This window comes from Saccopteryx leptura, chromosome 1, assembly GCF_036850995.1.
Source record: "Saccopteryx leptura isolate mSacLep1 chromosome 1, mSacLep1_pri_phased_curated, whole genome shotgun sequence".
In the NCBI taxonomy this organism is placed as follows: Eukaryota; Metazoa; Chordata; class Mammalia; order Chiroptera; family Emballonuridae; genus Saccopteryx; species Saccopteryx leptura.
Genome location: NC_089503.1, coordinates 202953524 through 203025612, shown reverse-complemented (window position 1 = coordinate 203025612; position 72089 = coordinate 202953524). Strand labels below are relative to the sequence as shown.

The 72089-nt window shown below is 41.1% G+C and overlaps 1 long non-coding RNA gene across 1 annotated transcript; it reads left to right on the top strand.

The window, feature by feature from the left end:
* Positions 1-20519: 20519 nt before the first annotated feature.
* On the top strand, positions 20520-38188 carry LOC136389129 (uncharacterized). The gene is made up of 3 exons (XR_010748276.1): positions 20520-20622; positions 22922-23104; positions 38105-38188. It is a non-coding gene; the product is annotated as an uncharacterized lncRNA (long non-coding RNA).
* Positions 38189-72089: the final 33901 nt, after the last annotated feature.

The window sequence follows — 72089 nt, the reverse complement described above, 5'->3', positions numbered from 1 at the left end:
GTACTGTTTGGAAAGGAAATTCTGCTTGGAAGGATATTATTTTATTTCAGTGAAGATTTGTGCTGGCATCCAGAAAAGTGTAACCAAATATGAAGAATTTTGCAGGCATATAAATTGATACAAGGCTGTGAATTAACTGATCAGGAGGTTACCCTGTTTTGGTTACAGGAAAATCTAAGTTTTAGGAGCTTTTAAAATATGAAAACGATAGGTTTTGATTTACCTACTTTTCAGTTCAAGACAGTGTTTGGACTTGTGACTGTATTGTTTCTTCCCTCTGGAATATTTATGTTAAGAGTTATAGCTGTTAGTGTTACTTGAGTCTCCATATGACACAAACCAATATTTATAAAATACACATTTACACTGTATTGATTTTAAAACACTGCTAATCATTATATATCATCCCCCACTCCCTGCCTAAGAGTGACCTGACCCTTTAGTGCAGGGGCCAGGAACCTATGGCTTGTGAGTCAGATGTGGCTCTTTTGATGGCTGCACCTGGCTCGCAGACATATCTTTAATAAAGAAAATAATAACGTTAAAAATATAAAACATTCTCATGTATTAAAATCCATTCTTTTCCTATCGCTCATGTTCATGGTTCGGGTGGCTGGAGCCAATCACAGCTGTCCTCCAGGACAACATCAAATTTTTATTGGATAATGCAGATAATGCATAACGTACATGGGCCGTTGTATAGCTCTCATGGAATTACATTTTAAAATGTGTGGCATTCATGGCTCTCTCAGCCAAAAAGGTTCCCTACCCCTGCTTTAGTAGGTAGGTGTTTTAGAATTTACCTGAAATAGCTTCAATGATATCCTTAGTTGTAGTTCTTAATGTGATGAAGAGAAAGCTCTTCTCTCCATGATCCTGTTTCCCACCATTGCTAATTGTTGGTTCAATGAACAGAACTGGTTAGAAGCAATGCTTTGCCCTTCAGAATAACTTCCTGAAGAACTACAAACTGAGTAATGCATCAAGCAGCAATTTTGTTAACATTTTTTTCTTTAATTTAGAAAATTAAAATTTAACAGGGTGACATCGATCAAGAGTACATAGATTTTGAGCAAACATCTCCACATCACTTGTACAATTGATTATGTTGTATACCTATCACCCAAAGTCAAATAATCTTCCATCACCTTATATTTGTCCCTCTTTTAACCCTTCCCCCAATGCTATCCCCCTCCCCCTGGTAACCACTGCATTCGTATCTATGTCCATGAGTCTCAATTTTGTATCCCACTTATGTGTGGAATCATCCAGTTTTTAGCTTTTTCTGATTTACTAATTGCACTCAGTATAATGTTATCAAGGTACATCCATGTTGTCATAAATGATACAATGTCATTGTTTCTGTGGCTGAATAGTATTCCATTGTATATATGTACCACATCTTATTTATTCAATTCTCTACCAAAGGGTACTTTGGTTGTTTCCATGTCTTGGCCACTGTGAATAATGCTGTGATGAACATGGGAGTGCATGTGTCTTTATGTATCCACATTTTCAAGTTTTTGGGGTAGATACCCAGAAGAGGGATTGCTGGGTCATAAGGTAGTTCTATTTTTAATTTTTTGAGGAACCGCCATACTATCTTCCATAATGGTTGCACTACTTTACATTCCCACCAACAGTGGATGAGGGTTCCTTTTTCTCCACAGCCTCTCCAACACTTATTACCTGTTCTGTTGGTAATAGCTAATCTAACAGGTGTGAGGTGGTATCTCATTGTAGTTTTGATGTGTATTTCTTGAATAGCTAGTGTAATAATTTCCTTATGTTTCCTGACCAAACTTGTCTTCCACAACAGTCACCTGCCCCCCATCCCCTCCACATCTCCACTCCTCAAATTAGAGTTTATGTTGGCCAGACTCTTTAATTCCTTCCTTCCCTCTGCCCTGCCCCCTTCCTTCTCAATAATCTGTCTAACAGGTTACAGGACTCTCTAAGTCCAACAGTGTACACAGTACATTTACTTTTTCTAAAAGTAGCTAAATCTTGTTACATAGCATTTTGCTATATCTTGGGTTCAAATCATGTTTCTATATATGGTTCATTCCTTTCACTGTAAGGAAAAATATTTTAAATTGTGGTTGTAAGGCAAAATAATTTAAATTGTGGTTGTAAGTCTTCCCCCCCCCCCCCCACCCTGTAGCAGTACTATAGTTTCCTTTATGGGCAGTAAGAGCAAAAGCGAGTGTGTGCTCTATGCTCTTTGTGACCTGGACTAGGGTAGCATTTGAAATGGGCAGGGAGATGAATGCCCAGTATAGCATGATGGGCTCCTGTGGACATGGGGCTCAGTGCTTTGAACACCGGCTCCTCTCTTGTTGTGGCCCTGCTTCAGATCCGTTCTGCTCTCTCTCTGCAGCACAGTGAGTACAGCACACAGTATTGAGGACCACTATGAATGGCAGGCCAGGCCCCTTGTGTGCATTACAAGGCACCCAGGGCTCATCACATCCCCTTGGTCTCAACAGGATTGGCAACCTGTTCTTTGAGAATTCAAAATGAAACAATTGCCAGAAAGGTTATGTCGTGTGTTGGCAGTAATTATGCTTGCCCACTTCAAAAATGATGCTAGGAAGATCTCTGTTGTGGGGGTTGATAGTCCTATTTTCTGCTGCTTTGTTTAATATATAGTTTCCTTTATCCCTCCTACCTCAATGCCCTACTCATATTTCAGGCTGGAACCTACTCCTAATTTAGAGCTCTCTTTCCCCCTTTTGCCAACTTCTATTATGAATTTAGCTTTGCCACCCAGCTTAGTGTATCCCAAGGTTCTCTTTACCATGCCACAGTTGCAGAGCTCTAGGGAAAAGCAACCTGGTCTCATCTCTCCAGGCAGAGGAGAACAGAAGCTCCATCTCCACACATGCTGCAGATGGCTTTTCCAGTCTACCTGAATCATTACCAGCTAGAAGCAGTGGTCATTGGGACTTGGACGTGAGCTGCAAAGTATAGAATTGTGACAACAATTCCAGTGCCATGCGTACTTTTCCTGGATATGGACTTTTCGGGGACTCCTGCTCCTTGTGACAGCTCCTAATGGACTGAACTGGGGTTGGATTGCATTTGCAGGGATTTGGAATGGTGTTGGTGCCAACTTGGACTTGGTGAACATGTTAAGGACACTACTCTTTTATGGATTCTTGCTGTATTGGCCAAGAGTTTGCTTAAAGGCTTTAATCACTGTAAAAAAAAAAAAAAAAAGACTGGATAAAGAAGATGTGGCACATATACACTATGGTATGCTACTCAGCCATAAGAAATGATGACATCGGATCATTTAAAACAAAATGGTGGGATCTTGATAGAATTATATGGAGTGAAATAAGTAAATCAGAAAAAACCAAGAACTGCATGATTCCATACATTGGTGGGACATAAAAACGAGACTAAGAGACATGGACAAGAGTGTGGCTGTTGGGGGGAGGGGAGGGAAGGAGGGAGGAGGGGAAGGGCAAAAAGAAAACTAGATAGAAGGTGACGGAAGACAATCTGACTTTGGGTGATGGGTATGCAACATAATTGAATGACAAGATAACCTGGACATGTTTTTTTTTGAATATATGTACCCTGATTTATTGATGTCACCCCATTAAAATTAATAAAAAATAATTTATATAAAAAAATGATGACAGGGCCCCGTTACACTTTCAAGATAGTATCCTGGGGAAGGGATCGTAAGAGAAGAAGACATGTGATGGTTACCTGAGCTGTATGAAACTCTGTTTTTTTTTTTACTCCCCTGCCCCAGAATTAAGTGTCCCTGCGGTCATCCCCCCCCCCCCCCCCATGGTTCCCCAGGAGCGGACATCCATCTGCTGTCTTGGGAAGGGGAAGATGGATGGAAGGGGAGCCCAAGTCAGGCCGAGAAAGCAGAATCCCACCAAGGGTCAGCCACACCGTGCTGTGCTGGGGTTCCCTACGCGGTGGCGGCCATGATAGGAAAGCAGATGAATGATGGGCCTCATTCCCAGGAAACCTGGTAGCGGGGACAGGAGCAAAAAGGACCCTGTAGTTCCTCAAACAGAGTGACAGCGGGCTCAGGAACCAGGGCAGTGCTGCACAGGCGTCATAACTGGCCATGCAACAAGCCTGTCCCCTCCCCTCCCCTCTCCAGCTGCGCCTACAGAGCCAGTGTGGGTGGGGCTTCAGCCCCTGGCACGCTGGGGGGGGGGGGGATCCTGGGAGCCACAGGGTTAGCCCCAGGCGAGGCCGGACTGGATAGGAGATAGCCCCGGAACTCGCCCATTGCATCTTGGGAGTTCAAGCGAGACTTGGGTACCCAGGGAGCCCAGGTGATCCTCCTCGCAGGTGGGGAGTATCCCCAAATGGAGACCAAGGCCTGGAGGGAGCAGGAGAGCCTCCACAGGGAGGCGAGATGCGGTGTGCACTGCAGCTTGATTATGCCATTGCCAGTTTGGAGGGCTGAGAAGCCTTTAATATTCTGCCGTTACCCCAGAGGGGCCACGGCAACCGGAAGTCACAGTTCTACCCGGGAATGTTGTGTTCTACAACCGGAAGTAGAGGCGTAGCTTCAATGGACAGGTGTACTTCCTGACACCATGAAGCAGGGGAGGTACCGCTCCACGTGATAGCAGTTATGTGGAAAAAGAAAGGAGCCGTGTTTTCGCATACTGTGCACTTTTTCAGTCTCACAAGACACTAATTGTTAAAAATATATAGACAAATAGAATGAAAAAGTAAAAAAACCCAAAAAACCCCCAAAACAAAACAAAAACAAATGTAATCTAGGGAAAACCCCCTCAATATTTGTTGTATTTTCTTCAAGAACATACCTAATTGTATCACAAAATTGGGGCCATGCTGTATATATAATACAATTTCCTGCACCAGTATTTATGCTTCATGCTCTATTTTGAGTGTTTTCCCTCTTCTCCAAATATTCAATGGCTGTGATTTGACTACACTCTTCACCTTCCTCCTCCCTTTCCTCAAATGTTTCTCCTGGCCACTTTTACTGCCACAACTGTCTCCTTGATACCTCTCCTGGGTGCATCCGACTTCCTCTTTCTCAGTCATGCCTGGATTTTCGGAAGCTTTTAAAATAATGTCATCATTAAGTACGCAGAGACTCTGTTGCCTTGTACATATTCCGCTCCATTTAGGAACTAGTTCCTCATCCGTAAATTGAGTTGGAATTAGGAAGCAAGGGGCAGACTGGCCTGTAATTCCTTATATTAAGCATGCTTTTGAGAGCTAATATGAGCAATCTTACAAGGGAAAAAAAGATGCCTAGAATCATCACAAACTATTATTCTCCAATCTTTCGGCTAGATAGATCATAAGTAAATGTTGATAGAAAGGAGAAGGAGGGGAGCCTATTTGAGATAAAAACATCCTGATTCTGGAAAATGCCTCAAACTGTAGGAAGATGCTGCTCTGAAAATTGCTCTTTCCCCACCTATGCAGGAGGCAGCTTCCTCTATAAGTGAAAAGTTTATTCTTGCTATATTTTTAGAAAATTTGGGTTTATTTTAATTTCCTATCTTTAACTTAAGGCATATGCAACTCTGTTTAGCTGTTACTGGCATATATATACACTACAGTGTGTCCATAAAATCATGGTGCACTTTTGACCGGTCACAGGAAAGCAACAAAAGACAATAGAAATGTGAAATCTGCACCAAATAAAAGGAAAAATCTCCCAGTTTCATACCTATTCAGTGCAGTTCGATGTGGGCTCACGCACAGGTTTTTTAGGGCTCCTTAGGTAGCTATCCCATATAACCTCTTCAGACTCATCACTGACTGATGCCTACCAGAACGGGGTTTCTCCATCAAACTGTTGGTTTCCTTTAACTGCTTATCCCACCGATTAATCTTACTCCTATGTGGTGGTGCTTTGTTATAAATATGCCGATATTCACATTGTACTTTGGTCACGGATTCGAATTTAGCAAGCCACAGAACACACTGAACTTTCCTCTGTACCGTCCACATCTCGACTGGCATAGTTGTGGGCTGCTCCGCTGTAACACGGTGTTACGTCATCATCTGCGCATGTGCACATGCTGCCACATCATCCTACAGAAACTGGGAGGGTTTTCCTTTTATTTGGTGCAGATTTCACATTTCTATCGTCTTTTGTTGCTCTCCTGTGACTGGTCAAAAGTGCACCATGACTTTACGGACACACTGTATATTAGTAGTTGGTATTTTCTAATCTTGGGGTGATTTTTACCAAGTTAATTTTATTTTCTACCTTGATCTTAATCTGCATGAGGAAATGAATCTAGAATAAATGAATGCCTAGCTAGTTTTAGTAATAATTATAACAAGAGCTCTAGTTATTTTTATTTTATACTTACAGGTTTTTAGATTAGATTTGATTATTTAAATAACTAAAGACTTTATAAGAAGTAGTGAAATTACTTTTTGAAGAATGAAGTATGCATTAAAAAGGGAAATATGCCCTGGCTGATTGGTTAAGTGGTAGAGCGTCAGCCTGGCGTGTGGAAGTCCCGGGTTCGATTCCCGGCCAGGGCACACAGGAGAAGCGTCCATTTGCTTCTCCACCCCTCCCCCTCTCCTTCCTCTCTGTCTCTCTCTCCCCCTCCCGCAGCTGAGGCTCCATTGGAGCAAAGATGGCCTGGGCTCTGGGGATGGCTCCTTGGCCTCTGCCCCAGGCGCTAGAGTGGCTCTGGTCGTGGCAGAGCGACGCCCCGGAGGGGCAGAGCATCGCCCCCTGGTGGGCAGAGCGTCGCCCCCTGGTGGGCGTGTCGGGTGGATCCCGGTTGGGCGCATGCGGGAGTCTGTCTGACTGTCTCTCCCGGTTTCTAGCTTCAGAAAAATACAAAAAAAAGAAAAAAAAAAAAGAAAAAAAAAAAAAGGGAAATATATCCTTACCCTTCTTGTGTCAAAGTATACCCTCCCCATAGCAAACACCGTAGAATCTAAATTTGTTAATTCCTCTAAAATTAAAGGGAAATAATCTTAGGTTTGAAATCTTGAACAATAATTATTTGCTGGGAATACTGGAAGATGAAATGATAACTGTAAAATAACTAGCAGGAAAGGTTTATTTTAGAAACATATTAAATTTAGGTATGTTATTATTGCCTTTTCCCCATTTCTCTGGCCAAAGTAGAGATTCTGTTGTGATTTATATTAGGGTCAATGAAAATATGTAAAATTATTTTCAGACTGGGCCCTTACATGTTACAAATTACATTTTGGGGGTCATTTGTTAGAGCCATATTGACAAGCTTAGCTCAAGGTAAGAAAAACTACAGTACTTAGGTATTTAGAGCCATGTTATCCAGGCTGAGAACATTGGCTATAGAAAGAACTGGAAGAGAATTAATTCAATGTAGGCTGAGAAGATTCTTAGGATAAGGAGTCCCCAGTTATGCCAATTTAAGTTTCATATATTAGGGAAAAACATATTACCTGGATTCAGTACTAACCATAATTGCTTAAAGATACACTACCATATCTGTCAAACATGGAATACAAGTAGGCTTGGTCTGGGGGCTCTTCAATGCAAAGGTGTGTCCTTCACTTTATGATGCTGGGGGGGGGGGTTATGAGAGAAATTGGGGAAAAAAAGACTGTTCCATAATAATATTGATCACAGGATTAACTGGGTCTTATTTATTCTACCTTCTGAATATTTTCTCTGATTTGCCAACTTTTTTCTAGTCCTCCTGGTATCTGTCTAGTTCAAGTTGGCATCTCTCTGACATCAGGATGGACACGAGAGCCTTCTGTTTCATCCCCACACCACCTCTTTCCCTCTTTCAGCTATTCATAGGCACATATTATGTTACTCATCTGTTTAAAATCCCTCAGTGACTTTTAGTTGCTCTATAGACTAAACCTTTAAGAAGGGCTTTTGGGGCCCTGTCTACTTCTATACTCTCACCACTCACCACTTAATCTTTTTAATTCTGAGCACTAGATATACTCAAGTTCTTTCCATTCATTTCTTAGTGCCATGTCCTCTTACTTTCATATTACACATGCTCTTTTCTTCCCACTCATCTCTTACCTGTTTTCTAGATTTCGCCTTAGATATCACTTTCTTTAGGAAGCCCTTTGTACCCAACCTCAAGTGTGGGAGGTCATAGGGCCGCCTGTATCTATGTCAACATAGCATGTGCAACAGGGTGTTGTATTTACCTGTCTGTCTAAGGGCAGTGACTAGTGTGGCACTCTAGTGGCTGGCACACGGCGCAGTACTAAATAGACACAACATGATTGAATGGATAAGTGAATTAATGGGGTGGCTTTTAATTGATTAAATGTATAAAATGAGTTAAAATTTGGGGCAAAGAAAAGGAACTAAGTCAGTTTGAAGTCCAAATTGACTGCTGTTGCCAATTACTGGGGAGGGGAATTCAGAAAGTGGAGCCATTTTAGGAATGAGATACCTAAACGTTTCTGTGCAGATAATCTGGTTAGCAGCTGAATTATATAGGACTGGTGTCTGGAGAGGGAAATGATCTGGAAACATTGATGGTGAATCATAAGACCTGAGTATGTGAGAGCCCAGGGAAAGGAGTATTGTGGGAGGAGAGGAAAGCCACTAGACAGGTTACTGAGAACACTGGCATTTATGAGATGGTTATAACAGGGGCCTACAAAGACATTTGAGGGAAGGCTGACAGACCACAGGGGAAAGTGCCCCACCTTGATGTCAGATGAGCAAATGGAAGAGAGTTTCAAGGAGGGTGGATTAACAGAGTCAGATGAGTTAGTTTTTTGTCATTGAATAAAATGAGTTTCTACAAAGGATGTGGTATTAGATGTTGTTAGTCTAATTTGCTTCACTACAAGTTTCTTGAATACAGGGATATTGTCTTATTTTTAATTTAGTCCAAGAATATATATTAGCATCTGACACACAGTGATCTCATTAAACAGGTATTAAATGAACATAGTGCATTTACTCTGGTTGTGATGAGTCAAAGTGTATGACAAGATGGGTATAGGTAACAGCTTTCTTCTAAGTAGTGCTTGGCTTTCAAAGCATCTGGAAAGTGGACTATGGTTAGGACTTCTCATTGCACAATTTCAAAATCAGCCAACCCTAGGAAATATTTTCAATTTTATCATCCTTGACTTTCCTGTTTTTCACTACTCATTCTCTTTGTTTTTATTGTGGACATTGCCAATTCTGTCTCTCTTATTCTGAGGGATTAAAAAAAAAGCTGATAAAATAGGTAATTCATATTAAAGAGTATTAATTTAAAATGTTAAAAACTCACAGGAATGCTTTCATAAAAATAATAAGACTTAGTAGAGAATAGAGTTATTTATCAGTAGGGTAGAAGTGATGGTAGTGGAGATGTAGGGATTCTGAGCTGAGGGGAGACCTTTTTGTTGTTTTATTTAGTTATATAGGCAGTAACTACCTTCCATTCTCCCATATGAACCTTGTCCTAAAAGGCATGTGTAGAAAGAATGCTGATTCTCAAATGAGAACACTTGGTTTGACTCCTTATTTTCTATCTGGGTATCTTTGAATACATCTCAGTCTTCCTGTGCTTTAATTTCCTCATCTGTAAAAAGATCATAATAACTTCCCCACATACCTCTTGGGTTATCTAGAGCAGTGGTCTCCAACCCCTAGGCCATGGACCGGTACCGGTTGGTGGGCCATTTGGTACCAGTCCGCAGAGAAAGAATAAATAACTTACATTATTTCCATTTTATTTATATTCAAGTCTGAGCGATGTTTTATTTTTAAAAAATGACCAGATTTTCTCTGTAATATCCATCTAAGACTCACTCTTGATGCTTGTCTCAGTCACGTGATACATTTATTCGTCCCACCCTAAAGGCCGGTCCATGAAAATATTTTCTGACATTAAACCGGTCCATGGCCCAAAAAAGTTTGGGGACCACTGATCTAGGGGATCAAATGAGATTCCATATGTGCCACTAGTTTGCATATGAGAGACTATTATTATTCTTTGCAGGCACTGCATGGGAATGTTCGATAATTGCTGCATTGTGTTTCCACTCTTATGCTTCTACTATTTGGTTTGCTATTTGAATACTTCAGAGCTAAAAATAAGTTTATGATATTATAACGTAATTATATAACAAAATATAATTATTTAGAGGAAAAAATATTGCAGAGTAACATAATTTCAGAGATGGAAATACAGATATGCAAATGCTTTAGGCTTTCTCCCTCTTTTTTTTAAAGTATAAATGAGAAGTCTAGGACACAAAAACAGTCTTCCTAGCTTGTTCTTTCTGGAAACACCCAAAATCTTCAGATAGCTGATTGGTGGCCATACTTCCCACACAGCTGCAGTTGAACCTGTGCAGTTATCTCCAGAGGATCGTCTTGGCTCCACTCAATTGGATAATTGCCTATTTGGACAGCTTTGTCTTGGATAATTTCCCTTTGTCCAACTATGGGACTCATAAATCTATGCACAGGGGGACAGATTTCAGAAAATGATATTTGGCCATAGATAGTTGCAATTTCAAGACCCTTTCAAAGGGTGATAATGACAGATTTTTACTGAACAATGTACGTTTTCAAACTTTGAAGATATATTCTGGGATCCAGATCATTTATGCATCAATATAGAAAATGCATTGCTTATCCATCAACCTGTTCTAAAATGTTAAGGTCATGAATAAGAATGTTCCACAGTCCATAAAATACTTCTCCTGGAGTGTAACTTAACCGGGAGGGAATATTATGAAATATGTAGGAGTTCTACTTTGCTATTCAACTGAGATGTAAAATGAGAGAAAAAAGACCCATTTTCTTCACAGTATGTTTTTCTTGCAGTATTAAATGTTTAGAAAGGAACACACAGAGAAAGATTTGTTGTTTTTTCTATCTCTTCTTATCTCTGATTTTTATATTTAATTTTTTGGAGGTTTCATCATGGAAATCGGGCTGAATGGCTTGAATGGTTATTTCAACTGTAAAAACAATAGGTCATAATTATACTTATATTTCCCAGAAAATACTATGTGCTAAATGTGGGTCAGGAACATTTAGAAAAGAGGATACAGCTGTATACTATTCCTAGAAGGAAAGAACAATGTCAGGAGCCATCTGAGAGACCTAAAGATGCTTTCTGCAGGATTTCCAGATTTCAGCAAAATTGTTTTATCCTGAATAATGGTAGGGTTAGTCTTAGCCAAAATGCAACTGGGCAATCTGTTACTTCCCATATGGAAAGCAACTGTTCAAGTAAATTATATAATTGTGCATTACAGCGTTGCTTCTGTCATACATTATAAATTCAATTCCATCCCAAACTGAGACAATTTCATGGTTGAGCCAAGTTTAGTATTGTTCTAACCAGCCTTTCTTATTGTTGTAGTTACATCCAGCAAAAAAGTGAATTCTCTGGTATGTTTTTCTTACCTGGATTCTTGGAAATAGGAATTTTGTTTGGACCTGTTAGTACATGTCGCTTTTATTCAGAGAATCCATCAAGAAGACTTTCTAGAGCAGCCCATTGTGCAGCGCAGAGCCTAACAGGACAAGGCGATGAATTATTCCTTTAGGTTAATTTTTGTTTTCTTTTAAATGAGAATCTTAGTATTACCATTCATAGAGAACCTAAAAATGATCACATGGACCTTTTAATTTTCTCCTAATGGCATTTTGCCACGAGAGAGTTGCGCTCACGGTCTCCCCAGGCTGGTGCTGGTGAGCTGTGCAGCATGTCCCCTGTTTTGTCATGCTGGCAGAGGGAATTACGCGGGGCCACGGCTGTCAGAATGATGCAGCACTGCCGAGCAAAGGGACCGCTGCCTTATTAAAAATAGGCAGGCTGGGCTGTGCCAGTGTGGAGTGGGGCGCGCTAAGCTCCGGGAACACAATGCAAACATTCTGTGCCTGTCGGGTGGGAGAAAACAGAAGTGTTGATAAGAAAAGAACAAAAATACAAATAGGAAAGCAGTCATTACTTTTTTGGGTCCTTTCATGACATAAAGGGATGAAATTCCTAAAAGATCATAGACTTTACTGTTAGGAAAATGCTCATTGAAGTGAGGCAGGTAAGTTATACTCTTAGGCTTTATAGTAGCAAATAGGATAGCTGAGATATGACATTTCCTATAGTCTGGCCCTTGACCAGTGATTTTGTTTCCTTTGACTCAGTTTGTGACGACGTGTTATGATTGTACAATAATAATACTCAACAGCCCCTCTAAAATTCCAATGTTTAAAAATTTCTTGGACTCCTCAGATTAAAATACCTTTGAAAATATCAGCCATGATATTAAAATATAAACTTTAAAATTTATTATCTATTGCATGAGTGATCGCTAAAGTACTTTTTTCTATATTTAGTTTTTCAGAATATACAATGACCTTTGTTTGGAATTGTCAACTCATCTGTCTATATAGCACATCCACTAAGTAAACTCTAATTAAAGTAGTCCTTCCTACTTTTAAAAGTGGTTCATGGCAAAGAAGAAAAAGCTTGCAGTTTCTTTATTGAACATCATTACTTTCCTACAGATATCAGCCTCGGGCTTTGCAAATGGTTTATGAGTACCTGAAGAACTCGGCAAATTACTACGTTTTGCTATTGTTAATAATTGTCTTATATCTTGTGTCATTTACATTTAGGATCGAAGAGTTTTGGGTTGGGAATTAAAGGGAAACAACAGAGGGTCAATTTGAAAGCATAAATTACAGCAATAAATAAGTAACTATGGCTTAAAAATAATAAATTATGAAAATTTCAAAGTAAAGCTAGTGTAAAATATTAAATTAGGCAAGTTTATATATATATTTTTTAGATTTGGTGCCACCACTGACTATAATTCATCAATGTATCATTATAAGTAAACTTCTAGTAAATAGTTGATATATAAATTGTCATTTGATAAATAATGGTTTTAGGTTGTCAGTTTAATAAATTAAGATACTACAGCAGGGGTTCCCAAACCGTTGGAGGGCCGGACTATAAAAAAAACTATGAACAAATCCCTATGCATACTGCACATATCTTATTTTAAAGTAAAAAAAAAACAAAATGGGAACAAATACAATATTTAAAATAAAGAACAAATAAATTTAAATCAACAAACTGACCAGTATTTCAATGGGAACTATGGGCCTGCTTTTGGCTAATGAGATGGTCAAGATCCCATTCCATATTTGTCACTGCTAGCTATAACAAGTGATATGACATGCTTCTGGAGCCGTGATGTGTGCGTCCAGCATCACCAGAAGTAGTACTGTACGTGAGCGACGCCACGCTTTGCGGCGCTGCCACATACAATACTCCTCTCACTGACCACCAATAAAAGAGGTGCCCCTTCCGGAAGTGCAGTGGGGGGCCGGATAAATGGCCTCAGGGGGCCGCATGTGGCTTGCCGGCCATAGTTTGGGGACCCCTGTACTACAGCATGATAGAGAACTGTTTGATGAGTTTTGGAATATTATTCCCTCAGGAAATAGATAAATAAGTGTGTATAAAAAGTCATTTAAGCATACAGTATTTAAAGACATTTTAACATTTTAAATTGGAAAGATAGAAATAAGAGTTGTTAAGCGCTAATCAATGTGGAAAACATGTATTCTTGATTGCTTCTTTTTTTTTTTTTTAACTAAAACCCAGTGTTCTCAAAATAGGCAACGTGTCCCTTAGCCAAGCTGTATCCCTCCCTGTATCTTCAGTCTGAACTTGTGGACATCTTCTCCATCTGTTATTTCCTTGAAACGTCTCTTCCAGTTGTCTGTATGTTAAGACGTAAACAAGAAAATACCATTGATATCTTTGAAAATTGTTGCTTTCATTTTTCTAATCTTCATACTTCATAGAAATAAATTTTCAGATGAATTCTTTTGAAGAGGTAGGCAAATGTGAGTTGTGTATCTTTCTAATGCAAAAAAGTCAGTAATAAAAAGTAAAATCCACTCTTCTTGTTAGGAAAACTGACAAACTCATGTGGAAAGGAAGTTACAGTTTAATTTTTCTTATAACCAATCAGCAAAGCAGAAAATGTTTCCCAGGACTTTCTTTTAGCTCCTCAGTATTCCAGGGCAGTTTGATATCTCATTTTATGATTGGAGCTATGTGCTGTCTCCTAGTTTATGATGTGTGGCAAAAGAAATGTATGAAAATCTACCATCAGCGATAATGGTACTTTGAGGGTGATAGAGTATTTTTCCTAGTGGATAGCAGGAGGTAAAAATGACCTCAAATAATAGTGTTCCTCAAGGGGGACACATTCTCCTTTAATTGAAGGGATGGTCTTAGTTTTGAAGGAAGATGAAAGAGTAGACATGAAAAAAAGAAAGGAATTAATTCCTTTTCTCATGACTTAAACTTTAGCTGAATTTCCCTCCTTAAACAATGTAGAGGAGAAATCAGATGAGATTAGCACAAGCATAAGACAATTATGGCCATAAATTAGAATTTTCAGAAGCTCTGACTGATCGCTGAACCTTGGATTTATTTGGAAGACCTTTCGGTAACCTCAACTGTAAGGCTAGCTTCCACAGAAGGCTCAGTGAGTCAGGGAGGGGAAGTGTCCACAGGTCCCTTTATGTCACAGCCGGCATTAAAATTGATTTCCAATGCGGGGCTCACACTCTTGTTCCAAACCTGAACCTTTTGGCATAAAAGCTCATGTTCTTTTGGCCAATTTGGACTTTTAAGCAAAGAAGCTAATTTAAAAAGTCTCTTGGACAACAAATGACTTTTAAAAAATAACATTTTAATGATTTAAATGGAAACAAACCAGAGGAAGCTGGATTAGATTTCTCTCAGAGTATACATGTTTAGCGATTAAAAGGAAAAAAGTGGCTGAAAAATGCTGTCTGTTATTTTCCTTCAAAACCCCAAATAGTTGAACAGTTGAGTAGCTCAAAAGACCAGAATTGGGATATCTTTGTGGAAAATATTTCTGGCAATGCAAGTCTGCTAATAAAAGAATGGGAGATAATAAACTCTTTTACAATGAATATTTAACTGGTATGATTTTAGTGATAAAACTATTTTATTGAAGATTCTTTAAAACAGGGGTCCCCAAACTTTTTACACAGGGGGCCAGTTCACTGTCCCTCAGACCATTGGAGGGCCAGACTATAAAAAAAAACTATGAACAAATAAATCCCCATGCACACTGCACATATCTTATTTTAAAGTAAAAAACCAAAATGGGAACAAATACAATATTTAAAATAAAGAACAAGTAAATTTAAATCAACAAACTGACCAGTATTTCAATGGGAACTATGCTCCTCTCACTGACCACCAATGAAAGAGGTGCCCCTTCCGGAAGTGCTGCGAGGGCCGGATAAATGGCCTCAGGGGGCCGCATGTGGCCCGCGGGCCGTAGTTTGGGGACCCCTGCTTTAAAAGAAGGTTGACCTGATTTTGGAATTTTACAGGCAGAGAAAAAAAAAAAGTCAATATTTGGGGAAAAATGGTTGTGAATTAAGGTTTTTCTAGATGGTACTTTCTGTTATTGTACTTCCCAAAGCTTTTAATACCAAACTGTTTATAAGGGTTGACATTTTCTTAGCCACCATAGACTTTTTTTTATTACATTTTTAAATTTATTGTGTTAACATGGATTCAAGTGTCGCACTCAATATAACATCCTCATCCCCCACAGCATGCCCCCCATTACCAATGCTTTTGCCCCCCCAACCCCTTCCCCCTTCCCTCTGGGACTTGCTGTCCTGTTATCTGTATTTCGGTGTTATGTATATGTAATGTCACTAATCCCTTTACCTTCTGATCCCATCCCCTTATCCCCCTTCCCTCTGACAGCTGTCCCACTACTCCCTGTGACCCTGCCTCTGCCTCTGTTCTGTTCCTCTGTTCACTTTGTTCATTAGATTCCACATATAAGTGAGATTATATGATATTTGTCTTTCTCTGCCTGGCTTATATCACTCAGCATAATAACCTCCAGGTCTATCCATGCCATCGCAAAAGGTAAGATTTCCTTCTATTCCATGACGGCGTAGTAATCTATTGTGTTTATGTAACACTGCTTTCTATTCACTCATCCACTGACGGACACTTGGCCACCATAGACTTTGCCATATGACTGGGAAATGGTGAAAGACTAGGCTTTTTGAAAGTGTGGGCTTGATTTAGGTGGTGCCAGTTTTGTTAAAGAAGAATGAGTGCCATCTAGATCGGTAGAAAACTTAAGGCAGCAGACAGGCAGAAGTGTGGTCGTTGTTTGGACTTGGGGAGCTTCAGTAAACGATGTCCTTCTTTTCATGTTTTGAATGAATTGAGAAATGAAATAGGGGTGAGGGGAGACCAAAGTGCCCCCTTTATGTTTCATCAAGCTGGCGCAGATTGTGGCTTAGCTGCATTCAGCTGGTTTCCATGGGAAAGAGTAGGGGAAATACTTTGAAAATGCCATTTTATTTTTTCTTGAAAATTTCCAATCAGTAAATGTGTGTGCCTCTCTTGGGGAGTGGATAATAAAGTGCGAGCGAGAGCCTAAGAATGTAACTGTTACAGGATGCTCTTCACATTGGAAGGAAGTGAAGGAGTGTTTTTTGTTCTTAAACCCGGTGGTTCTAAACCGGGATTATCTCCCCCTAAGGAAGTTCTTGTTGTAACAATGATTGCAGAGTACTTATGGTGTTTAGTGGTAGGGGTCAAGGATACAAAATATCCTGTAGTGTATAGAAAAGTCCCTTACAATAAAGAATGAAAGCTCTCGAGAGATACCCTGGACTAGACCTACAGTGCTGCGTTTTTGTCTCTTCCACGGGGTGAGGAAGGGATCAACACTCTGTCAAGAGCATTCCTACTTACACTTTTCTGGGACCATCCCTTCAATGTAACTGACTGCGACTTTGTGGGTCTTCTTTGAGCTACTGATGACAACATATTTTGCTTTTAGTAGACTCCGTAGTGAGTCAGAACAGCGTATTATATAAGTGACCTCCAACACTTCTCTTTCCGTAGGTTAAATCATATGATATGCATTGTGAGTTAATTTCATTGTCCTCTCACATCCAGGTGAGAGAAGGGGGTGCCTGGACCAGGCAATAGTGCCAGAGGAGAGAGATGGATGCATGTAGGACATGTCTGTCTGGTCAGAGAGTCAACTGGCAAATGGCCTTGATGTCAGTGAAGGAAAAAAGGAATCGAGAGGAATCTGAGTTTCTGACTTGAACTGCTTGGTCAATGACATGACGGTACATGAAGATGATCTGCAGAATCATTGCTTTGAACAGCTGTCTCCACTTCCAGACTCATGATAGCATGGCAAGTATCTCACTTCCTCTTATGTCTCCAGTGCCTAGCAAGTGCTGGGTGAACGAGGGCAAGGAGAGGCAGTGATGACAATGCCATGGGATGAGTAAGAGGCCGTGGAGAGGCACCAAGCCCAGCGCAGGGCAATCAAAAGGTGGCTAGAAAGAACTTTTTCACTGACTCCAGAAGGAAGGCAGGGGTTGGAATAAGGCAAATTTGGAATTTAACCCCAAATACCCTGTAATTGTGCCTAAGCTAGCCTCACCATCAGAAATGAGCTGCTTTTACTCACAAAATCAAGTTTCTCCTGGATGTTCACCTCATTTTATGAAGGCAAGGGTGACACCAGTTGAACCTGATCCTGTGAGGCCAAATGAAGTGGTGGAATGAGCACGGAGTCTGAAAAGTTGGCGTGAGCTGTGCCAAATCTGGGTGGTTTTTCCTTGTTCGTGTGCTTAGAAAAGTGGCGATGAGTAGGCCACCTGGTTACCTTCTTGTTTAGATTTATATAGGTACTTTTTTTCAATTTAAATGTTTTTTGTGTTTGTCAACAGTGTTGGCCTGGAATTACATGTTGTTGAAAGCCAGAGACCATGTTAGTTTCATTAGAACACTTAGTGCAGTACCATGTGTATTCAGATGCTACGTAGATGTATTCCTGAGCGGATACTTTCCTGTCTAGTTCTGCTCTACCTCTCTGTAGAGATAGAGCCTACTTTCCAACAGTGTGGGATGGAAATATCTTACCCCTTTCCAGCTGTTGATTTATAAATATTAAAAAGTTACAGAAAGTTGAAATAACAGGGCACTGAATGTCCATATACACTACATCTAGATTTACCTATTTTTAATTTGCTCTATATCTGTGGACACACACATACTTGCAAATATACACACAATAAATACATATGAAAGCAAATTGCAGCCCTGACTGGGTAGCTCAGTGGGTTAGAATGTCATCTAATACACCATCGTTGCAGGTTTGATCTCTGCTCTGGCTAGGTAGCTCAGTTGATTAGAGTGTCATCTAATATGCCAAAGTTACAAGTTTGATTCCTGGTCAGGGCACGTACAAGAATCAACCAATGAGTGTATAAACAAGTGGAACAACAAATCTATCTTTCTCTCTCTCTTCCTTCCTCTATTTCTAAGAATCAATCAAATAAAAAAGATTTTTTTAAAAAGAAAGAAAGTTGCAAACATTTCACCCCCAATTACTTTAGCATGCATCTTAAAGGAACAAGGACCTTTTCCTATGTAGATCTAAAATACCATTAAACCCCAAAAATTTAACTTCAATTCAATAATGATTATTTAATATAGATTCTATATTCAGATCTCTTCAATTATATAGCCCTTGATTTATATATATATGTTTTGGTCCAGGATCCAATCAATGATCATACGTTATATCTGGTTGAGAAGTATCTTTTAATATGGTACTCATTGTGAGTTAAATCTATTACATATCTTGGTCTGCTCTTACGGAGTCATTTTCAGTCTTTAAGCGTAACATTTTTTGACTCTTTCAAGAAGAGTGCATGACATTTATTGACTGTACAGTAAAATTAGCTGCTTTTCCAGCTGCTGCATAGCCCTGAAGGTTAACCAGGAAAACGACTTTTCCAGTAACCGAGTGAGTTGAACTGTTGCTTTTTAAAACTCTTTTTAGTGCTTCTTTTCCAGCCTTTGAACTTTTCACTAAGCATTAGTCATTTTTAATAAAAATAAATTTTGTTTGTAAGGTCTTAATAGCATTTTTCTTCCTCATAAAAATATGGTAAGCTGCACCAGATTCAATTCATTGTAGCTCTTAAAAAATAAAAGGTTAAGTTTTGAGATGAAACACTAAACTACCCCTCCCTCCCAAGTTAATAAATTACATAATTACTAAATTCTCTCTGACTGACTTTGGAATTTTCTAATTTTATAAACTGATGTCATAGAGGAAATGTTGAAATACTATCAAAAACATCAGATTTGCTGAAAAGTGCTCTCCTGCCCAATTATGCTTCTCTAAATACTATGGTAATGTTAACCAAATATTTTCTCTATCAGTATAGAGAATTTGGAGATTTTAATTTTTTGAGTGGCTCATTCTCATTCATTGATGCTTTCTTTTCTTTTCTTTTTCTTTTTCTTGTGTGTGGATGAAGCAGTATTTATTGTTACCTCCCCTGGGGGTATTTTCAGTTTGCTTCTGGTCTCCAAAATGTGTAGTTTATTGTTTGCTTGCAGGATGAATGAGAGAAGAGAGGATGAGTCACCAGTGGCCGCAAAATATATCTCAATGATATTTATTATTTTAATAAAAATTCTCAACATTATCATGTGAGCCAAATTGTATATGATCACTTGCTCTTTTGTGTCATTCTCACCTCCATTTTTTTCTTTCCAAGTTTTCCAATGCCCTTTGAAGCTGTATCTTCTTAATTTTACATTTTCCTGACTTTTCCCCCTAAAATATACTTTTTGTGAGTCCTACATTAGCTTTTGTAGTTTTCGGGTTTTCTTCCTTCTCACTTCATCCGCAGGCCACTGTGCTGTTCTCTGAAGGCCTGTCACTCTCCCTTCTCCAGGAACAATGAGCTGAGATATTACGAACATGTATTCCAACACGTTCTCTTCCGTTGCTGTAAATGGAGCATATGTTGAAATATCTTCCCCTAACAGAAGTGATCTGTTCCCACTTTTCCTACCTCGTGGTCTGGGCTCTCCTCGAGGCCTCCAACTCCTGTCTCCACGCTACCCGAACCCTGATCTGGTGTGACTGACTGTCCTTGAGACCTCAGCCTTCATCACGAGCAAACTTTTACCTCTGACCTTTCCAGAATTTGTGGAACGGATTCTTGCTTCTTGTCTATTCCACAAGCCAGCATTGTATTCTCAGTGAAACATTCAGCCACTCAACCCCTAGGATTCCTCTCTATTCAGTTGCTATCTGCTTAGCATCTAAAACTAACCCTGTGGAGAGTCTCGCCTATCCCATTTTGAAAACCTTGTTTGCATCTATCTCCAAGCTTATCAGTTCGGTTATCCTGGCAGTAACCCAGGATAACCAAAGGAAGTGTGTCCAAAATACAACTCACTGTAAATTGCCCCAGGTGACAATGACAACTGTGTTTATTTTGTTTATTGCTGTGTTCTCCATATTTGGTTCACACTGGGCACAAAGTGCATTTTTGTTAGCTGGATGAACAAATGAATTATATTTCCCTCAACTCGTTCCCCTTCCTAACTTCTCTGTTTTCTCCCCACGATGATCCTTTGTCAGCTGGCAGAAAGGATGTCAAAAATCTTCTGTTTCAGGTCCAGTGAGGAGGAGGAAGCTTGGAATGAGGTTTCCGAAAGGAGAGGGATACAAGCCAGCCTTGAGTTGAAACAGGCAGAAGAGTTCTAGTCCTGGAAGGTATGGGTGATTTCGGGGGAATTTCCTAAAAGTTGAGGGAGGGACATTATTTTGATAATGCTCGTCATGCAGCAGGTACATGAGTCCATTCCCATGCTGAGCCCCAAAGACAAGAAAGGACCCCTGAGCCATGGCCGAGGGGCGTGTGTGTGTGTGGACATCAAATCTTGGCTGTCAGCATTTTTCTCTCCATTGCTGTTGGACCTGCTGCAGTCAGTCACTACAAACATGGCACAGAAAAATATTTTTGATGATGAAATTATGCACTTTTACATTATGGCTTTATTAGAAAATAATTTTTGTGTTCCATAGCTTTTATGACGAAAATTCATAATGTTGATTGAGGGGATATTTTGTAACTTTAAACAATTCTTCTATTAATGTACATTTATGTTATTTCCATTTCTTCCCAATTTTAAAATAAAACTGTGATGAATGTCAGAATATATAAGGTTTTTCTTCTCTTGGATTATTCTTCAGTACTACTTATGTAACCATATTTTCCCCTAAAGTTTTGTTTTAAATCTATCTAAATCATTTTCTCTTTCCCTGAGGATTTTCTGACTGTGTTATGGTGTTAATGACCAGAAAGTTTAATGTCCCTTTTTTGAAGGCTATTATATTTCAAAATGCCTTTTTTTAATCACCTACTGACTTTGAATTCAATAATTTTAATTTATTAGATATTTATTTGAATCCAAATATTACTGAGGATTTACTGGCGCTGAAAAATAGTCAGATGTTTAAACCAAGTATATAACCCACCAGATCAGCTTTATTTTTGTTTTGGATAGCTATTGTTTGTTTGTTTTTTTTCTACCAGAGAGCCTATTATTACTTGCCAATTATAAGATTTCAACAAATAATTTTTATATCTAGTCTTTTAACTAAATATGAAATTCTCATATATGAGGTAGATGGCAGACCACCACAGTACTATGTTTTCTATGAAGATTTTAAACACCTTTATTGTTTTAAGTTTTTAATTTAATATATATATTTTAAAATGTTTTAGGAAGTAATACATATATAAGATGAACATTTTAAACACTTTTACAAAAGAATATACTGTCAAACACCCTACTCTAGTTTTCTTCCCTAGAGCCAGCCTTTTAGAGTTCTCTGTACATGCACTAGTCTCTCACGTTCCTTTAGCTAAAACTGGGGGGGGGGGTCCTGGGAAGGGGAACATCTTGTTTTAATTCATATCTGGGGGAGGCAGAAGTAGGGTTACAGTTGTGAGGTCATGACACAGTTTACTCTTGTATTATTATGTATTAATTATTGTATTGTGTTCAAGATGAACAACGGTAAGGCTACTTTTGACCCACCCTGTGTTTTATTGTCATTTTAATAATATATTTAATTACATTATTATTTACACAGGTGCAATGTAGTTTTGGTTGTTTATATTTGGGTTTTTAAAATCTGTAAGTAAAAATCTGAGTAAGGTTGATTCAAAGAGTCATGAGCTTTTCTTAGGGAACTAAAACTAGGACAATAGAAAGGAGTTATTGAAAAGCTGGAGAAACAGAGGAAGACTAGAGGGGAGGTGGGGACTGCAGGAGTCAGGGCGACCGAGTCTAGTCTCTCTGCGCTATGCACACCTCTCTTCCCCTCTCTAGCGTATGTAGGTACTTCTGTTATCCATACCGTTGGATAATAAGAAATTACATTTGTCATAATTGATTTCTAAGGTGTGCTCTGGGAATGTTTGTATCTGATGATATGAGTGGGTATGTCATGAAACAATTTTGTAGTTAACAAATGTTTAGGGAAGGTGCTGTGACATTGACAGTAAGCTCTTTCAGTGAAATTTATAAATTGCTTTCAAGGTAGAAATGCATAAATTGCTTTCAATGGTGCGAAATGCATCCATTGAGGCTGCTAAGACATTTTATAACGTGTTTACAGTGAAATGGGGATCGTTACTGAGTGCTATCATTTTCCTAACTCTTTTACTGATAGATACCATCTTTGTACTTGGCAGAAGTATTATTTTTTCTTCTTTCTTAGTGTTTGCAAAATGCAATCTTGGCAATTCCTGGGGGAAGTAGAATTTACTGACGCAGTTTTTATGCTTAAAATGCAATCACTTGTTATGTCAGAAGCTGCTTTGAAATGCCAGAAGCAGAGATTTCCTCTGCCTTTCTTCCTGCATTATTGCCATAAACAATGCGAGCTGTGCACATAAACCATACAGTTATTTACTTTCTGTGTTTGATGGAATGGCTTTTAAAAAGTCAGACACACTGCCAAATACTAAAATGTGTATTTATTTGTTTTTCTTTGAATGAAGAGAATGTGGGAGGACAGCAGTGACCTGGTGTGAAGGAGCCTCATCTGTGGAAGGCAGGGAGAGCAGCAGCCACAGTCACACTGTCTCCACCACAGCCACCGCCTCTCATGGGACTCCTGGATGGTTCTGAGAGAATTCTGCCTCAGAGCCCCTTATTAGTTCAGTGTGCAGTAAACATGAAAAGTGAGTGAACGAGAACTTCCTATCATCCTCAATGCTCACAAACTGCGTTAGGTATGCACATAAACATTTAGAAACTGATGAACATGCTTTTCCAAGGACTGAAATGATATTCTTTCATCATAATTAATGTGTGCATCTGGGAACAAATACTTTCAATGTCTTAGCTTTGTTTAAATATTTTTCTTCCCAGTGTTTGTTTTTACTTTGGATGGGTTTTATCAACCTATCAAGTTCACGTAAAAATAGTTATTTTAGTCAATATTTAGGCGTGGAGCTTTTATTTATAATCCCTTTATCCTCCTTTTAAAAATGAGAAAGCTCTTTTCAAACAATGAGGACATATCAATGTTGCAGAATGTTGATGTTTTTATTGACCTGATGCAGAGCTAGATGTCACTGGATGTGGTGATTCTGACTTGTCACCCTGGCCCATTCACACCATAACAAACCCACAAAATAAAGTGAGGAGTGGAAGAAATTTCATTGTGCAGTCAAAATACTCTTATAAAGTTTTGTTCAAGGTGAGGAAATATATATATATAATTTTTTTAGAAAACATTTATATAAGGTCTACTGGAAAGTTCTGTCCATTTCTATCACAACAAGTTTCGACACGTAAGCACGTTTATTTGGTGCATATGTGCCTCTCTATTTTTATTACTTAATGTATACATACTGACGTAGCAAATTAACTAAAGCAAAGTTGATTCACACTAGTCTTATGTGTGAAGCGATAGTGTAGCCATGGCTACTGATAAAGTTCATTTATGCCACTGTATTTTTAAGAATTTCAACAAGGAAGAAATGCTACAGAAGCATGTAGAAATTTATTGAAAGTGTTTGGTGAAGGTACAGTTTCTGATAGGACATGCAGAAGATGGTTCGAAAAATTTGAAACAGGTGATTTCAACCTTTCTGATAAGCCACGTTCTGGGCGACCATCTTTGATGGATGATGATGTTAAGACCATGTTGGAGCAAGATCCTTTTCTAACACCGGAGATCACAGAAAGGCTTAATTCAGCTCAGCAAACCATTTCGGACCATATTCAGAAGATAAGATTGGTGTGGAAATATTCAAGATGGGTGCACATGAATTAAGTCAGAAGAATTTGTATTTTGTTTTATTCCAAAAATGGACAGAACTTTCCGGTATACCTTATATATAAAATAAATTTTATATAAATGTTATTTGAAAATTTGTTACTATGTATTGTATTAATTTATGTGAAATATCTACCTAAATATGCATTTTATGTATGTATATGTTATATAAGTTACATATTTAGTCAGACATAAATATATAGATAATATATAAAATTTAAAATATAAATACATAGCTGTATATAAATATATATTTTTAAGTATATGTGGTTATATATTTATGTACAACACTGTATAATATAAAAAATATACATATGTATTTAAATTTGGAGGATATTTCATACGGTAGTATAGTAATTCCTTAAAGAAAACCCTAAAGAAAATACATTCTTGGCTGGCACGTAGCTGTGTATAAGTGTGCCTGGGGGCTTGAGATGCAATAATGCTTTATTAATTATTCGAGAAGTGTTCAAACCAGTTCTTGAGAGAATGAGTGGTTTAGTGAATAGATATTTTCGGTAAGATGCCATGCCCCTTTCTGTGACTGCCCAAGTCTTGTTACATTAGTATTCTCTGCTAATCAGGGTGCTGAGGGTGGGCATGGTGGGGGGCTCTTCATTGTGTTGGTGACAGACAGTGTGACGAGGCTGAGGGAGGTTTCTTGGCCTAGGAGCTGGAAGGAGGGTAGAAAGAATAAGAAGCCAGTGATTCAGGCTGTTGATTAACCTTGCCTTTCTGTGGGAAAGATCCTTCACCCTGTCACTGGGCACGGAACTGGCAGCTGGAGTGTTGTCCCCGACCCCTGAAAACTATGTGGAAGGATGGTGTTGGCTGTGCTCCAACTGCCACATGCCCTGAATACAAGTCTCAAAGGGGCCGTACAGGCTGCTGAGCAGGATGGTAGTGAGGCGCTAGGAGATTTAACTGCGGTCTGTTCATTGTTTCCAAAGGACTAATCATTAAGAAGCAGTAAGAGCCACGGTGATGGAAATGAGTGCCATTTAAAGATTCCCAAGGAGTCTGCTTGCAAAGATGGTGGGTAGGGCCTTCTTGTAGAGGCGTGGCCATCAGCCATCAGCCATGTGGAAACGTGAGCTTCTGCCTGATCGCTTTGTGGCCTTGGCCACACGCAGGGCTTGAGGGTCTGAAGTGCCCCGGTGGGAGGGACAGGAGCCTGCAGCTCCGGGAATGGGGACACTCCCTGGTGTTGGGGAGGAAGCATGGCGAGTGCTTGCTGAGACATGTCCGGTCCCGCTCCACATCCTTTCCATTTGGATCCCAGCCTCTGGACAGAGGATAAACAATTATGTCAGAACTTACTTAGTGGTAGTAAAACAACCCAATTTAGTTGTCTTCTAAAACTTGCTTCAGCTGACATGGACCTCTGGGGTCAGAAGAAAAGGAAATGCTTTGGAACATGAAAGTGAAAGAGGAAAACACCCTATTTATCTTTCCCCCTTGGTCTGAGAACACAAACTCTTTGAAGGTTAAATGTTTGGATGCTGAACCTTTCGCAGGGCAACTCTGATCTTCCCCTGACACTTCTGCTCCATTCTGTCCGAAGCCCAGTCCCTAAACAGTCTCCCACCATCATCATCAAACACCCACTGAGTGTTTCTCTAAGGCGGGGCTTTCCTGAGGCTTCCGCCAGGCCCGCTACAGCATCTGGTCCTTCACAATCCTTTTAGGAAAATTTGGAATGATTTAACATTCAAAGAGTAACCAACCCTTTTATGGGAACTTTATACTCCTTTGAGGCCTTCCTCTGGTGCCAGTTTAAGTGACAGTAGTGACTAACCACTATGGTGTACCTTGCATGAAACCTGGCCCCAGGAACTTAGGAGATCACATAGATTTCAGATACGTTAAGCTCTTAGAGAACATTACAGGAAGATAGCAGTTCAGGAGCCCGTTTTTGTGGTGCAGGCTCTTCCATGCAGGATGGATCAGCACAACTGGGTGTGAGTGCTGGCTCAGCCGCCCCAGGTAAACCACAACCCCTCTGATCCTCATGCATCAAGTAGGGGTACTATTGACTCTCTTTAGAGTTGTTGAAAGGATGAAATAACTGACAAATAGTGCTAAGCGCATCATAGGTACTCTGAGGTGTCAGATCTATGTGGGAGGGGGAGGGCATACAAGGAGGCAGAGAAATGCAACCTGGAAGAGGAAGGCTGGGGAGGCGTGGTTGGCAGAGAGGAGTGAGGAGAATATTTGTAAGGGGGAGGGGAGGGGAGGGGAGGGGAGCTAAGATAGGCAGCTGGGGATGATTTAGGTGTAAACTGGCCTGACTAGGATGGAGAGTTGACAGGGGAAGTAGTGAGATGAAAAAGAAGGGTGCACGGCCAGTGCGGGTCGATTAGATCCAGTGAGCAGTTGTGCCTCGTATGAATATGAGTTGCTCTGGGAAGATTTTTGCAGTGTATAAAACTAATGCAGCAGCTCTAGGAGGAAGGCACTATTATTATCCCTGTTTTCTGGGTGGGAAATACAGTGTGTCCATAAAGTCATGGTGCACTTTTGACCGGTCACAGGAAAGCAACAAAAGACAATAGAAATGTGAAATCTGCACCAAATAAAAGGAAAACTCTCCCAGTTTCATGCCTATTCAGTGCAGTTCGATGTGGGCTCACACACAGATTTTTTAGGGCTCCCTAGGTAGCTATCCCGTATAGCCTCTACAGACTCATCACTGACTGATGGCCTATCAGAATGGGGTTTCTCCACTGATGGCCTACCAGAACGGGGTTTCTCCACCAAACTGCCGGTTTCCTTCAACTGCTTATCCCACCAAGTAATGTTATTCCTATGTGGTGGCGCTTCGTTATAAATGCGCTGATACTCACGTTGCACTTTGGTCACGGATTCGAATTTAGCGAGCCACAGAACACACTGAACTTTCCTCTGTACTGTCCACATCTCAACTGGCATGGCCGTGAGCTGCTCCACTGTATACACGGTATATACATCTGCACATGTGCAAATGCTGCCACATCATCCTACAGAAACTGGGAGGGTTTTCCTTTTATTTGGTGAGATTTCACATTTCTATCATCTTTTGTTGCTTTCCTGTGACTGGTCAAAAGTGCACCATGACTTTATGGACACACTGTAGTATTTGGAAAAGGTTTGAAAAAAACTTTATTTTTTTAGTTACTATGTGAATAAAATAACAACACTAATGGCAATCAAAATGAAAGAAAAAGATCAATTTATGATCCAGCCATCCAAACAAATCAGACGGTTCTCATTTTCTCATACTCCAATTGGTTTTAGTTTTTCTTCCAAGGGAGGAAAAATATGTTATGAATATTATTGGACTTAATTTCTGTCAATGCTTTAAACAGTGCCTGGCAGGTAGTGAGCACTCACTACATGGTAGCTGCTATTTTTACCTCAATACAGACCAAGAATTTCTAGCTGAGACATTCCATGGTAGCAGACAACTTTGGTAAGGGCATTTAGGTAGGTAAATTTTGTGACCCTCCTGTTTTCTCTGACGACTTGATCATGTTTTCACGTGCAAGCTAAACACAAAGCGAAGTCCCAAGTCTTTCCTAGAACAGAAGGAGGTATGTTTGATATGCAAGGTATCTGGCATTGAAAGCTGAATTCTTTGGTGGCCTGTCAGAGGATTGCTCTCATTAACCTGTAAATGGTGGGGGAGAGAGAACAAGTGATAAATTTATTGCAAAAATTTATGTTCCGTGGGTAATCTGTGGCTGAGATTTGTTGCTGGCTTAAAATATAGGTCTAATTATTATACTTTTTTTAGAAAAGAGATGAAACTTTTTTTCTGATTGTTATATCTTGACAGTTTGCTTTTATAGGATGAATACTCAAGATTTTAGTGTGTTCTAAGAGTGAGTCAGGCAGTTCATGTCAAACGTCCTCATTCTTAAACTTTCCCAGTGGGTGACGGGGGAGTTAGCAAATAAGCATGTTGTATCAGTTACTCAGTTTGCAGTAATTTATTTCTGGACTAGTAAAACTGTGAACTCTCCTCTCACTGCTAACCCTGAGTTATTTTTCTACAGACTTTCTGTTCATGTTTCTAAAATCTCAGCTGTTGATACTGCTCGGATAGACTCATTATTTTTCAAGTGCTGAGGTCTAAGTTGTTGAGTAAGCAAGACTAACCTTTGACATGAAAGAAAATTTAGAGGGAAGAGGGATTTCATTTGCTTTTCATTTTCAAGGCCATGTCTTGTAATATGAATTTGTCAAGAGCGTGAGTCACATTTTTCACACCTCTGTGTCCTTTGAGACATAAACATGTAGGGAGATCCACAGGCACAAAGCCTGCTCTGTGCTAGGGAAAATAATAAAAAAAAATTAAGAATTTGGAATTGAAAATAAAACTCCTTTGTGCATTTTTTATAGAAGTCAGTAAGCTTTGTGGGCTTTGGGGTCTTCTCAAATCTCCTTGAAGGCATTTGTGGAACAGTTATGGTGGCTGCAGTTGCCATTACGCCCTCTCCGAGGGGCCCGAGAGGAAAGAAGGCTCATTGCAGAAAGGTCTGAACGGGTTACAGCCCTGCTGAGAGGAGCAGGCCTGTGCCAGCTCTAAGCAACAGCACAGGGCTTCAGTTGCTAAACGGATCTGGGTATTTGACTTACCTATAAGTGCATGAAGATATGGAGACATGAAGAAAAATCAGTGTGTAGATGTTCAGGGACTCTAGGCTCCTCTATACTCCTTTTTTCTTACTTCTTTTTTCTTTATTTTATTGATTCATTTTTAAAAGCTGCATTTTATATAATTTCATGAATAGGTGATATGTCATTTGCTGTATGGAGAGTTTTCATGTTCTTCTGGAGAAGGAACTCAAACCAGGAAGATAGGGTAGAGCAAAGGAAACTTTAATTTTTGTGTAGTTGTTGCTCTGAATTCACTGGGGATATACTAAAGACAGGTTTTTGACACTCTGGCCCTATCATCAGCTTCTGTTCCACTCACAACTTGCTGAGGAGAGGATTTTACCATGGGGTTACTTGGTACAATACAAGCCATTTTTGTTGCTCTCTTTCCCCTTTCTTTTTCTTTCTTTTCTTCTATTCCTTCCTCCCCCCTTTCCCACCTTCTCTCCTTCCTTCATCTCTATCTATCCTCCCTCCCTCCCTCCCTCCCTCCCTCCCTCCCTCCCTCCCTCCCTCCCTCCCTCCCCCCCTCCCTCCCTCCCTTCCTCCCTCCTTTTTGCCCTTCCATTTGTTTTCCTTTTATCTTTAATCACAGCAATATTCACAGCTCAGCAGAGTAGTAAACAGAGTAATCATTTGGTGACAGTTGATTCGGAGCATTGTGACTTGCCGCCTTGCCTCGTTTTGCTATCTGTTCCTGTTGGAAAGACTGATTTTGGAGGGTCGGCTAGCAAAGCAGTGGTGCAAGGGAAATAGAGAATTTTTTTTTTCTATCACTGAAAGTCTCACAGGGTAGTTAAGAAAATATAAATGTTTTGTTTTGCACTTTATAATCTTTAACTCTTTCCCTGTTTCATCTCTTTTTGATGTCCCAGTAGCTTTTAGGTTAAACTCATGTCCCTTCAGATTTCTGTGGCCGGTGCACGCTTTCTTCAAGGTGGAGTCTGAGGGTGATTTCATGGTGGCCGGGGAAATGGGAGACCTTTGTCCACACGGTAGTGTCCTCTGGGTCCTTGCAGTGGTTTGCAGTTATGCAGTCGATGATAAAGTTACGATGCCATTAGAATAGCCTCCAATTGCTAAGAATGAGGTTTGTCCTCTGCTCTTGCTTTGGTTACGTATACTTAAGTGCTTAGCCAGAGAAAACTACCCAGGTCTTTTCAGTTGGTTGCTCTGGCCATTTCTTAGGCTAGTCCACAGGTTATGTGCAAAGGCTGTAAAGAAGTTTGTCAGGTCGTGCTGAAAGCAAGTATCCATTGTGTACTCAACTGGAGAAAGCTATATTTTCCCATCTGCACTCTATACTTTTGTGGTCCAGGTCTTAGTACCTTAAATACAGAAATTCAGCTTGGTTCAAATTACGTCATGTGGGAGATTTTGACATTAACAACTGTGTTTTCATTTTCAGTAATTATTCTTCTCCTTTTAACGGACTTTATCTCTATTTTAGGCCATGTGAGCTCACTATTTGAGAGTAGAAAGACCTGGCAGAACAATTGAAAACAAGCCAGTTGACCCCTGCTTTTGAGTTTAAAACTCCTGGTAGAGACAGCAGTCGAAAGAAAGGACTGGAAGATTGGCAGGAACTGAAGACAATGCACACGAGTGCTTTGCCTTTCCTGGACTCCATCCAGATTCCTCGGGCTGTGGAGAAAGAAGTGCACAGGAATGGCATCAGACCCTGGTGGTGGTCTCCGGGAAGGGTCCCTGTGCTCTTCCTACACCCGCCTCAGCACAGTCCCGGCCCCCAGGCCCCCATGCATAAGAGGAGAGGGGGCATGGCTTCACTCCCTGCCCGGCACCCAGGGATGCTGCAGTCCTTCTCCACAGAGCCGGAGAGTAGCAGGGACAGCCCGGGGTTGCTAGGGGTTGCTAGGATTTCTAGGGGAAGGGTCTTGCAGTGCAACTCCTTGTGCTCTGATCTGGAGTGACGGGTAGCCCAGTACTTTTCTGTGTAGCCAAGAGCGTGCAGCTGTGGCCCTGAACTCGGGCTGTCATGGAAGGCCCTTGCGCTTGCAACAGGGACCACTGGGGGAGAGCAGCACAGACAGGCAGGTGGGTGTCTTCAGCAGGGGCCGCCGCAAAGGTTGGTGTTCCCCGAGTCAGCGAGAATGAGGTGACACCCACAGAGGCCCACGTGGCCTTTCCCTGATGCCACGACGCTGAGCCAGCTGGAACTTAAAAGGGGGGAGATAGGACTGTCCACTGCATTCACTCAGGTTTGACTGAGGAAGTACCAACCTAACTGACCTGAATGTGAATTATTGACTTTCTGGTTTCTGCTACCAAGCAGTCAGGATTCAGTGGAGTTTCAGAAAAATGGTACATACACTTCTTGCATTGAACTCATTGCGTAGAGGTCCTGGCAAGTATTAACAATAACAATGACGGCGAGAAAAAGCAAAGGACAGGAGCAAAGTGAAGCAGCCGACCAAACGTGACCCAGTTTGCCTCGGGTTCAGACTTCTGTTCAGCCGGAGCAGAGCTGGTCCAGAAAAGCACTGAGTTGTACCTGTAGGTCTTCAGCAGCAGTGGTCCCCACTGCAGGGCACGTAGCAGCAGGTTAAATGCTAAGAACTTCAGTAAGTTTTCTCGCACCAACATGACCTACAATTTTCTTAAGACTTTCTACCACTTCTTCAGCTAGATCAGCGATTTTCAACCTGTGTGCCACAAGAACTTTTACAACAGGCAATGACCACCCCCCCCATTTAGTCAAGGGCACTGACCTCTTTGCCCTTACATGGTCAGATAAAAAAATGACAACAGCCAACACAACCATAGCCGTCTGCTGTGAACGAGTCAAAATTATACCCATTTTTTGGTCAGATAGACACAAAATATATTTTTTTGGTGTGCCACAGGACTTTAGTAATTAGTTTCCGGGTGCCGGGAGAGGAAAGAGGTTGCAGATTGCTGTGCTAGAGCCCTTGTGAGGGTGACAAGACTTGTTGGCGGGAGCTTGGGAGGCATCTTCATGGGAAGGAAAGTGCACAGACTTAGGGTCAAACACATGCAGTTTTCTTTCTTTTTTTAAAAATTTTATTTATTTATTTATTCATTTTAGAAAGGAGAGAGAGAGGGAGAGAGAGAGAGAGAGAGAGAGGAGAGAGAGAGAGAGAGAGAGAGAGAGAGAGAGAAGGGGGAGGAGCAGGAAGCATCAACTCCCATATGTGCCTTGACTAGGCAAGCCCAGGGTTTCAAACCGGCAACTTCAGCATTTCCAGGTCGATGCTTTATTCACTGCACCACCACAGGTCAGGCCCACATGCAGTTTTCAATTCCCGGTCTGCTCCGTGCTGGCTGTGTGCCCCGGTGTTCTCTTCCATAGAAAGGGTTAGTGAGGGCTGTGGTAGATTTTTGTCCTTTTTCCTTAGGTCTCTCCCCCTTATTCTGATAATGGTACCATACCTCCACCATTCTAAGTGCATGCCATTCAGAAGGTGCAGACCCCACCCAGGGTTTTGTATGAGCCAGGCTTGGCTAATTAGTGCTTTCTGAATCCCTGGTCACAGTGAATGATCCAAGAATAGACACAGGACCTAAATAATTAAAAGCAGAGTAAATCTCAGAATTTATTGATTGATTTTAGATAGAGAGAGAGAGAAAGAGAGAGAAAGAGACAGAGAGAGAGGCATTCATTTGCTGTTCCACTTAGCTGTGTACTCGCCAATCACTTCCCGTATGTGCCCTGACCAGGGATCGGGCATTGGTATAAATATTTTGGGACAATGCTCTGAGCTGCCTGGCCAGGGCCAATCTGGGGATTGTTCTCAGAGACACTGGGGAGCAGCAGCTCACTTCCCCAGGCCACTAAGCCTGAGGAGTTACAAGCCTGGGCTACAGAGGCCGTCCCAGTGGGGAAAGCCTGTCCCGGAGAGGAACCAGTGCTGAGGAGAGCAAAACTGGGCCACGGAGAGTCGGACTTCTCCTGGCTCGGTCGGGGCTTCTGACTCCACATACACCCGAGACCCCCTGCTCCTATATTTTCCATCAGGATTTCAGCAGCGACTGAACAGTTGCTCTTTTTTTTTTTAACCCTCAAGTTTGGAACCAATTGAGCAATAGCAACAGGGGTTCGACAGATGGAGATAGAAATGAACTGCAATGCTAATAAAAGCTGGATTAGTGATCATAGCTTCAATGTGTGGGCATAATGGACTTCTCAGTACTCTCTCCTGAGTTGGATTTATAGAGCCAGATCCTACCCGGTAAGCTGAGTGTGAGGTGGGAAGCAGACCAGAATCCTCTCCCTACAGCAAGGTGGGGAGGTGGGTGTCTGCTCCCCCAACCCACAAGAAGAGCCTGAGCTAAGCAGTACCCCCTCCTAAAGACATCACCTGTCTGCGTCCCTCCTCTCACACCTCACAGCATGAGGGGGCAAGGGAGAGGCCAGGGCTGCTCAAGCGGAAGAAAGGCCACACAGAGCCAGAGCACTGCAGCTCCCCTTAGCCTTTTCAGGTCAGTCCCTGAGCTGACACGTGACCTTCTTGCTTCAGGCTTCTAGCACTTGCAACCAAAAAGAGTCTTGACCAAATCTCATTCATTCACGTCACCCATTACAGGCAGGAAATAACTTCATTATGCTGGAGTCTCAACAGTGAACAAGTCTTTGTCCTTGGGTTCTCGACAGTCTAATCGGGGGTGTGGACAGGTTGCTGGAGGTTGCTGTCCTGTGTGGTGAGCACCAGACAGGAACAAGAACTGGATGTGATGGAGTATCTGCCCCACCCTTGGGTAATAATGGGAGAGTTCTTAAAAGGGTTCTAGGGGTTTAAATGAAGCATTATAGTCAAGTTGTTGTTGTACTATATGCCATCAATAAGCACTGGTTTCTTTTAATTTTCTTTTGTTGTTGTTGACAGATTCACTCCTTGAGGGCCAGGAGCTTGGTTCACCTTTGTGAACCTTTGCACCACGTAGGGTAGTACCCAGGACATGAAGGTTGTTAGTAACTGACTTGCAGAATGATTAAGGAACTATTGAATAATTTCTGAGATCTCGCTAGTGATAAGTACAACCATTTTCACAAGTTATATATCTAAAAGTTTATGATTTCCAAAAAGCTGAAATCTTGACTACTGTAGTGGAAAGTGGAGCCGAAGAGAACCCTCTGTAAATACTGCACCAATCCACTTTGTGGCTCCTGCCAGATTGCCCCAAGGACACGGCTCTCATTGTCCTCACCATCATCACCCTAATCATATACCATACACTTTCTCTGCAGTGTCTCATTTCCTTATTATAAATACACTTTCCTTTTTTCAGAACAGTTGTGGGTTTACAGAAACATGAAGGTAGCACAGAGAGTCCCCATACACCCCATACTCACTGTCTCCTGTTGTTGACATCTGAGCCTTAGGTGCATTTGTTGCAATTAATGAGATAGCATTGATATGTTATTAACTACAATACATCAAAATTACATTGATTTTCTTATGTTTCCTCTAATATTCCTTTTCTGTTCCAGGGTCCCATCTGGAATACCACGTTATGGTTATCACACCTCAATTCACCTTGGTTATGACACTTTTCCAGACTTTCCTTGTTTTGGATGACCCTGACAGTTCTGAAGAGGACTGCTCAGAATGTCCATGCTTGGGCTTTGACTGATAGAATTTGACTGCGTTTATGAGTCCTTAGGAGGAAAGGCAGAGAGCAAGTGCTGTTTTCATAGGATCAAGAGTACCATGAACATGTCCTTTTTTCTTTTTTTTTTTTGTATTTTTCCAAAGTTAGAAGCGGAGAGGCAGAGAGACAGACTCCCGCATGTGCCCAACTGGGATCCACCCGGCATGCCCACCAGGGGGCAATGCTCTGCCCATCTGGGGTGTTGCTCCGTTGCAATCGAAGCCATTCTAGCACCTGAGGTGGAGGCCATGGAGCCATCCTCAGTGCCCGGGCCAACTTTGCTCCAATGGAGCCTTGGCTGCAGGAGGGAAAGAGAGAGAGAGAGAGAGAGAGAGAGAGAGAGAGAGAGAGAGAGAAAGGAGAGGGGGGAAGGGTGGAGAAGCAGATGGGCACTTCTCCTATGTGCCCTGGATGGGAATTGAAACCGGGACTTCTACATGCCAGGCCGACACTCTACTGCTGAGCCAACTGGCCAGGGACCTTTATTCTTTATTTTATTTTTTTTCTGTGATCCTGACAATTTATTGGAATAAGAAAAAATACACCACTCATTTACAGAACTTTATGTTCAAGGCACATTCACACCTTCTTCCTCTGTGGAACATCACATCCCCAGGGGTGAAGCAAGCCAGACACTGTCTCCTATTTTACAAGGAAACAGATGAGGACAAGTGACTTTCCTAGGGCCACACAGGGAGGAACAGTGCATTCCGGACTAGGACTTTCAGGCTCTCCAGATACCCAGGGTTTTCTCACTGTGCTGTGCTGCCTCTTTAGTAAATAAGATAACAAAGTGAATAAACAAATCTTCCAAGGGAACCCCGAGGAATGCTCCCTCAAGCCTAAGTTTCCAGAGGGAGCTGGTACCAGGCTGGCATCTAGAACTTCCTGGATCTAGAACTTCCTGGCAGAGTGGAGGGGTTCTGGATGATTCCATGGACCAGCATATCTGTTCTCAGAATGCCACCGAGATGTGGAGGGCCATGGGAAGACGTAGGGGGCACACCTCAGGCCTGTCGTTCCACCGTGTTCCTTGCCCGTGGATTGTAAACCAGCTTTGGGTTCTTGTTCCAAACTGACGGTGGGAAAGCAGGCCCCACACCTGCCTCCCCATTGGGCCCAATATCTACAGCTCTTTTAGCATGGTGCCACAGACTTTCCCATCTGTTGGTCTCAGTAGGAGAAATAAGCTGGCTCTTCTTCCCAGCCCAGATCACATATGCTTGAAAATATCACCTCAGGGGCCAGCTTCACTAACATCCAGCATGGAGAGCCTTTTAGTTCACAGTTGGGGTAACTGAAACCCCCTGAGAAGTGAGTGGCCCAAGGTCATGTAGCTGAACACTGAGCACAGGGGTCACAGCCCAGTGCCCTGCCCTCTGGGCCTGTAGCTGGACCTCAGCAGCCAGCACAAGTGAAGGTGCCAATGCAGACACGGTGGGGCAGACAAGCCAGTCCCCAGACCCAGAGGCTGCCTGATAGGCTGAGTTTTGACCAGTGCCTTCCATGGCTCCTGTGGTGCTATCAGCAAATGATGGGGGCAGCAGGACGGGACCAGGGAGAGGCTTGGCTACTGCAAGTCCCTCGGGGGCTGCCGCTCCATACACAAAGATGGAAGCGTGCATGTGGCCATGAGGCAGCCTGGAGGGATGGGCTCTAAGCCAAAGACCTTGTGGGGTGTCAGCTCCTTTTATTCCCCCATGGCTCAATAACGATTATTGACCGACCAGGGCAGACACACTGTCATATCTTCCATGGCAGGCTCCCTGCCTGGGGGTGGGGGCCGCCAGTGAGGGAGCCTCTTCACGTGACCATTCCAGACTGGCTGGTGGTCAGCTGACCATCCTAGAGATCAAACTCGGTTATTGCTCCCTCTTCTTCCCCCTAGAAATGACCACCACTCAGAGGCTCTGAAGACTGCTTCTCCGAGCTTCCGTCTTGCTGGAGGCCCTGACACAGGGACCTTTATTCTTGATGTTAACCTTTTTGGCCTGGCTGAAGTAGTATCTATCAGGTTCCTCTCCTCTAAATATACTCTTTTTAATCCTTTCCAGGCTATAATTTGCCTCAATTAATTTTGAAATCATTAGAGGTTCTACCTTACTAACCCCGGTAAACAATGGTGTGACACGAACAGAGATAAGCCATTGGGTAGATTATCACTTTGTTATAAAGAGCAAATAGATAATGTGTCTAACGTGCTTCAAAAGGTATCCATTGAAACTCATGTTTTTAAGAAATAAATCTTCAAGCAGTGTGATGCTCTAGTATGGGAGAGGGGGAGAGAAACTCTGGACAAGGGCCCCTCTCAAAACAGTCATCTCTTTTAGGGACCACATACTCGAAGTGCAAAGTCAAAATGATCTGCCCTTTCTGGTGGACTCTTGTCAACCATGATGTTCTATGCAGAAATTTTTGAGCAAAAGTAGGAGTGGAAGAGTACTGCTCTTATTTTCTTTGGTATCCAGGGCAACAACAGGGGCAAAAGAGGTCTACTTTCACTCCCCCCTCCTTTCTTCTTCTTCTTCTTCTCTTTAACTGAGACTAGAAATATGAGAGAGGGAAAACATGAGGAAAAAAAGGGAGCGGCAGGGACCGGAAGATTTAGCCAGGGTGGGGGTGGGGTGGGGTGGCGGCTCCTGAGTGATTTATGATGGGCTAGGGAAAGCTTAGCATTTCTGCCATATTTTTCAGGAAGGACGTGATGAGTTGCAACAACAATCTGGTGACTATTGCAGACTTGTTGGAATAAGTCCTTCTTTCTGCCTGCTTCCTTTTCACCTCGGGTTGCCCACCTCCCTCAGCGCACAGGGCTGATTGGTTTTCTTCTGCCCCCAAGGAGAGGCTTCTCCGAGGAGCTGGACCGTTTTCCCGGTTCAAGAACGTCAACATTTCTCCCAATTCCGTCTGAGCCAGAGACGAGGCGATGGCGGTGGTTGCTCTTTGTGAGAATAACTTCTCTCTTTGGGCCTTAAATCACAGCTTTCCCCTTCCCGGGGCCAGGTTTCTCCTTTGCAAGGGAGTGCTGTCTGATGGTTTTCCCACCACCCCCTCCTGGAGTCCCTGCATCTGCGGGAACTTAAGGCAAAAGAAACGATGTTGCATTTTATTTCCTCGTATGGTAGAGCAGTGTATGCCTCCAGAACACTTACTCTTCGCGTTCATTCCTAAGAGATACTTGGTGAAATCCCGAGACCTCAGACTGGATTTGACTGGGTGGATTTCCCATCCAGGAACTCTGCTTCAGGGTGCTGTTATGGAGAGAGGACTTGAGGCCCCGGAGCCTGGGGACATAATGTTCTAAAGCTAGGAACTTTAGAGCCAGGTCCCCTAGCTGCCAATCTGTGCTCTACCACTGAATAGCAATGTGACCTTGGGCAAGTAACTGAACCATCTGCTGTCTCAGTCTCTCCATCTGTAAATGGGGATAATAATAGTCCTAACTCATTAGGTCATTGTGAGGATGAAATGATTTGGTACAGGTGAAAACAGACTGGTTTCTGACATCGTAAACCCTTCATGTGCCCTGCTTATTAATGATTATAACAATAATAATAAAATTCACTGGCATTTGTGCTAATGTTCTGTGCTTGTCTTCCCTCCCCCTTCCTCTGTGCCCTGACAGGTGTCTGTTGGCTGTGGACAGCGTTACCTGTGCCTCTGCTCCAGCTGACTTCCATTGTCTTCTGGCCCCAGGCGGACAGGTGTGTAGAGAGAGGTGCAGGTGACGTTTCCTGGCTTCCTCCCTGCTTCCACGCAGCGCCCGCTCCACCCCATGCCCTGGCGGCCACTGGGGTGGCCAGGCCTTGCCGGGGCCAGGTCTCTGGGTGCCGCCTCCGCCCTTGTTCGCTGTGCTAGGTCTTTCCACTCCTCTGTCCTTGCTCCCTTCATTATTAGCATCTCTTCATCTGAACAGTCTGGGGAGAATTCTGTTTTCTGATGGGACCTGGATCCATAAAAATTTAAATAACTTCATATTTGGATTTGACAGTTTTGTAATGTCTCAACGATGTATTTGTTCTTGCCAATATATGTATACTAGGAAAGTTTCACTAAAAAGATGATGGTTACTTTCAAACATTTTGCCTCTTCATTGCTACGTTACATATCTTGAGACAGGGATTGCTGTTTTGGGTGTGCATGTGTGTGTACACATGTGTGTGCAGTCTTTGCAGTGTCTAACACAGTGCCAGATCTAGAGCAGGTGTTAAGAAATAACCCAGCAGTATTGAAGGACCTTTCCGTTTAGAACAGTGAATATGATGGTTTACTCCCGTGACCCATTAAAAGCTTTGCAACTATTGCAGCCTAAGTTTCAATCTCTCTGCAATTACTTGTTAGGCTTTAAAGGATTTATTGCTTGTGAGAGGTGCCAAAATAATAACAGCGAGGAAGAAAATCCCATAGTCTCATAACAGACTGTGAGTGTCCAAGCTTCCCCTGCCTCCCGCCAAAGAGCCCAGTGGAGTTGATTGAAAGATTAGCTCATTTTCAACTGAAGTTTTGATGTTCTGGGAGACTGGGCAGGTCACCTCCCCTCAGGAAATTCTGTGGAAGAACTAGATTGAGTGTTTTCTTTTTTTCTGAGTTGTATCTCATACAGCCCTCATGCTGCATTCTTAAAATAGACTTGGCCTTTTATGGGAGAGCCGATGATGAATTTTCTGTCCATCTACTTTCGTCTGCAAAGGAAGATGCTCGCAAAGCGGGTGACCTGCTCAGCTGCTGGGATGCTTTGGCGACCGGGCTCATTGTGAACAGGACTCTAGCCATAACTTGTTAGCACCTAGCACGCAAAGTACATAAACAACCTTTTCGTATAAATGTTTCACCTTCATTAGCGTGGAGAAGGAGGGGTCTCTGTGTGCGTTACTTGGGTAGGTGGCTTCCGGAGCCTTGTAAACGGTGGCACCGCCTATCTTGTCAGTTTGCTGTGGGAATTAGAGATATTTAATCGAATACCTAACATATGGTCAGTGCTCAATAAATGATAGCCAGGGGTACTGAGAAAATCTAGATTAGATTTTAAAAAACACTGAAAATGAAATGATGACTGTATTTACTTGGTCAATGAGTGTTTTTGTATTATATTCTGCTTATGTGCAAGTAGGCTAAGGGGAAAGGTGGGTCTGAGAGACAGCAGAGAACATCTCGTGTGATTTACCAGGTCAGTGTCAGAGCAGAGTGACTGCTTTTTCAATATACAGGTATTGATTGACTTACGACCTATGTAACTTATGACCATTTGACTCTACCACCACAATCACTAGCCACGACTACTCCGCGTCTGGCAGCGCAAGTGTTGCCCAGCTGGGCATACGACAGTGTGGACCAGCTTCCAGCAGCACTACCATCTCTGCGTGCACCATTTCAACTGTTATCCCAGACTCGGTACAGCAATTTGTGTTTTGTGTCTTGGATATTTTTCATCAAACCCCTCCCAACATGTCTACCAAGAAGACATTATCTTTGTCTTTGACTTAAAGATTTTTATAACATCATTTCACAGTACCATACATATAGCCTACTCAACTTACGACCAAATCATGTTATGACCGGTCTGTCAGAACCAATCGTGGTCGTAAGTCGAGCACTAGCTGTAACAGAAAAAATATTTAGGCTTTTGCTAAGAGCTTTGACATGTTCTCTTATTTGGTCTCCATGTTTAATATCATCTTGAATATTTTAATAAGGAAGTCTGCAAATATTAGTCCATATGCTGGCATTATTATGTAGCTTATCAGAGGTATTTTGATCAATTGAGATAATTGGATTCAACACAGCAATGGATGTGTTGATGAGCTTGTATTCTGTTCTTGTCACTTAATTAAGGTAGGATGTCATGACAGAAACATCTGTTGTTCTTAGCCGTGTTGTTTCATTTCACACAACAATACCTGACACAACAATAGCTTTTGTCTGTAGACACTGGAAAAGTCACCGTTAGTGTGAGATGCGCATGGCAGGAAGAGGTTATTTAACCAGGGGGGAGGGAGAAGGGGACAGGCGTCGTGATAGAGTGGCACAGTGCTGGACCCGAAGCTGAGCAGCTGGGACTGTGCCAGGGACTAGCTGTGCTACTGGATTAGTCGGGGTTCTCCAGAGGAACAGAACCAATAAAACATCCACACATATATCTAGAGAGATCTATGTTATGAGGCACTGGCTCATGTGATCATGGAGGCTGAGCTTTCCCACACTCTGCCGTCAGCACACTGGAGACCCAGGGAAGCCGAAGATGTCGTCTGGAGGCTGGAGAGCTGGACATCGGATCGTGGACATTCCAGTCTCGGTCTGAGAGCCTGAGAACCCTGGGCAGGGGGTGGGGGCGGAGGCCCGTGTCCCAGCTCAGCCGGGCAGACGGCGCCTCTGGCTTTCCTCTGCCTCTTTGCGCCTTGGGAGCCTTCAGAGGACTGGACAGTAACACCATGTTGGGGAGGTGCGTCTGCTTTACTCAGTGTACCGCCGCAAATGCTCATCTCTGCTAGCAATACCCTCCCAGACACGCTCAGGAGCACTGTCTGACCTGCTGTCTGGGCATCCTATGCGTGTCAGTCGAGTCCACATATAAAATTAACTGTCACCATCACCTTAGATAAGTCACTTAAATTCTTGAAGCCTTGGCTTTCTTGCCTATGACCAAAGGACGGTGCTCTTCACTGGCTTGAAAGCTTAGGTCCTCATTGTTCTGGGTGGGTGGTACATACGTAAAGATGAACATTTATTTGTCTAGTATCCAAAGTCCTTGCTCATTTTAGAAAACCTGAGAAAACCAAGGGAAACAGCAAGCTTTGCTCACTTTAGTTTCCTCAGAGATACTCACCATTGATATTTTCGTGTGTGCTCTTCAGATTATATGCTGAGCATAATTGTACTTTCACATTTAAATGAATTCTAAGTGGACAACTAGATTAAACAAATCTGTTAATTTGAGAAAATTGTAGGCATTGAAATTTTCCTTAGTAGTTATTAGGTATATTCAAAAGAGCACTCGATTGGAAACAATGTTTTATATTCTTTGATGGTTAACTTTCCAAAAAGTAAATCTAATGCTGAAGGTTTTGCATAGGTCAAAGGTCGGCACTGCCATAGGCAGGAATATTTTTGGGGAAGGAAGTTCTTGGGAGAAGGCCACTTACCCAACCACAAATGGGGACTTTGCTTGATAGGGACAGATTTTAACAGGCTCACCCAGGACAGGCATGCTCCACTAGGGGGTAGCGTTGCCATGCAGCCTAACAAGGCAAGCTGCAAGAAACTGGCTGGAAATTATGTAAATATTAAAGACAGAAATTTGGACATGAATATCAAACCTGCTGAGGGCCAAGTGATAGGACTTTAGACTTGTTCTACTTGAGAGCCAGCTGAGTGCTTGTCTGGGGACCATCACATTTATCACATATATGCTTTCTGATGTATTTATAAACACACACACACACACACACACACACACACACACATGCCTGCACACACGCATAGACACTACTAGACCTAGGGAATTATGCCATCTGGTAACCAAACTAGAAGAGCAAATTTCCCTCAAGGAAGTAAAAAAATATAATATATAATATGATAATTACATAGTGCACACAAGATGCATTTTGAACTTTACGGAAATAAATCTTTCAGCCTCAAGTTCTGGTGCCAAATAATAATAATAGCCAGAAAAGAACTATGTCTTGCGGTTTTCTTATGATCCCTTCCAGTTCCTAACATACACCAAATTATGCTCGGAAACACAGGGACAACACATTCTTCTCAGGGGAAGTTCAGTAAATTGAACTTTTTGGATCAAAACACAAGCAAAACAACATTGAAAAATCACAATATTTAACTTTCAGAGTACACACAAATGTTAGGAAAGAATGAAAATATCTTTATTTAAAAATTATTTTAAAAGTTCCATGTTTGAAATCACAATTGGAGCTTGGTTTTCTCAGACTTTGTGGATTTTCATTTCAGTAAAGTCTTCCTGATGGGTTACTTAGTGCTTTAGTGTCTTTTTAATTCTCTACTTAGCAATGAAATTTTGTTTTCCTTTTCTTTTTGTCTCATCCTGTCTTTTCTCATGACATATATTTTCTCGTTTGTATTGGAAATAAGACAAGTAGAAAAGGATGAAACTTTTTATGATTCGATCTTACCATGTTTCTCCATGATAAGAAGACAGTGGAATTCAGTGAGCACATAGCTCAAAATGGAATTAAACTATGCAACATAAATACAGCTGACATTGTGTGTTCACCCCTTGTAGTCACTGTGCAATAGTAGTGTTTAGTGTCAGAAGGAGAACCTCTCTTTAACCCCTGCTTGCCTTTTCTCTTGGCTTCTGTGGGTGGAATGTGCCCCCCAAGGTGAAGCTTCCTGCCTGGAATATGTCCTAATGTTTGAGACTCCTCACAAACCACCCTGTGTGTCTCTCTAAACTTTTGTAATAAACTCATATAAATAAATAAAGTCAACAAAGATATAAAATATTTCTGGTCACAGCTAACTTATTTGATTGTCCAGGTAAGGAAAAATAAATTCAAGATGGACACATATCATTTTCTTTTGCCCTAAGTTTAGAAGAATAATGACAATCCTTTGTGGATGTTTGCATTTTTAAGAGAATGAGAGCACCATGATGTGTGTGTGTGTGTGTGTGTTTTCAATCATGGTGGTCTCTTTTCCTTTGAATTCCAAGAAGGATGCCCTAGCTGCCAATGGATAGACTTTCTTCTGGGAGTAGAGATAGGCATCCACAGAGGATTACTTTGCAGTGAAGTCAGATCTGGAGCACACGAATTAAATGGTTAAGCGTGCTTGCAAGCCGTGCTATCAGAGGAAATAACTGCTATTAAGTGAAAGCTGAACAGCAGTGTAGAGGGGAAAAAAATTTCCTCATTTTCATCAGCTAATAATCAAAACAGTTTGACACTAGCCAGAGGGAGCCAAAAAATATGGAAACAATTATTGAGTTAAATGAAATATCACAAAATTATATGTTATTTTGCATTTTGGGTTTTTAAGGTAAAAGCATTTCATGAAAATTCTGTTATGTATTGACCAAATAAAAGAAAAAGGTTGAAAGTAGGTTTATGGTTAAAAGTAAGAAATGTAATATCTTAAGATACTGGTGGAAAAGTGGATGGATTATCCTTACTTCCACATGTACAGTTCTGCTTTAAACCCCACTGCTGGCTGCCTTGACTATTAGATTGAAATAATCAATTTTCTGATGGTGTAAGAATGGTTTCACTGACAAGAAAAAGATGCCCTAAATACTTTGTCTTTAACAGAAAGGTGATGGGATTGTCATTAAATCTCAAGCTCTGTTTTTACTTTTATGAGACTATTATACACCCTAACTGCATTAGCACTACAATAACAAAATCACGTTTCCTTCTATTTTGAGAAATCTGAAATGGTGATGAAAGACATTTCCTACCAATGATGTCAGTGGTTATTTAATTGCCATTAAGAGGTAATGAAACTCTTTCTTGTCACTTACCCATGATGAAGTGTTCTTGATCAGATGTGTTGAACAAAATGGCTGCCATTGTGTTAGCTGTTCTTCTTGAAAACTATGCTTTCATTACCCTAATAATGCTCATAGAGCAAGTCGAATTATGTTTGGCATTAGCTCCTGAATTATTGCCTCTAAATAGTATTTTTTTTAAAAAAAATTGGATTACCTTGGTTTTCCATATTAAGGATAACACATATTTTTTAATATTAAGAAAAAGTCTACTTTTTATTATTTGAGATAAAAATAAATTGCCTACCCTGGATCTCAAATTTGTTTTGTTTTGTTAATTTCAAATACTAATATCATTTTCGTTTTCTCTGAACACTAGATCTGTACTTAGGTCACATCCTTGGGACATAAAGCAATTTAGAAATTTCTAGATTTTTTTTTTTTTGCTTGAGCTAGAAATAAAGGGATACATTTGGTTTTGCCTTTTCTCCCATTAATCTTGATATCTTCCATTACCTAGTTAGCTGCTCTCTTCGCTCCCCAAAGTGCATCTATATTCTGGGGAAGATTGGGAGACAAAGAAAACAAATAAGACTATAATACAAAAGAAAAGATTATATTAATTCAGAAGTAGAGAAGCAAATTAATATTGAAATAAGAACAAATTCCCTATATCTCAGATCCTAAAGAAGGCTACTGATTCTTAAAGTTGAAGATATTGTGGAGCAGTTGAAAAAGAAAGTCACACATACATCCAAGTTGAGTCTCCTTTCTCTACTCTTGAGTCTAGTGTTGATAATGTGGCTCACTTTGGTTAATAGAATACTGGGAGATTTGAATCAAGCAGAGGTGTGAGTCACACTTACACGTTGGAGTTTACCATACTTTTGCTGTTCACTGGAGCCTTGGGACTGGTGTGTAAAAGAACCCTGAACACCCACTGCAGGATGAGATACCGCACAGAGCAGGGGTAAGCTGTCCTAACCGTGGTCTTTCTAGACCACCTGGCCAGCTAACCTTTAGATGTGCAAGTGAGCCACCATTGGTTATTCAGTGCCAGCCAAGCTGATGTAGCCCATAAGATGGGCTCAGCCACCCCACAGAATCATAGAAAATGAAACTTGTTATTTCAAACACTTGGTGTGGTGGTGGTGGTGGGGGTAATTCTATATGCAAGCAAAAGCTAATTGTTTCAAATATAAAAAAAATAAAATACTTGCTTGTAGATGAAAAATAGTCTAAGTTTTGTTGCTTTTAAATGAATTTTTGAAAAAAATGTTTCAATGGAAAATTTAGTTTTAAGTTTTATGATCTCACTATGAGTTAGGTAGATCACTCTATTTAGGCTTTAAGTTGAGTCATTCTACTTGAAAACTATACATTTCTCTTGAATTCCTTGGTGCTTTACTTAGCTTTGTAAGAACTGTTTGCAATAATCTGTCAAGATATCATCACATTTTCTATTAGTACTTTCATTTCAATTTTGCCATTATGTTTTTATACCGTTTTTAAAATGTACACTTGAGAACTTTTGGGAACCAAACACATTAGCTACTGCTAATTTAATGTGACACATAGTAGATGTAAGTAACATTAGCAGTAACATATTTTTCACATTTTCATTGGAATTTGTAGCAAACCCTTAAAACTATCCAAGAAAGACTCTGGCTGAATTTATTGCCAATAAGAGTTTTTTCTCAGGTGTGTGTATAGAGTATATCTTCTTTCTATCTCCTGGGGAAGATCAGGATGACAAAAATTCATTTATATTGTATTAAAATATGCTCCTTATTTTTTTACAATTGATTGACATGAATTGTTGACTGAATGGGAGACTATTGGAAAATTCGAGAAATTGTGGTGCTTAGATACTGTGATTATTTATCTTATCCTAGGGTTGTTTTGCCTATTGCAAATTTTCTTGACATTTTGGTAAAGTATGTGAATTGGGTTCCTTTTGAATAGATTGACTTGAGGCTCAAAATTTTTAGGAATGGCCAGATTGACATTTTTTTTTTTTTAAATCCAAGATGTTCAGAGTTACAATCTGTTCTTTTGGGCACAATTTTTACCAGATGATCGATATCATTGTAACCAGCTTGCTTGATAATGCTCCTTGTTAGAGAACAAATTTTAATATTGCCATCCAAAATTTGGAAGAGTTACCCATCCAAATTAGTAACAACTTTGCCTCTTTAAAGACTAAGTATCATTCATGCTAAAAGTCATTATTTTGGGGGTAATTGTATAGAATGAGTAGCAAATACTTCCGTAGAAATGAGAAATAAGAAAACTTAAATTTTCATATGTCTAGGACTTATGGATAGTAATTTCCAGATTAACTCTTCTCGCTGTATTTCAAGGTGACTGAGAGGACCAACCAGCCTCAAATATAAAGTCCCTCAGTATGGAAAAAAGCAGGTCCACTTAGACCTGGTTGCATGTTAATGGCTTTATTTTTTTATATTGTAACTAGTTCTTGTTAATTTTGTATGAAACAAGGTGATATTTGCTCTGTATTAGGTTTAGACTAATTCAGTTACTTTTTTTGTGGAAAAGACATTTTTAAGCATTTGTTTTTGGTGGAAGAAGTGATTATCTGTGGCCATTCTTTGGATAAGAATGAATCATTGATCAATGAGTACCTCATACAATCCCTCTTGTACTGATATAACATGTCCCAGAGAATTGTGCTTTAAAAATAAAAGTGGAATTTAGAACGAGGTAATTTGGACCTAATCTGCTGATTTGTTGGGTAGACTTCAACAAATCACTTAACCTCAGTTAGAACATGCTTTGAAATCCTTAGATAAAAATCCCCATGTTTGAAACAGAGTTTCAGACTGGAGTCTTAGTTTATATAAAGCTCAGGGGAAATTTTGAGAGCATTACATAGAATGAGAACTTGGCACAACAGTGTTATGGATTTGAGAATGAAGTGAGCATGTTCACTATATATGATTTTCAATATTGCAACATCTCTGATTGCTAGAAGAGCATTCCTTTGTGCAGACGTTTCTGTGTGCTGGAGAAGTGACATGCCACAGAGAGAAATGAATGACTCCTTACCAGTCTGGGGGAGGTGCTCGGGGATGCCACTGAGTTGGCAATTGTCTTCACAGCGTCAGACACCTGTGGCCTGGGTACCTGGAGTCACACGCAGAGGTGCCTGAGGGTTTCACGGAGCCCTTTGAAGAGAGGGTTGGTTTTTGAGACAGCTATAAAATCTGTTTTTGGCTGCTGTCAATGATTTCGCTCTTAGATTCTCAAACCAACCTGTGACGGCAGACAGGAGGTTGATGTTGGATCAGACGTTCAGATGGGGCTGTGACCAGAAAGTTGTAGATGACGATTTTGAGGCACAGGCCTGACACTGAACTGCTCATCGAGTTAGCCTGGTGGTATTCTGGAACCCGGGGTGTAATTTCATCCCAATCATACAGAAGAAACGTGGAGGAAACGGAACGCACTTCTAGGTTGAGTCATTACACAAAACTTTTTGGTGCGTCTGCTCTATGCCAGGCACTGTGCCTGGCTGGGGGACATGATGGTTCAGTGGGCAGCTGCCCTTTTCAGTAAGTGGTGTTTTTAATAAATGCATTTCATGTGAGTTGAAAACATTCTATTTATTGTACTTCGTTTTATTTTATTTATTTTTAACTTTATTAATGCTTGAATTTTAGAGAGATAGAGGAAGAGAGAGAGAGAGGAAGAAGCACTCATTTGTTGTCCCACTCAGTCGTGCACTCATTTGTTACCTCGTATGTGCCCTGACCAGGGATCGAACCCACAACCTTGGTGTTTCAGGTCGATGCTCTAACCAGCTGAGCTAACTGGCCAGGGCTTGTGCTTTGTTTTAGAATGCTTACTTCATCAAATGTTGCAATTGGAGGTGGCCCTAAAAAGCCTCGTGAAATCAGCTGATTTCATTCATTCAGGGAGTGTTTATGCAACAAACCTTTATGTTGAGCCCATCTTTAAGTGCCAGGCACTTTCCCACTGAGTGTAAATTGCATATTTCCTTGGACTGGTATCTGTAAGTGCTGCCTGAATTGGTTATTACTGTAGTGAGCTTGCTCCTGAAACTTGTGATTGGACTGAATGACGTGGTTTGACTTGTTCTGGCTGGCTTGCCAACGTTTCTGTCTTCCCTGGCATTCACTAGCTTATTATGTTCCACGTACCTTTCCAGACTCTGCCCAACAGATTCGTCTTGTTGTAGGTGACACGTTCACCAGGCACTGGTTGAGCACCGGACCTGCTTTGCTCCGGGAAGGCCCAGGGCCTACCTTGAGGGTGCCTGCATTCAGGAGAGGGAATGGGAAGGAAACATTTATAGCAGACGATGACACAGGACCCAACAGCTATACACCTGGGCTGTCGGGAAACAGGAGACTCGTTAAACTCAGATGGCAGGAGTGGGAGGGCTTACTTACAAGGCGGTCCACTCACAGGGCTTCTATCTGAGCTTGAGACTTCAGTTCCTTCCTATGGAGGCCTTCCCTCAGGCCAGCTTGAGCCAGCTTGAGTGTTTCCAGAATGCTGCAACCCGCTTTCCTCAGAGTGACCCAAGAGGGCCCAGTGCAGAAGCCCAGTGTTCTGACCCAGCCCAGGAGGCAGCCCACCCACCTCCTCTAGTGTCCTGCTGCTGTCGCAGGCCAGCGATGATGTAGTGTGGGAGCGGACTGCAGACAAAGTGACGTCAGGGGCAGGATCACCGGGCAATTTGGGGGCTGTCCCCCACACCAGTCCTTAGGGATGTTCAGCGTCAGTGACTTGAGGCTAGTCCCTGGAACATTATAACGTGAGCCATTGAATTTCACACGTTATACAGGTTTGTGTTAACTCTTTCTCTTCCATGAGTCATGTGGAGTAACAGCGAGATATCAGCAGCACACTGGATTCAAATGCTTCTTAATTCCACGTCACTGAGGAATGAGTTGTGCCACTAATAGGTCTCAAGTTTCAGACGGCATCACAGGATAAAAACATATTTGCTGCTAAACATGGGATGACAAGATAATTATTTTTTTCTAATAGTGTTGCTGAGGCATCACCTTGTGGCTCCAAGTGGGACGCTTTCCCAGGAGGCTTAGAAATTAGCTGTTTGTGTAGATTGGCCCATGCTGTTTGTAGCTCTAATGTGAGTTTCAAGCATATCGTGCAGTGAACCATTTAATAACAAAAACGCATCCTCTGGCGCCTATCTCAGAAAAGTGATGAAGACCATAAGGATTTAGGACTTGAGGCCTGAAACCTTTCTTCCGTTGAGTAGGGAATATGGATGTTGATTAAAAGTTGGTGTTTGTTATATTTACTCGGTGATGGTGTTTGCTAATACTGTTTCCAGTTCTGCGGTCGCATCAAAAGGTCATTTAGAAAGTGACTTCAACTCTTTTAAACTCCAGTTAGTTCAGAAAACCCCCCTCCAGAAACCTAGCATTTAAGTACAGTGTGCTTGTTATATAAATTCCACTTCAAGGTTTTGGATTATTTTAATCCCCTTATCTATAAAAGTCGTAGGGCTGTCACTGTGCCAATCTGTATTAACACAACTCAGGCTTTGCAGCTTCTTGGGTTTTGGGATCTGTATTTATCCACAGAGAACCTGGCCCTTTCCCCCCTAATTTGTCATTATGGATGAGCACTGAATTGGTTGTGACTACAGAGCATTTCCTGCCTGTGTCTTGCTTGTAGCACAAATCGGTTATTAGCCTTCCCATTTAAAGCAAGATGAATCTCAAAAACATTATTTAGCACAGAAGAAGCCAGACCTACCAAACACTAAATGCTGTGTGGTTCCATTTGTATGAAGTTCACAAATGGATGAAATGAATATATGGTGTTAAAAAATCAGAACTACGTTTGTCTCTGGGGCATGGGACTTTCTGGGGTTGGTGGACAGGTTCAATATTTTGGGGGTGTTGGTGACATGGGTCTGTCTATACACTTTTCAACAGTTACTGAACTAAGTACTTTAGTTCTGAGCATTTCATTGTATGTAATACTAATCTTACACTCTCACCTCCATACTGTCCCCATCAACCACAGGAGTTTCAATGTGTCCTGTGTTCGTTGGTAGTTCTGATTCATCTGAGGTTGCTGTTGACCGAGACGGAGATATTTTTAGTTCAGAAGGTTTATCATCAGGGTCTTAGGACTTAAGACGCATGAAGGAAAAAAGATACCTCCATGCGGTAGTCCTAAGGCTAACACTCACACTGCCAGATACTTGGTTTCATAAAGGGGGAAAAAGTACTCCCTAGCTCTATATACAGTGAAAATCCTGAAATAATGGAACTGCGTGATTGAAGTACTTGGTTTTTATATTTCCAGAATGTTAGGGGTAGTGGAGGGCTGGAAAGGGAAGTATGCCAACCTGCCGGATTCTATAAACACAATTACTTGAGAAAATTCTAGTAAAAATGCACTGAAAGTATGAGTACATTTACTGACATTTATAATTACGATGCCAATAAGCTCTGATCTAAACCAGGCAAAGTAAATACATTCTTACCCAAATGGGAAAGACTTATTTGCATCTTTCAGTAATCAAAACACATTTTCCAAAGGTCAAAATGTCCTAAAATGTAGGAATTGATTCAGTATACTTAGATCAAGTCTGAAGTCACAAGACACAGCATCTTCCCGGCTTGACGGGTTCTCTGGGTTCTCTCCCCGCAGGGACTCAGATCTCCAAGTGGCTTGTTTGTCTTTCCCGGGGAGCTGAGCCTTTGGTTGATAATACTGTTTTTTACAGTCAAAAGTGACAAGTAGTTGCATATGTGTATTTGTATCTTATTAAAGAGGTAAAACTATATATTGTGATTCTGAAAACTCCAGCATATTTCTGTTTCCTGGTAAAAGATGTCTTATTTTCTTTGAATTTCATAGAGTAATTTGATTCATCTCTATTTTATGAAGCCACTCTTGGTTATTTCATTAGTCACCACACATGGGGACCAGTTTTTAAAGCTAGTTCTGGGAAAAGGAGGGGAATGAGAAGCTGTTTTCTGGTTTAGTCCCTGTCTCCTTTATTCTAGTTGTCTCACTGAAAGATGTGTATCCACGTTGAACTTTTCCCCGGCTGTGCTGTATCACTCACCTCATAAGGTTACCTCACTGCGCTCTATTTAAGGAAACAGTGTCATTTTCATTGCCATGGAATGAATTTCGAAGTCAAAGATTTGTCATACTGGCTACACTTGTTACCCGTCAGGGAGGTGTATGTACTGAGAAGCTAACCCTCTGCTTAGGCATGGATCTACACGGTAATCTCTAAAACAAGGAAGATACTCGAGAGCTAGAGGCCTCAAACAGATGTTTTATTCTTTTTCTAAATTTACTTACTGATCATAGAGAGGAGGGGGGAGAGGGGGCAGACCTGCAACATTTGCATATTGGGGTGACACTCAAACCAACCGAGCTATTTGACCAGGGCTCAAAAAGATGTTTTGAACATCTAGTTTTACTCCATGATAAATCTCCGTACTATGCAAGGTTTCTCTTATAATGACTGCTATCATATAAATCAGTTATATGATATTAGAACTTTTACTTGTTATGATTGAGATTGAAGAGGTCATTTTATAACACATAGCATAGTTAGTGGTGAGCTCTAAAGAAATGCTGTCTTTCTCTAATTTACCATGACCTTAAGACATGTATACTATACATGGAAATTAATGGGTCATGTACTGTTGTTTGGGTGAGTCTCTGTTGTGCAGTTTCTCTGGGTGTCTCTCTCTCTCTCTCTCTACACACACACACACACACACACACACACACACACACACACACACACACATGGTTTATGTGTATCTGTGATGTTAAATATGACCTGAAAAGACAGACTGATTACATAGCATCAATATTTTATTCCTTTATTTATTTATTACAGAGACAGTGAGTCAGAGAGAAGGATAGATAGGGACAGATAGACAGGAACGGAGAGAGATGAGAAGCATCAATTATTAGTTTTTCATTGCGTGTTGCAACACCTTAGTTGTTCATTGATTGCTTTCTCATATGTATCTTGACCGCGGGCCTTCAGCAGACCAAGTAACCCCTTGCTGGAGCCAGTGACCTTGGGTTCAAGCTGGTGGGCTTTTGCTCAAACCAGATGAGCCCGCGCTCAAGCTGGTGGGGTCTCGAACTTAGGTCTTTCGCATCCCAGTCCAACGCTCTATCCACTGCGCCACCGCCTGGTCAGGCGCATCAATATTTCATCGCCTCCCCCTTCCTTCCTTTCTTGCTCCATCTCCCTTCTTCCCTCTGCTCCTACCCTTTCTTCCTACTTTCCTTCTGTCCATCCTTCTGGAAGAACGTCAGTGAGTCAACAGGAGGAATCGGTGTGATCACCACCACAGTTAGGCTTCGTGAGCTCTTGGCTTTTTCCTTCCAGCCATCCCACAGTTCTGCGCTGCTGGTGCTGCACGCGCAGATGGGCGTGTGGCGAGCGGGAGTCCATGCGGTGTGCTTTGGGTCACAAACCTGTGTGTGCACTCTGCACACGGAGACACGGTCCACAGTTCCCTGTCACAGGAAATGTCCTAACATACTAATCATAAACATCCTAGAAACTGGACCTGATCTCTTTTAATATACTATTTACTATTGCAATGGAAATACTTCCCAATAAAAGTGTGCGAGTCTGCCAAACCAAGGCACTGATCTCCAGTGTAACTGCTTTCCAAGTACTCTACAATTTTATGATACTAATGTTGTGTCGCCAAACTTGGCCACCAAGCTTGCTCCGAAATGTTGATCTCCTAGCAAAAATGCTTTTTATAAAAACTCCCATTCCCTTGCCCAGACTAACTCTGAAATCTATGAGTGTCTAAACTCATTATTAACATTTTGTTGCTTCTCACTGAGTACTCTAATATGGAATTATCCACCCGAGGGTTCCTCATCCTTTTAGTCTGTTTTGTTTTGATTCACTGTCTTTTGTTTACTTTGTGCTATGCAAATTATTCTGAGGCACAGTAAGGACAAGAGAAGGATGCATGTTTACAGTCCCTTCCTCTGACCACTGTTTGTGTTTTCTGAGAGTAGTGAATCGGTGTTTATGGAGAGGGCATGTTTCTGTTTTGCTGTCTGTTTTGGTCATGCATGTGTAAGACATTGATTTGCAGTGTTGATACCTATTATTCTGCCTTTGTTTTTAATGCTCTGAATCATAATTTAAATATAATTTTTTCCAGCTTATTACGAATACAGTTGTAAGTTAAAGTAGCCCCAAACACACAAAATCCCTAGGAGCAAAATGGCGGTACTCATAGGGAGGAGATAAATGAATTTCTATGTGTTTTGGGGAACTGAGGAAAGAAAATGAAAGAATAGAGGGAAGATGAAAGAATGAATAAAACTATTTTTGTTAGAATTAAAATTTTATCATTTGCTTTACTATTTCGGTTTATTGTAAATAAGAACAGAGTTTATATTAAAATGTGTTATTTGCCCACTCAAAAAATAGAGGCACTGCTCCAGCTGCAGAACTGACATTTCTCACCATTAGCATCACTCCCTCTGATCTGAGAGAGGCTACATGCTTGGGGAAGACTGCCAACAACTATCCTGGTTTCTAGTCACTATGGGGCGTTACTGCGTCTCCATGAGAATGCGTGTTTGCTACTTGTCCTTGGAATTATTCACTGGGATAGTTCAAGGACAAGAAGCTGGATGAGAACAGGAGGGACACAGAAGATGGGCTGGTGCAGGTGGGATGTCTGTAGCTAGGACTGGAGTCATCAAAGAGGAGGGACACAGAGAGAGAACAAAGACAGACTGCCTCAGAGTGAGCTCCATGAATTTCTGTCCCTTTCTACATCTCACATAGAGCTGGTCCATTAGCCTGTGTAAGGCGGCATGGGGCTGAACTTGCCCACACTGACCTAGAGACATGGCTAACATTTGTAACATTTTCCATTTTACAGTTCTTCATTTATTAACTGATGTAAACCTTCCTTGAGATTAACTATACTTTTGGTCTTTGCCTACTCTGGCGATTTTACTACCGACTGAGAGGAATTTGCTCTGATTTATCCTGAAATAACTTATCTCTGTGTCAAAGAAGTGCTTCCTGACTTGAGCGTTCAATGTGACAGATCTGTATTCAGCCTCGCTCCTCTTGTTTGTAATGCTCACAGTCTGATGGAGAGTTACGCATATTGATATGTGGGCAAGGAGGAAAACATGGACCGCCTCTGTCTAAGGGGCTGCCATTCCCCTTAGGGAGACAACATTAGGAACAACATGCTAGCGAGGCATTGTGTCCCAAGAACAGGCATGTGGTACAGAGAATGACTGGAATGAATTCAGGAAGGGAGACATCCTGGTGGATTAGGTGGGAAAAGGAGTCCTGGGGAAGTCAGGCCTGCGTTTGCCCAAGACGTGCTTCTGACAGTGTCAGAAAGAAAAGCTTCATCTCAGCCCGGTAGAACAAGTCTTCTCTCTAGAGGCAGTTGAGGTATATATTATATATCCAATCAGGAAGTCACTCAGATAATAACTTCCTTCATCCCAAGAATACACTGAACTCAAATGGCTCTTCAGATTTTATCTTCCCTAACAGGAATTTAGTTTTCATGTTTTTTATCAGCCTCTTCATCTATCTCTTCAGTCATTTGTTACCTTTAGGTGGACTTTCTTTTTCCCTGCTGCTGTTTCTTGAAGTATGCGGCCAGCCGAGGTGCACAGTAAGCATTGCATGCGCTCTTGCCCAGGGGAACATGATGTGCTCTGTTTTATTTCAAACACTCCTCCTTGATTATATCTTGAACTTTGATGTTCTTTCTTTCTTTCTTTCTTTCTTTCTTTCTTTCTTTCTTTCTTTCTTTCTTTCTTTCTTTCTTTCTTTCTTTCTTTCGATAGAAATATTGAATTTTCTTTCCTGGGACTGCAAATTTTATCTTGGAGTGTACTATATTTTAAATATAGTTTAGATTTGGCTTGTTTTTCTAAGTTTCAAAGTAGCTTGGTGTTGTATGAAATCTTAAAGATTCCTTCGTGTACACTCTTTTTGAGATTATTTATAAAATGAGACCAATTAAAGGATGTCTTCTTGTAGACCTATTGTTTGCCCTTTTTTCTATCCAAAGAAATACTCTGATTTTTAGCCAAAGCAACAAGGGTAGCTATTTATCTTGTTAACCATCATTAAGCCAGTGCCCTATCCTTGACAGATCAGTCCTCTTTGCCACCCTTCACTCAAAATTAATTTAAAAGTAGCTTTTGGTGTGGGACTTGGTCAGAGGAATTTTGAAAATCAGTATCCAACATAGTACATTGTATCTACTATGTAACACAATGTATTGTATCTCATAGTAAAGTTGTGGTAAATAGGAATAGCCTGACTAGAGAGATATCTCAGAAGTTCTCAAGCTAAGGGGTCCTTTCTCATTAGGGTCGGAGCTGGATAATGCCAAATAAGTCAGTATTCTATACTGATAGTCACCGAAAGGTGACTGATCAAGACAAATATCTTCCACACTTGTGATTGGATAGAAAATAGAAGAAAGAAATAGTGGAAAGGTAAAATACCAGCTAAGAAACGTGGAAAGCTCTCAGAAACTGATGGAGAAGGGTTAGGTGAGTATTATACATAGATAGATACATAGTATAGATACATAGAAGAGAAGTGACAGTTATAAATATGTTGTATTTATCGAATGTCTTAAAGTATATATGTATCTTTATTTCTGTTGATTATTTAGCCTTTTAACTTTGAGGTCTGGAACTGTGGGTCAATTTTTAAGAGGGATTAAGGTGACAATTTAAAATTCAAGTCACAATGCAAGCTTATTCTAAATGCGCCCATTTGGCATTCTGGTAAGAAACCAAGGATTAAATAGGAGGACTGAGCAGAGGAGAGAGGGTACTGCCAGCCTTCTCGAGCAAACCTGTGTGTAGTCGCTCTCTGTGTGTGCTTACCCTGTATTCACTGCACAGCACCTGCGGATCTGTCTGTTTGCACTGTTCTTCTCAAAGTCGTCTTGCTATGCTCAACACGGCGCCCTCTCTCTATCCTGTGTTGATCCAGTCCAGTTTGACCTGAGAGTGTTTAGATGTGGGGGGATGGAATAAAGTTAAAGCGCCAGTGACAAATGAGTTTTTCTGCCCACTTTTCTGCAACTCAAGAACACCTAACACTCCATCAAGATCATCCTGGGGCCATGAACTTGACCCCCTCTGCCCTTCCCTATGTGACAGACGGGCACTCAGTGCAATGAACAGATGATGGATCATGTAATTGCACACTGGAAACCTGTATGATCTGATTAACAGATGTCACCCTGATCAGTTTAATAAAAAACAGGATCATTCTGGGAGCAGTGCTTCTCATGTGACAATTCAGGGCTACCTGTGGTGTTCCGTTTCCCCCTGTCTTGCTACAGTGCTGACCCAGCCAGTCGTGTCACGGTTGGTGGAGGAGAATGTGCCCATCCTCGCCGCCTGCTGGAAGAGGCCAAGGCTTCCCGGTTGATGTCTCCCAGTGTTCAGTGTGACAGGTACTGTGCTAATTTGGTGCCAGCAACCTCCTGCCACAGCAGAAGGTGGTGGTTTTGGTCCCTGTGTAAGCTGCTGACTTCTATGTTATTGTATTTACACTTTCAAATACTCAGGAGAATTATTGCGAAACTGGGCGAGGATTCTTGGGGACTGAATCTGGGACTGATCCTGAATCATCATTCATGAACAGAAAACAGCTTTACTGAGATATAGTTTACACGCCATACATTTTGTCCATTTCATATACACCATTCAGTGTGTCTAGTATGATATGTTCACAGAATCGCACAATAGTCTAAACACTAGATTTCAGGACATTTTAACATCACAAAATGAAACCTGGTACCTGTTAGCCCTCACTTCCTACTTCTCCTTGATTTGCTGACCTGGACAATCACAAATAAAATAAAAAAATTACTTTTTATCTTTATGGATTTGCCTGTTTTGGACAGAATCCTACAGGTTGTATTCTTTTGTGACTGGCTTTTTTCATTTAGAGTAATGTTTTCAAGGATCATCTGTGTTGAAGCATGAATCAGTATTTCATTCCTTTTTATTGCTAAATAATATTCCATTGTGTGGACATGCCACATTTTGTTTACCCGTAACTGGATGAACATTATGGTTGTTTTCTCTTTTTGGTTATTATGAATAATGTTGTCGTAAACATTTGTGTACGTATTTTTGTGTGTGTGGACATAGGTTTTAGACTTGCTTGGTAATACACCTAGACATGAAATTGCTGAGTCATATGGTAGCTGCAGGTTTAACACTGTGAGGAAACACCTGTTGGTTTTACAAAGTGGATGCATGACTACATCCCCACTAGCAATGTAGGAAGGTTTCACTTCCTCCATGTCCTATTAACCCTTGTCTGTTGTCTTTCATTACAGCTATGTGAGTGGATGTGAGGCAGTATCTCCCTGTGCTTTTGGTTCGCGTTCCAGTGATGGCTAACGATCATGAGCATCTTTTCATGCGTTTGTTGCTCGTTTCTCTATAATTTTTTAGAGAAATATCTATTCATAACAGTTGGCCATTTATTAGTTGGGTTATTTGTTTTTTTAATTATTGAGTTGTAAGAATTCTTCATGTATTCTAAGTACAAGTCTCTAATTGTTGTATGATTTGCAGATATATTTTCCTGTTTGTGGAATGCCTTTCTTCCTCCCTCCCTCCTTCCCTCCCTCCCTCCCTCCCTTCCTCCCTCCCTTCTTTCCTTCCTTCCCTCACCCCTCCCTCCCACTCTCTCTCTTTTCTTTTTGTCTTTCTCTTTCTCTTTCTTTCTTCTCCTTCCCTCCCTCCCTCCCTCCCTCCCTCCTTCCCTCCCTCCTTCCCTTCACCTCCTCTTTCTTTCTTTCTTTCTTTCTTTCTTTCTTTCTTTCTTTCTTTCTTTCTTTCTTTCTTTCTTTCTTTCTTTCTTTCTTTCTTTCTTTCTTTCTTTCTTTCTTTCTTTCCTTCCTTCCTTCCTTCCTTCCTTCCTTCCTTCCTTCCTTCCTTCTTTCTTTCTTTCTTTCTTTCTTTCTTTCTTTCTTTCTTTCTTTCTTTCTTTCTTTCTTTCTTTCTTTCTTTCTTCTTTCTTCTCTTTCAGTGAAGGGAGAGGAGGCAGAGACAGACTCTTGCATGTGCCCTAACTGGGATCCACTGGGCAGGTCCACTAGGGGGCAATACTCTGCCCATCTGGGGCATTGATCTATTGTTCAGCATCCAAGCTCTTCTTAGCGTCTGACCTGGAGGCCAGAGAACCATCCCCAGCACCTGGGGCCAACTTACTCCAGTTGAGCTATGGCTGCACGAGGGGAAGAGAGAGAGAGAGAGAGAGAGAGAGAGAGAGAGAGAGAAGCAAGGAGGGAGGGAGGGATCGAGAAGCAGATGGGGGCTTTTCCTATGTGCCCTGACCAGGAATCAAACCCAGGACATCCACATGCCAGGCTGAAGCTCTACCACTGAGCCAACTGCCCAGGGTGTCTTTTTTCTTGATAGTATCTTTTGAAGCACATAGGTTTTTTGTTTTGTTTTGTTTTTTACAGAGACAGAGAGAGGGACAGACAGACAGGAATGGAGAGAGATGAGAAGCATCAATCATCAGTTTCTCGTTCCGACACTTCAGTTGTTCATTGATTGCTCTCTCACATGTGCCTTGACCGTGGGCCTTCAGCAGACTGAGGAACCCCTTGCTTAAGCCAGCGATCTTGGGTCCAAGCTGGTGAGCCTCGCTCAAACCAGATGATCTCGTGCTCAAGCTGGCGACCTCGGGGTATCGAACCTGGGGCCTCCGCATCCCAGTCCAATGCTATATCCACTGCGCCACCGCCTGGTCAGGTGAAGCACATAGTTATTTATTTATTTATTTATTCATTCATTCATTTTTGAGAGAGAGAGAGAGAGAGAGAGAGAGAGAGAGAGAGAACGAGAGAGGGGGGGTAACACTGAGCTGCTCCTGTATGGACCCTGACCAGGAAATCGAACTGCCAACCTTTGTGCTCTGGGATGATGCCCCAACCAACTGGCCAGAGCTTAATTTTTGTTGAATCTTTGTAGAGAGATAAAGAGGAGAAGAGAAAGAGAGGGGAGGGGGAAGGCAATCATTCTTTTGTTGTTTCACTCAGTCATGTATTCTTTGGTTGAAGTACATAGTTTTAAATTTTTAATGAACATACAAGCATATGTTTGTATGTTTCTTGTTGCTTATATGTTTCATGTCATCCATGAAGGTTTTACCTAAGCCAAGGTCACATATATTTACTTCTATATTTTCTTCTAAGAGTTTTATAATTTTAGTTCTTACATTTAGGTTTATGGTACATTTTGATTACATTTTTGTGTATGGTGTGAGGAAGGAGTTCAACTTTGTTCTTTTGCAGATATCTGTCCGGTTGTTAGCACCATTTATTGAAAAAGTTATTTTTTACCCATTGAAATGCCTTGCATCCTTGTTGAAAATTCCCAATCCATTATTCTTAAGCCAAAAATTTTTTTGAAAGCTGTTATTTATTAATTTTATGGGAGGTGGTAATAAAACGTATCAACTCCTAGTTGCCTCACTTTAGTTGTTCATTGATTGCTTGTTCTATGTGCTTTAACTGGGCCAGTCCAGGGCTTTGAACCAGTGACCTCAGCATTGCACTGCAGCACCACAGGTCGGGCAAGCCGAACTCCTGTGCTGCTAGTCTCTTACTGAAGGATGAGGGTATTCCAATACTCAGATTTCCATGTTACGTTGTAGCAAACACTTCCAGACACACCCTGGTTAGAAATGCTGTGCTCCTTGCCCCCAGCACACCAATCACTTTTTCTCCTGGTTCTCGAGGCTTTCCTTCTCAGTTTACCTTGGCTCTTCTCACTATGCACAGAATTTCATTTCACTTTCTGATTCCTCTGCTGGCTCTCAGATCTGTAATTTCAGGCCAGACATTTACTCTAACCTCCAGACCCATATTTTCTGGATGCCCGGGATCGAAATCAAAGCCAACCCAAATAAACTGGAACTCACTGTTACCTCTTCCCTCCCAAACCCCCATCTCTTGAATTCCCTATTTTGATGAACGTCACCACTATTCATGGAGTCCTCAAGTTGGAAATCCTGGAGTGTTTATAGTCTCCTCTCTGTCTCACCCCTTAGTCACCAGGTTGTTTTGATTCTAATTTTGAGTCTAGAAATATCCCTTGGGACCCTAATATCTCCTCCCTACTGTCCGTCTTCTGCCTTCCTTATATCTTGACCATTTTCCTTTCTGTTTTGCAATGGTTTGCATCACCTTCCTGCTCCAAGTTTTCTATTTTCTAACCTCTTCTTCATGATGAGTCTAGAGATATTTTTCTTAACATGAATCTTATTATTTTATTCTTCCCCACACACACTCTCAAAGTTTATTGGTTCGTATTGCCCAGAAGATAAACTTTAGATTTCTTTTCAAAGTGTGCAAAGGCCTAAACATCTGGGCCCTCCTCACCAGTCCAGCCCCTCCTCTGTCCCTCTCTTCCCTAATCCATAGCCTCGAGCCATGTGATGCTCTTACAATTTACTGAATACATTCTTCTCTTTTGTGCCTCCGCTGTTTTGGAACATGCTCTTTCTGCTATTTAAACTGCTTTGAATCCTTAAAGATGAGTTGTCATGCTTTTCCCAACTTTTCCAGGCAGTTAATTACTCTCTCTATTTGTACATTTTCCGTGACTACTTACTGATATTGTGGCATTCACTCCATTGAACAATTGCTTGATAATTCCTAGGAGATATAATAAAGGTTAGTATATGATCAATAAGTTAATTATTCAATGAATAATGAATTCTACAACAGATTTTTCTATGACTTTGTTTATGAGAGAGCTACTTTTTTAAAAAATTTCACACATTTTATAAAAAAACACTGAAAACACACATTCAAGGGAGTTATAATTTTATAATTTAATAGCAGATGTCTACCCAAAAATAGTGTTCTAGTGGGATTCTTTTTGTCTTTCTCTTAAGTATGTGGGTTTTGGCTTTTTATTTCTCCCCCCCACCAATATAATGAAATCTGCAGAATTTAAAATGAGACACAAACTAACCAAAGAAAATTCTTTTAAGTCTGTATAAAAATTTACTCAAGTTGTCCGAAGCCCACCATAAGCTGAAATTCTATACTAATTTTTATTTGGTTTGATCTTTCAAGGGCATTTGTATTTTGTAAATATGCATGTAGGGAAGCGTCATGATGCCTACCCCTGACACCTATCTCTGCTGCTCATTTACTGTTTGATATATACAATTGTCTGTCATGAAATAGATGAACAGATAGAATCCCTTCTAGTTCAAAATATTCTTGTGGAACAGATAAGGAGAACTTGTGGATGATTGTCATAAGGGCACATATTTATATTCCGTGACCCCTACTTCCCACACCCCCCAGTTAGGATGATTTCCATGGTCATTTTTGTGATTCACTTTCCAGTATTTGTAATGATCTCAGAGTGCTATGAAATTCTCAAGTAAAAACTGCAATTCATTCATTTAGATGTTTTGAAAAATCTCCACAGTACACTCTGTAAACATAAAATCCAGGGGAAAAAGAGCCATTAGACAAAGTTACGAGAAGAGTTGGGGAATCAGCATTCTAGGTTTTGGGGAACAAAATAAGATGCACATGGCCAGTGTCAGTTCTGGTTCTGAATTCGGTTATCCACTGTTGCATAACAACCCCTTCCCTCTGCTTAGGTGCTCAGAAAAGAATGACTATTATTTATTTGGACTTCAGATTTGCAGGCGTCAGTGGGGAAGGCTCATGTGTTTGCTCCACAGAGTGTCAGCTGAGATGACTTGCTGGGGGGCCAGAGGATCACTTCCAAGATGACTCACTTGCATGGTTTTGACTCAAGCTGGCAGGGTGCTCAGCTGCAGCCGAAGGCCAAGCACCTTGATTCCTTTCCCTGTGGGCCTCTCTGTTGGGTACTTGTCCTTCCTCCCAGAATGGTGGCTGCCTTCCAAGGAGTGTGTCCCCAAAGTCAGGAAGAGGCAAGCAGCCAAGTTTTGAAAGTCCTGGTGTGGAAACTGGCACAGCATGAGTTCTGATGTATTCTATCAATCCATCAGTCCCAGAGTCTAGATTTGAGGGGAGGGGACTTGTACCTCACCTCTGGATGGGAGATGATCAAAGCAATGTGAAGGAATGTTTTAAAGCTGATGCAGGCTTGGTTCCTCGTTGAAAATAGTTGTATTGTTTTTATTCTGATATTTTTCATTGTAAATTATTTTTTAAAAGTACAAAGCCAATTTCCAATTTCAGGGCTCACTTGTGAAATGTGAGGAAACTCTAGGTCCACTTGAGTAACTATTCCACTGTGTCTGATCACTGGTCTAGTCGTGTCGACCTTAATGCAACTTTGAGTTCGCTGACCACAATTTGAGTTCTATAAACAAAATATTGACATTTGAGATTTAGCACGTTAATTCTTGATGCTTCCATTCAAGGCGTTTGTAGATTTCAACTTAGGCTTGGTAGGGAATGTGTGTGTGTGTGTGTGTGTGTGTGTGTGTGTATATATGCATGCACGCTGATCTTTATGGAACACTTTCTCTCTTGAGTGTTCACTTTCCTGTGACCTTTCCCTATCTCTAAGCCAAGTTCTCCTTTCTACCAGGCTTGGAATAGTACCTGAAAGGAACAGTGCAAGTCTTCTTTTAGGGAATATGCTGCAACCTCTTTGAGTGTAGCTGTTTACTCTATTTTAGAATTCAGACTATTATTATTGAAAATGTGTTTTGAAACTCATATATCAATAGTTCAGGTATTCTTCAACCATTTTTTTTTTAAAAATTCTGTTTATTGAATTTTAGAGAGCGTGGAGAAGGGAGACAGAGAGAGAGAGAGAGGAACATTGATTTGTTGTTCTACCATTCATGCTGTCATTGGTCGAATCTTGTATGTGCCTTGACTGGGGATCAGACACACAACCTCAGCATGTCAGGGCAGCAGCCTAACCAGACATGCTAACTGAAGATAACTGGCCAGAGCCTCAACCAATTTTTTGAATTCTCTCTACACCAGAACAGCTCCATTAATACAAGGTCTACTAGTGTTGTATGGTAGCCAGTTTCATCTTGAAACCTTTCTGCAGTTTATTTTACTCTAATTGAGCTAACTTTGTATCCTTGTAATTTCTTAATATACTAACAATTCTAAGCCCTCTTGCCCATGAAAAGCTTTCAGAATTGAGAATATTTCTAATCGATCTTTCTCACTCTGTTGAACTTTATTAGTCCAAACTAAACAGTCTTATTTTTTCAAGTGTCCCTCTTGATATAGTTTCAAATGATTTGCCACCTAACCACTTACCTGTGAATATATTCTGATTTGTTGATGTTCTTAAGTATTGTTTAGTTTTAAGAAGAACATAACACTATTTTAAAATATTAAATAGTATTAAGAAGTGAGCACACATTCTGGAAGCAGTAGAATGTGCAACTCTCCCATGCTGTTTTTATCAGTTTATTTTCAGTTTAGCACAGGTTGCAAGGTATCTGGAGTTCCGATTATCTTAGCAACACGTATGCCTCTTCCACACGTTCTGGCTTCCTCACTTTCTGACTTCTTCAAGACTGTTGTGGATTTTAAATCTAGAAGAGTAAAAGAAGTCTATGTCATTGATTTCTAATCCAATAGACATATAATTCTTTTTCTTTACGTTTGTCCAGAATTCATCAGTTTTGAAAGGTAGTAAAGCATTTAATAGGCTAAATAGCTTTCCAACTTTGTTCTTTCCTTTGTCAAGTTCTTTTAAATAATTGTTTTAATGTATATTGATAATATATCAACAGCTATATGTTTAAAAACCTAAGTATAAATTTGTAAAGGATTTAGTAAATATACATTTTGTATATCTTTAAGTGATAGGTAACAAATAAAAATACAGCATAAAGACAAAAGAATGATACCTGTATGTTGGTTTCTATGTTTAATTATGTAAATTATTGTTAAATGACTTGTTGGCCCCATACTGGAATGTTGAAGATTGAATCTGAATTTTTTTGATGTAAGACAAGATATATAACATTCATATATTCAGGCTGCCTTCAACTACCCAGGTCAATTAATTTCTAATTGTTTAAGCTAATGAGTTAAATTCCCTAAGTTAATTGTAGATATGACCCTTCACGGAAACAACATGGAGTCAAATTTTTCTTGCATATTTGTAATAAGTTTATTTCAGTTTACTTCTTTGTAAAGTTTGACAATTTGTGCATGTGATAACGGATATATATGATAGATGTGTGTAATGCTAACATTTCTGTTTTTCTTTTTAGTATGTTTTTAGTGAACATGGGGAACATAGAAGCTTCTTTCTTAATGGTGAATAAATTTTGAGGGATATGTTTAGTTATAAAAATGTTAAAATTGCTAGAAGAGGCAAGGAAACAGAATGGTTAGATTAGAACTGACATATTATTGTAGCTGCTTACAGTTGCCAGTCCGTGTGTCCTTTGCTACAGTAATGTGCTCTGCAGAGTTAATGCTGATTCTATACATTGATCACATCACCAGGGTCTTTTAGGGAATGGATAGAAAAATATTATGACACTGTAATCAGTTAAGCTGTTGTTATAAAACAAGTTCTTACTGTGCCTCTACTGCCCATGGAATGCAGAGACTTTTATTTATTACTTCATTAACCACTGATCTAGAAGCCTCTTCTTAGAAAAGTTGCATAAAGCATGTGCCTACCACTCTTTGCAAACAGCATAAATGCAGTACTAGAATCTTCCATCATGTAAATGATGGTAGAACAATTTGGTTCAGATTAATATAAAAACTTTAGCCAGTAAACTGTTCCCATCTCTCTGAGATGAGGCCATCTTAGATTTGCCAACCCAAACCATAAATAAGTACATCTGCCACTGGTTTGTCCTAGATGACTTTTATTTTATTTTATTTTATTTTATTTTATTTTATTTATTTCAGAATGGAGACTTATTTTGTAAATTACACATAGGAAATTAATTATATTTAACATAGAAAGCTTGAATCCAAGGAGTACAGTTCTAGAAAGGAAATCAAAAGGCAAACTGTATAACATTTGGGGGTAACTTCCAGAAGTTCTTTGTTTCTTTGTATGATTACCCTCTGTGTGAAATGTACTTTAGTCGTAATAGATAGTAGATAACACTGTTCTGTGAATTTTGCAATTTCAGTTTGTAGTACAAAGACATATAAAATCTGAGAGTTGAATTCTCCAACTTCTTATGCAAATATCATTTATGTTTCTTCTTAAACACTTCCAAAGGTGGAAAATTTCTGTGGCAAGTTACCTTTTTGAAACTGAACATTGAACCAAATATGGCATATACCTTTGACATTTCTACGTGATAGTTCTTCACATATTTGAAGATAACCATCATGTAGTCTTAAATTTTCTTTTGCTTAAAATAAACAAATTTCCGTCAGTCCTTTTCTTGTGACAGTTTTGATTTTTGTTTTCTCTCACTGGTCACTGTTCCTCTTAAAGTACTTTATTAATAGTGCTGTTGGACTTTTGGGATATTGCCATGGAGAATTGGTGATTTTCCTAAAAAAACTAATTCTCATTCCAATTAAAAAAATTTAAAAATCCAATTAATTTTATGTAGCTCAGTGTTTATCTTGCTAAAGTTAGAGGCTGGAAATAGATGAACACCACAGAGAATTCAGGCTATGTGTGAGTGAGGATATTAACTGGAAATGAAATATAAGGTCCTGGCTAGTTGGCTCAGTGGTAGAGCATTGGCCGGCATGTGGATGTCCTGGCTTCGATTCCCGGTCAGGGCACACAAGAGAAACACCCATCTGCTTCTCCACCTCCTCTTTCTCTCTCTCTTTCTTCCCCTCCTGCAGCCATGGCTTGATTGGCTCAAGCTAGTTGGCCTCCGGTGCTGACGATGGCTCCATCTCAGGAACTCAAAAAAAAAAAAAAAAAAAAAAAAAAAAAGGCTTGGTTGCTGAACAATGGAGCAATGGCCCCAGATGTGCAGAGCATCGCCCCCTAGTGGGCTTGCCGGTGGATCCTGGTCAGGTGCATGCGGGGGTTTATCTCTGCCTCCCCACCTCTCTCTCTCTCTCTCTCTCTCTCTCTCTCTCTCTCTCTCACACACACACACACACACACACACACACACACACACACACACGAACAAAAAAGAAATATAAGATCAATGTTTGTTATTTCTCTAAAATTTGAAGTAGAGATAGCCTGCTGCAAAGATGGTCAGGCAGTTGCCCACACAGAGTGATTTTAGGCAACTGATAGGGGCATTGTGCATTCAACTTTCCTCCTTGGTAAGTTTAAATTCCTTTGTTGCAATGGAAAGTCTCTGGAAGACAGTAAAAAATGACATTTATTGGACAAGTGTCGGTTCAGACTTGAAGGACACTGAGCATGCAGGAACCTGAGAAGCTCTGGAGATCTGAGGCAGGAAGGGAAGCACACCCATTTAGGGTGCTTCTCTCAGTGTTGGCATAGAAACCACAGAGTGCTAGTCTGTGTGGCACTCTGCTGACAACTGCAAACACAAGGGAGCCCAAGGGACTGTATTGTCCCACCCTGTGTTTGCTCAAGGGTAAGGGTGACATTTCATGGGAAACTCTGAGTGTTATACAGGGAAAAGCAACATGTGACCACTGTACTCACCTAAATTACTTCTGAATACTTCAAATACCTCTAGTAGGAGCAAGACTTTTAATTTTATGCATCTGTATAGTATTTGAAAAGAAAATTCACATAAGAAAGGTAATAGTGACATGTTACTCCTTTTTAAAAAAAATTATTAGTTTTTATTTTTCAATTACAGTTGACATCCAATATTATATTAGTTTTCAGTGTGCAACCCAGTTATTTGACATCATATAGGTACTAAGTGGCCAGCCCTTCCCAAAGCAACTCTTCACTATGATATTAGTATTAATTTCAGGGTGGACCTTTAAAGCTACCTCTGAGAAATTTATCAGTTCACTGTCTTGTTGGCAGCTCTAGATTTTATGTCTGCCTGCCAAATTGGTCTTGCTCAGGAGTCTGGGTTCACTTTACCCTGCAACAATAATTACAGTTGATCTGGAACAGAGAGAAGATTGTGAGCCAAACGCTGGGCCTTGGATTTCTAATTGGGGAAAAGCCATAGGAAGCTGATCAAAGAGACTGTGTGGATCATAAGGATGGGCAGGGAGAATATTTCCAGTGACTCCTGATTAAAATAATTATTGGATATTGATGACCATCGTGTACAGAAGTTGGAAGAAAGAAAGATTGGAATTTATTCTAGTTTGATAAGGGCTACTGTAGTTTTAACAACTAGTTTTAAATATTAGGTTAAGTAAAAAAAAATGGAATAAATGGCGATGAATGAACTATAGAAAATAATCATTATTTACTGTCTGAATTCAGGGTAAAATTTTACAACATGAAACCTTGTGGTGGCACAGTGGATAAAGTGTCAACCTGAGGAATGCTGAGGTTGCCGGTTCGAAACCCTGGGCTTGCCCAGTCAAGGCACATATGGGAGTTGATGCTTCCTGTTCCTCCCCCCCCTCTCTTCTCTCTTTCTCCTCTCTCTCTAAAGTGAATAAATAAAGTTTTATAAAAAAACTTTACAACATGAAGTTGTACTGTGTGAGTTTAAGGAACCGTAGAGAGCTGCACAGGAAGCCTATAACTAGACCTGGTAAAGACAGAAGATAAATGTTCTTCCAGTAATGATAGGAAACTGGAAAAATGTACTGATTTTGTACTGCCTAGTAGCAAATAACTGGCATGGGAATGAATGTATTCTGTGTCTATTGGTGTTATTTATTCTACTGTATTGGACCTCAGCGGGCCATTTTGCTTGAATATTCTTTGTTGCTGGGAAAAGAATCAGCTTCACTTTGAAGGAATATAAGCATATATTCTCTTACTGTGTTCTCTTGAAATAGAAAAGAAAAAGGCTTAATCATGAAAATTCCTGACATTCAGTGCTCAATCACTATAATTCACTGTTAATTGTCACTCTTCTGCTTTGCCTGATAGATGATGCTCACAGTGATAATCAGAGTGAGTATAATATCCCCAAATTCTTTTATCATGATGAAGAATGATAGAATTGTGTGCATCATAGTATTAGAGTTAAGTCTATTACCTAGTTATTTATGTCCTATTTCCTTGATTGTTGTTATGATATGTGAAAGATAGTAAATATCTATAAGACAGAACCACTAATTGAAAGTTTTTTGTTTCTTGCCTTATTTTGGTAATGGAGCTTATTGGAAGTATAAGACACGTTACTGAGCAAGCAGCTCAGGTCCTGGGAGCTAGACTCACTTGAGATTGTACATAAATTGTATGTGACAGGAATCTGCAGGTACTGTCCCACGATATTTAGCTTCCACATTATAATATGGTGTCACTGTTTTTGAGAGAACGAGATGTTGCTATTTGCCCTTAGGAGGAGAAGGACAATTTCAGTAAGTATAGCATCCTCTTCAAAGCAGTGGCCAGTTTCCATCATCTAAAAATCTTGAGTCAAGATAATGAGTGAAACAAAATATAGTTCTTGGTATGTAAGCTGGTCTCAAGGGCATGATTAATATTTATTATTTTTTTCCTTCATAATCAAGTTTAGTTTTTCCTTTACTTGATCCAAAACTTTAGCTAGTCTGGATTGTTTTCCTGGTAGGGTGACCTAAATCTTCATTCCTAACTGGTCCTTTAGTTACTTTGTTACTTACTTTGTTACATCTCTTAGTTACTTTGCCTTTCTTGATTTATTGTTACTGCAACAGTCACTGAGTACAAGTATATTACAGGATGCAGCATATACAAGATAAATCACGGGGCAAAACTATAACAGTCATCACTTAATCAAAGTAGAGAGTAATAAAAGTAACTTTGTTACCTAATTATGTAGCATAATGCAATGTAGCAGAAATTGAACATTTGAACTGCTCTTGTGTACTATGTCTTAATTTCAGATTTATTTTGGATAAGTTTTTTAGAACAGTGTTCATTCTAAAATTCAAGTTATCTTGGCTAGGAGGAAGGTTACTGCTTGTTTGGGAACACACTATGGAGGAAAGAGTAAACCAAGAAACACTGTGGCTGTCTCATGACGCATGCCACCATCCCTCAGCCACACTGCTCAGTGGGGCTGACTTGGGCTTCTTCCAATTGGCCTGCGCCAGTTGCCAGTCAGTCTGATCCCACCTCCTTTGCTCCACTGATAGGTTCGGACTCAATACAGTCCTCCCAGCGCGTTTCTGGCCATCCTTTCAGTGGTAGCTAAGCCAGAGTGTAGTATGTTGAGGACTTTTTTATCATGCTGTTAAAGGGAAGGAGGAAGCGTGTTGCTGGCTTCAGTTGAGGAAAGCCAGCTTCAGAATGAAGCTCGAAATGGAAAAGAATAGAAGACAGACAGATAGACACACACACACTGCACATGGGCCTGAAGCCTGATTCCTTCTAGAATTTTCAGCTTTTAGAGCAATGAATTTCCTTTATTTTATAAGCCAGTTTGGTTTGAGTTGACTTGAAATGCAGCTGACAGCATCCTCCTTGGTGCCGCGGATGGAGGTAGAGAGGTGTTCTGAGCTGTAGAGGAGTGGAGAATAGCAATGATGACTACCTTCTATCTTATCTACAAGATTGAAGGGCATTTAAGGGACTGTACATAGAATTGCCAATATGAGGAAAGTGCAAGGAATGGGAAGAGTCACCAAAGGGAGTGTGTTAGGGACAAAAACTAGATGAATCCCTGCTTCTTCATAACACTATCACTTGACATTATATTATATATTTTTATTTTGTCTTTCACATAAGTTATAAGCTTCATGGCAGTAGGGATTTTGTCTGCTTCATTTATTCATCGTCTTTCCAGGGCCTCGGATTAGGCTTGGCACATGATGGGGGCTGAACTGATGATACGCATGAATGAAGGGATGAGTTTCTGAACCCACTGAAGAGCCCAGCTAAGACTGGGCAGTATGAAAACATGGTGAAAAATTTAAGCCCATATCTGAACTCTTTCAGAGAATTCTCTGGAACCTGGGGACATGAGAGGAGAAGCCGGCTTATGGAGTTTCCCCACGTCTGGAGAATGGCATCTCTCCCAGCGCCTGGCACTTACTGCAGGGTGAGTACAACACTAATGCCGCGTGATGTGACACAGGGTTGTGGCAGAGGCCAGTGTGGGGAAGTCGTGTGCCAGCCAGGGTCATGTTGACATGACTAACCGCTCTGTCCAGGCCGGGGAGGGAAACAGTTGATTAAAGTGATTTGAAAGTCACAAGTAAAATGACATTAAACTAACGTGATGCTGAAGACTGGTTTTGGAGTTCATAGCCTAGTTGTCTAATTTTACTGGAGAAAACTTATGTACTGCTAGAGGAACTACTTAAATTTAGCTTTCTTTAGGTCAAAGTAATAATGACAGGGGAAAATAAAGTCAGAAGGAGATCAGGAAAAAAAAGGTAGACCAAAGAGTCTTAGAAACCTAGCTGGACATGTGTGAGCATTGTGAGTCCTGGTGACACAGGGATCTGAGGAGATCCATTACTGGGACTCACTGGGAAGATGGAGAAAAGGAACAGAGACCGTTCCGATTTCAGTCTGCATTAAAAAAAAAGCAGCAGGAAGAATTTTTGAAACTGGCCGTTGTGTTTAAATTTAGTAAGTAGGCCAAAGAAGGTTCAAAAACAATGGGCTACACTGTTGCAATTGCTTATTTTTACTGGGTCTATTGGCAAAAGTCTCTCATTTCTTCACACTTACTTTTCAAAGACCCTGGAGTTCCGGGTTTCATTTAGCAGAGTCACAGCTTTCAAATAACAATCTGGTGTCCGTCTCCGTCTGTGGTTCTCACTTTCCCTTTGTAGCCTTGCTCTCTCGTTACTTTTCTTTATTTCCTCCCCCAGCTATCCCCCCTTGACTTCTTCTTCTTCTTCTATTCCATTTCTCCGCAGAGTACAGGAGATGTCAATAAAAACGGCCTCACATGTGGGAAATGTGGGTGTGAAGTCTGGAGGTGTCACAGTGGGTTCTGTTCCAGGGTGGCGACCATGACCCTGCTACAGAGCACGCTGGGCTGAGGGTTGGGGTCGACTTGAAGGGATTAGACATAATCAGTCTCCTGGAGCCTCTGGAAACTAGCAGCGCCTCTATCATTCCACACAGTGTTGTAATAGAAAGGAGTCTTTGTGATCAGACAGACCTCGTTTGAATCCCGGTTTCACTTTGTTATGAGCTATATGAGATTGGATAAGTAGCCTCAACAACATCGGTGTCGGTTTCCTCATTGGTAGACGGAGACCAATAATACACACCTCAAGTAGTCTGTGAAGATTAAATGGAAAACGCCTGGAAAGGGGTTAGTACAGTCTAGCTGCCGCGGGAGAAGAACTGATCAAGGGGCGGTTGATCTCCTTGTTCCCTTGGGTCCATTCTCGGTTCTCCCATTCCCGCGGAGGCCACAGAGCAGCTCTGCTCGGCAGGAATGGGAGCCAGGACTGAAGTGCTCCAGGTGTGCATGTGTGCACGCACGTGCGCTGCTGGGGCTCCTGGGCAGCAGAGGGCATCCTCTCTGTTAGAGGGGGCCGTGGGGTCCGAGTGCCTTTGCGTGAGCTGTGGGGCAGGCTTGCTGTTCACACTGCCCTCTTCTCTGTTACTTAATCCATCTCTGCTCAGAGCCTCACCTGTTCATGTCTGCATGAACTCATGTGCTCAGTACGAATTTGCTAAGCACTGGGTTGGTGTTAGGGTCAGGTTCACAGTGATGAGTCAGACGTAGTCCCTACTCTTACCAGTGCCACAGCTCCCCCATGGGGTAGTGGGGAGCTTCCCTCCAGCCTCCCTGTGTGGCCTGCATCCCAGGGGCACCTGCTCAGCGGGCTGTGACCTTGTGGCCAGCGCTGGTGCGAGTCACTTACTGAAGCGTCACTCTGGAGGCAGCCTTAGCATCTTCGTTTCGTTTTATGGGCCCCTTGATCACTGTCCCTTTTTCATGAACAGGTTGAAATCTCTCTGGATTCCGAGGATTTAACTCCAAACTTGCGTAGTTCACACCAGCAAGCAGCACCTCTTCTCACAGAATCGGTACCTGCTGCAGAGCGCACAGGTCTGGATTTTATTGCAGAGTCATGTGCGAGACAGCACGCTGCTACCC